The sequence below is a fragment of the Phocoena phocoena genome, chromosome 5 (genome assembly GCF_963924675.1).
Source record: "Phocoena phocoena chromosome 5, mPhoPho1.1, whole genome shotgun sequence".
NCBI lineage: Eukaryota > Metazoa > Chordata > Mammalia > Artiodactyla > Phocoenidae > Phocoena > Phocoena phocoena.
In genome coordinates this window covers 53122303-53183791 of record NC_089223.1, presented here as the reverse complement: position 1 = coordinate 53183791, position 61489 = coordinate 53122303, and the positions used below count along the sequence as shown (strand labels likewise).

Genomic DNA, 61489 nt, shown 5'->3' with positions numbered 1-61489 from the left:
TACTTAGGCAGAGAAATGATTTTAAAATAGTTTATTTGAAGTAAGGTATACCAATGATTTATTTGTACATTTCACAGAGTTGGTTAAATTTTCAACTTCTGTAAAGTAAGTGATTTCAGTGTAGGTCTCTTCACAATTTTACATGAGGAAAACAAGACGTTTTCATCACAATGCATGTAGTTGTTCTGATACCCAGGTGTCATAAGTTAGCTTTTAGAATGAGGAAGTTCTGACACATAGATGATCATGCATAAGCAAACTTTAACTCTGCTAGAATCCCGTAAAAATTCAGTAACAATCATAATTCAGACTGTATAATTTGCTGTGCCATTAAATGTTAACAAATTTTATTTGTGTTCTTTTGGTGTGTGTGTGCGTGTGTGTGTGTGTGTGTGTGTGTGTGTTTAAGGGAGGGAGGGCAGGAGAGAGGGAGAAAGAGAAAGAAGGAGAGAGAGAAAAGTTTCTTCATTAAGATAATTTTATTGAAATTAAGCTATTTAACTTTTTGGGGTTTTTTTGCAAACCAACTCTTCCCATTCCCCCCCGTCCCCATGGAGGCGATAAATTCTCTCATTCACATAGATAAAGAATATTTTAAATAAAAGTTATCATGAAAATTATAATTCTTTGGGTCTCTGGTGAGGAGTGAATATTCTAGCTTTGATCGTAAATGCCTGAAATTCATTGGTTAGTTCCTATGGGAGCATGTTCTTACAGGGTAATTAAGATTGCTGTAGGACTGTACAATGACTTCGTACTTGTACTTTTAGGGCGTAACGCCTCCTATAAAATATTAAGTAACCAGAAATTTAAAAAAATAGTATTTTTCTTTTCTTTTTTTTTTTTACATCTTTATTGGAGTATAATTGCTTTTTACATTGTTGTGTTAGTTGCTGCTGTATAACAAAGTGAATCAGCTATACGTATACATATATCCCCATATCCCCTCCCTCTTGAGTCTCCCTCCTACCCTCTCTATCCCACCCTTCTAGGTAGACACAAGGTAACGAGCTGATCTCCCTGTGCTTTGCGGCTTCTTCCCACTAGCTATCTGTTTTACATTTGGTAGTGTATATATGTCCATGCCACTCTCTCACTTCGTCGCAGCTTACCCTTCACCCTCCCCGTGTCCTCAAGTCCATTCTCTACATCTGCATTTTTATTCCTGTCCTGCCCCTAGGTTTTTCAGAACCATTTTTTTTTAGATTCCATATATATGTGTTAGCATATGGCATTTGTTTTCTCTCTTTCTGACTTACTTCACTCTGTATGACAGACTCTAGGTCCATCCACCTCACTACAAATAACTCAATTTCCTTTCTCAAAATATAGTATTTTTTTTTTTGTCTCATACTGTTCTGTCTTAAATGTTATCTGCAACTTCTTTCTTTGTAAGTTTGTATACTTTGCACATTTATCAGCTTTGATGAGACTTCCCCAGAGGAAACTCCTCTGACCTTGCAGACTTGTGCAGTTTCCTTTAGTTTCCACTCTCAGGGTATCTGTTTCTCTCACTACTAGCATTTATGTTATCACAAGTATAGTATAATTGTTACCTCTATAACTAGTTTACAGTGTTCCCCCTGGCACATTACTATGCAACATTCATATAATTTTCTTGAGAAATATAAAACCCATAGTAACAGCTAAAAGTTAAATAGTATTTAATCTTTAGTATTTATGTAACAGAATGTTAAAATAGAACACTTTGTTTCTTTTTGCAGCTGAAAAGTTTTAGAATTTTAGACAGGCACAACTGCATTCAGACTCTGCAACAGAGATGTTATTTACTGCACTAGATCCCAGCGTGTTGGTTTATCCATTCACGGTAGGCTGTCACTAGAGTATACACCCCTGGCTTATCTGGCAGAGCACACTGATCCCCCCAGCTTACTATCCCCACGAGGAACCAGAGCCGCCGTGCGTCTTCTTGTACTAGTGGGCCACCAGAGTCCCCCTGAAGGAAACAGAAAGATTGATTATTTAAGTGTGAAAACAATGCCAAAGTATTGCGTTTACTTCTATGGCAGTAGAAGTCACATCCAGTATGACAGTAAAGTTAGTCTGACATTTCCTGTTGAAATACTAAATACCAAGTCATGCAAAAATTAACAAAATATTCCAAGTACACGTGTTGCTCCTTCAGCAACTGTGAGAAGATGAGAAGCATATTTTCCAGACTCCACCATCTGCTACTCATTCCAGGCTCACCTCCTTCAGGGGGCCATCCCTCACCTGCACCTTTCCTCCCCACTGTCACCGCTTCCAGCTTTGGGCTAGATTAGTTTTTCACTGCCTGCATTCCCACATCCTATGGGTACTTTCACTGCTGCTTCATTATTTTGTACGTGCACATTTGTGTGCCTGTTTGAACTTACTCCCACTGGATTAGCTCCCCTAGTTGTAGCTGCTGCACATCTCTGCAACTCTCATTGCATTTATGATACTTGTTCAGTGTCTGTTTTTCAAGTTTTACTGTAAGGTCCATAAGGGAAGGGGGCATACATATTCTGGACACTGCTATATGCTAAGCCTCTAGCCCAAAGGAAATGCTAAGAAAATGTCTGTTGAATGAATAAGTGTTTAGAAATTTCACTTATCTTCCTATTCATAGCACAATGCATGGCGTTTGATATACAGTGTATCAAAAAGTATTCTTTTGGTGAATAATAGAAATTTATATGGCAATGAGTAAAACACTCCGTATGAAATATTTACCAGCAAATTATAATAATAAGCCAACCAACTAAATATTTGTGCATGTAATAATCTATTTGGGGGGAAAAGTTAGGATATCTTACATGCTGTATAATGGGTTAAGTCTGTGGGTTCTGGAGTTAGCATAGGTTTGAATCCTCTACTTACTAGCTATATGATTTTCAGTAAGCTACTTAATAGCCCTTTGTACCTCAGCTTCCTCATCTGTAAATAATATTTTAATGTGTTTGAATGAGTTTAACATGCATAGCAATCTGAGTATAGCCTGGTAAATAGTACTAATAAAACTCAGCTGTTATTACCAAGTATGCTTCTAGAATAGTTTGCTGTTCATTTGACTGCTCTTAATAGTAGCTAGTTCTTCCATGCCTACTTAATTACTGGTTTAGATGGGGAGAAGGGTTAGTGTCTGAATTACCAGCTTGATAGCAAGCACTGCATGGAGGTGATTGGCATCTGCCTCCTTTAGATGTTGCACATGTGCTCCAGTTTACCAGTTCTCAGCACTCTCCCATCATTGTGTTTTTCTTCTACTTCTTCTATAGTAAGAGATTTCTTTGCATAATGTCTTACCAAGAGTGGGCAAGCAAATATTAAACTAAGTGGGACATGTAATTTTTCCTATATCTGGGCAGCTTCACTGCCTGATTAGGCAGATATCTGAGCCTGTGGTCTCTCTTCTAGACCATAGACTTGCTGAGTTCAGGTGATACTGTGTAAGCACAGAGTCTGGCACATAAAAAGTAAATAATGCAATTTAAAAAAATAAATGAACAAAAACAAACAGGATCTCATAAGCTTTTATGTAAAGTGCTATTTTTTTGAGGCATAAACTCTATGTATTATATATAGTATTTCAGCTAAAAATCAGTGAGACCCAGAGTGGAACACACAGGAAAGTTTCATGGTGAGTTATGGCCTGAACTGAGCTTGGAGGAAGAGCAGGATCTGTATATGCAGAAGGTAAAGTGTATCATGAGTAAAGCATGAATAAACACCCTTTTATATCTCATGTATATCTTTAAGTCAGTTCTAATTAATGCTCTTTGTAGATCTGAAATTATCGTGTAAAGGTTTGTTGCTTACTTGATTGGTGAATTCTTTGTAAAACTACTATGAAAGTTGAGAATTTGTTGTTACAGGGCTAGCAATAGAAAAGAAGAAAGTGGGAAGGGGAACAAGAAGCATTCCCTACCATCAAGACATCTCCACTTAAAGTGAATAAAACCAGTGGGTAATTAACAGTGTCTTGAAAATTGATAAACAATTCCCCTCCACCTCCACACAGCTTGTAGTCAAGAAAAATGTTTCATTTTGGGGAAATGGATTGGGCTCTTTGCCAAAACTATGTAAGAACTACTACTTATCCTCTTTTTCAAGAATGTAAGCACTAAATATAAAAGTCAGCCACGTTTAAGGAAAGAATAAACCTCATTTTTCTGCTTATGATTCAGTCAGGAAAGCAGTAGCAGATTCCTCAAGAAAACAGATTGGGGCTTCCCTGGTGGTGCAGTGGTTGAGAGTCCGCCTGCCAATGCAGGGGACACGGGTTCGTGCCCTGGTCTGGGAAGATCCCACATGCCGCGGAGCGGCTGGGCCCGTGAGCCATGGCCGCTGAGCCTGCGCGCCCGGAGCCTGTGCTCCGCAACAGGAGAGGCCACAACAGTGAGAGGCCCGCATACCAAAAAAAAAAAGAAAACAGATTGATTTTTCTTCATTCCAAAAATGTAATTTTGGATACTAAGTTGTTGCTGTTACTGTATGGGGTTGGGTTTCAGACATAGAATAAAATCTATTAAAAAATATAACTACATCAGTTGTTTAGATAGTTTAATTAAAAATTTAGTATTAAAATCTTATTCTAAGAGAAAAACAAATACTGTATGCTAATGCATATATATGGAATCTAAAAAAAAAAAAGTACCGTTGAACCTAGTTGCAGGGCAGGAATAAAGAGGCATAGAGAATGGACTTGATGACATGGGGTGGGAGGGCGAAGCTGGGCCGAAGTGAGAGTAACATCGACATATGTACACTACCAGATGTAAAATAGTTGGCTGGTAGGAAGCAGCAGAATAGCACAGGGAGACCGGCTCTGTGCTTTGCGATGACCTAGAAGGATGGGATAGGGAAGATGGGAGGGAGGCTCAAGAGGGAAGGGATATGGGGACACGTGTATGCATATGGCTGATTCTCTCTCTTTGTTGTGCAACAGAAACTAACACAGTATTGTGAAGCAATTATGCTACAGTAAAAATCTATTAAAAATAAATAAATAGCAACATACCTTCCAAAAACAATCTTATTCTAATTACATTAGAGTAAGAATTCATATTTATTGTTAGTGTTTTTATATTTGGTTGAAAATTACAAAGTAGATCTAAATAGTTTTTTCTTTTCCTTCATTAGTGCTATTTAACAATTATGGGAGCTATGGTGACTCAGGTAACTAAGCTCTTTGTATAAATTTTTTATCTTCAAGGTGCTGATATTCAGGTGTTATTTATATTTTTAAAATCAATTATCTACAACTCTTAGATGAGTGATTTATTTAAGTCTTCATAGTAGAAGGTTGAGGTGAAAGTTATTGATGTCAGTGATCATGGTCTAGGTTGACAACAACAGTAGAAATAGTTGAGATAGCTGAGCTTTCTTGCTTAGTGCGTGCCTGACATATTTAATCTCCATCTAATCTTTAGTGGTACCTAAAAAGTTAGATACTATTCTTATCCCGATTTTATAGATGAAAGGATTGGTAATAGAGGTTAAGGAATTCAAACCGGGTCTGTCTCATTCTTGAGCTTGATAGTTAACCACTTTGCAACTTGGCTTCTCAGAATCAGTGTTTCATGATAGATCAACTTCATATAAGAATCTGTAAAATCTAGACCATACATTTTTAGAGGATCAGGGCTCTGTATTATAATGATACCTCTCTGTCTATCACAATATGACATGCTAGTAAGTGCTTATAAACTTGGCTGATGACGTGGATAACATTGTCTTGAACTTACCTGGCATGCATCCACTCCACCTTGAGATAGTCCAGCACATAGCATTCCAGGCAGGATGGCTCCATTATAACTAGATGGTGCATTACATACATTATTACTTATTATATTGACCTGTGCTTGTTGTAGGTCTGGAACTGGGCTGCCTGTTAAGTATAAAAGCAGAATGAAAATGGACTTCAGGGTAGATAAATTAATGATTCTATGGTGAATATAGGAAGGAATAATTGTACTTCAAACATTATCTCTTATTCAGCAAAGAAGGCTATTGAAAATGTACTAGTAGTTTTTTCTCAGCAAAGATTTCCATAGTAGAGATGGATTACCCCTTTACATAGATTGGTTTTTTTCTTTTTTTGCTTTAGGTGTGTGATACAGTGCCCCTTAGACCTTAAGAGGGAGAAAAAATCTGCTTACTTAAAATTGACTAGTAGATTTTGAAATATCCACTGACTAACTTTGAATTAGAAAATTAAATATTAATTAACCTTTAATATAGTAACAAAAGAGAAACAAATCTTGTTTCATGACTAAAGAATGAATTTATTTTATATTGATATTCCTTCAATATGGCACTGCCGTTTTTGTGATTGGCACAGATTTTATTTACTACGCCAGATTACTTTGGGCCATGAAAACACAATGAAATATTTTCTAGGACAATTCAGCCTTAGTTTTGTTTCTTGGAGACATGATCTACAAAATAGTTAGAAACCCATGGATATTGTTAATGCTATCCTTCCACTCCCTAGCTGATACTCATTTTCCCCTTGGCTATATTTGCTCTTTCATGTCACCCTTATTTCTTTTTCTCATTTTATTTGCTTCATAAATAAGTGTGAACAATACTTATGTACACACAGAGTTTCTTGTTCTGAAGGCAGGATTTCTTTCACTTCAGAATACCTTAAAACCCTTAGAGAATACCTATCTAAATCCTCTTATAAATTTTTAAAATTTTCTTTATAGGGGAGCCATTCAAGTCTGTAGAGTCTCTGGATCATAGAAGAACTCATGTTTCTGTATCACTTGCTTTTACATTTTCGTATTACTGTGTGTGAGAATTCTGTATAGTTTCTAGGGACATTGCTTGGATTTGCTGAAGGAACTCTAGTTAGATCTTAGGATGACCAGACTGTAGCATGGTTCTGTCCATAGAACCTACCCTTCAGGTGTTCCTTAATTAAAAAAAAATGCGTACTAGCAAGTACCAGGAGATATTGCTGTTGTTTTTGTTTTATTTTTTCCTGAGATACTCACCGCTGTATCTTTGAGAGCCCCATCCTGTTACATAAGTACGGGAACCAGGTAGAATATTCTGGCTAGCATCTGGGAGGCACACTGTACGGATATTTCTGGTAAAGGTGACTTCTCTATCAAGTTGTAGAAGTGCAATATCATTTTCATGAGTTTCAGGTTTATAATTGTTATGGATTAAAATAGTCCTTACTCCTCTTTTCTCTTTAGGAAATTTTGTGGAAATACCAAAGGTGACAGTCCATTGAAGAGTATCAGAGCGGCTAAAAATATGAAAACATGTTATTTGAATAGAGAACTTGTGAGAATTTCAAATATTTGGTTTTTGTGTTTGTCCCCTCCACCCCCAATCTAGAAAGTATTCGACCAACATTTCTTTGTGATCTATTTCTGTAATTCTTTACTGGCACAATGAGTGATCATTTGTCTAAAGAAACATAAATATTTTAGAAAACATATCTTGGGGTGATGAACGTCCTGGTGTTCCATTATTCCAATAAGGATATACTGACACTTTGATGAACACTAGTATAACACAAAACTTTTCTTTGATTTCTCCCTTTTCTACATCCTTCCATTCAAGCAACTAAGAAGTCTGAAATAATGTTCACTTTAGTTTTAACTCTTTCCTTCCAACTGTTATTTTTTTCCTTTCCTTTAACCAGAAGTTCCATTTAAATAGTAGTGATGATAAGGGGCTCCTTGTCTTACTAATTGATGAATGATTTTTCTGTACTAAGTGTGATGCTTCTTGAAGATTTGGGGGTGTGTGTGTGTGTGTATGTATTCATACACACACACACAGAGAGAGAGAGAGAGAGAGAGAGAGAGAGAGAGCGAGCACTAATATAAAAAAAATATAAGGCATTATCTTGCTGACCTAGGAATAGGGACTTTTTAGCCAAACTCCCAAAATACAAACCATACAGTTAAGAATGGATGAATTTCATGAGATCAAAATTAAGTGTATCATATATAGAGAACAAACTAATGGTTACTAGAGGGAGAGAGAGGGGGTAGGGGCAAGATAGGTCTAAGGGATTAAGAGGTACAAACTATTATATATAAAATAAATAAGCTACAAGGATATGGTACAATGCAGGGAATATAGCCAACATTTTATAATAAATGGAGTATAACCTTTAAAAATTGTGAATTACTATACTGTACACCTATAGTATATAATATTGTGTATCAACTATACTTCAATAAAAAGTATGTAGAATAAAAAATAAAATTAAAAGACATAAAAAACTGAAAAAATTAACTGTACCATAGACATATTTATCAGATGAATGAGAAAAGACTTGCAATGTTTAATATCTAAAATTTTTGTAGAATATACAGAAGTCTGTAAACCAGCAATAAATGGAGGGAGAAACCATTATACAATGAGCAAAAAATATTAATAGGCATTTCATGGGAGAAGCTCAAACAGCCAGTAGACATATGAAAAGATACTCAAACTCACTAATAAGCAGAGAAATGGAAATTATAGCAACAATGAGCATCTAATGTATATTCATAAGAATGACAAAAAATTGAAAAAGAATAGTATTGTGTTGGTGAGAAAGAAGTTTGAACTCTTTTGCATTACATGTGAAGATGTAAAATTCTGGAAAGCATTGTAGTGTATTTAGCACACTGTATATATACTTCTGGGTATGTATGTCAGAGAAATTCTTGAAGGTTTATAGAGAGGCACATATGAAGGCATGAGAGAAAGTGTATATGTGCTGCTCTTTGTGGCAGTGGGAAGTTGGAGCAACCTAGCTGGATGAAGGGATATGGTGGATGCAGTGGTGGACCGGATTAAAATTCCCAGGATTGAGCAAAAACAGTAAGGAAATATGAGACTTATACACAATGCCACTCATATAAATTAAAGACACACACACACCCCAAAGGTTTTGCAGGTAACTGCATATTTAAAGACATGTCAAATATTTGTGTGAGGCCTATGGGGGCAGGGAAGGTAGTAGTAGTGGAATACAGGTACGACAGGAGAAAAATAAAAGGAGAGAAAGGTCTTGTATGAACTGATGAAAATAAGGATCTATGAACTGGAAGGTTGATTAATGCAACATGCTTTTAAGTTTGAATAAAAGCCAAATGTAACCAAATAATTTGAGGGTTTTGTGGAGTTTAGATAGTGGAGTTATACGGAAAATAGAAATTATATATCCAGGAGATACTTTCATGAGGTACAGTAGCTTGCAAAGGAGTAAATGCTAGCTAAAAATTCTAAAGAAAAAATATTTGACAACAAGAAAATACATGAATTTTTATGTTAAACTTCTTTTGCCTCAATGTCTTTATTGTGAAGATTTTAAAAGATACTCTTCTTTCTTTCTTCCCTGTCAGCCTCCCTCCCTCCCTCCCTTCCTTTCCTTTCTTTCAGCAAATGAATAAGAGCATGGTTTTGGAATCAATTGAATTTAGATTTGAATCTTGGCTGTGTCGCATATTGGCAGTGTTATTCAGGGCAAGTTATTTAATATCGCTAATGATCAATTTTTTTATGCATAAAATGTGATTGATTGATACCCTCTAACACAGATGTAACTATTAATTGAGACAACTAAGGTATGCCAAGATGGGTAGTTAACTGTGGTCTTACCTTCTGAAGCAGTGAGCTGCTGTCAGGATCCACTCTTTACTGATGAAGACACCTCCGCAGTGGTGAAGATTATTCCACTGTAAACTGACTTGCCATGGCCAGTCTCCTTCCTTAGCTTTAGTGCCTCCTATGATTCTCTCATCAGACAATGATATTAGGTCTGGACGGACCCCACATTCTAATGGGAAAAGGGAATTAATGTGCTGAGAAGATCATGATTCTTACACTTGGCAGATGCTTTAAGAATTTCACCATCATTTATGACTTTCATGTCTCATGTATTCTTTCCCACGACATGCTAGGCTTTCCAAAAGCATGATCAATATGTTATATTTTTAGAGTACTTATGTGACTGTTGCCTATAGACTGCATTTTAGAGAACATTGCTGAACTTAATTGGCATGGAAGTTTCAAATTCTGGAGCAGCTTCAGAGTTCTCTGGAATTCCTCATGAGTGGGGGTTAAGATAGGTCAGTGCTGGAGGCACCAGTTCAGGCCACAGGTTCCCTGGGAAATTTCCATCTTCTCAGTAGCCTTGCTACTCAAAGTGTGGTCTGTGGATCTGCAGCACAGGCCTCCCCTAGGAACTTGTTAGAAATGTTGGCTCTGTGTAGAAACAACCTAAGTGTCTGTCAGTAGATAAGTGGATCAAGAAATAGTGGTATATATGTGCACATAAGCATGCACACACACACAGGAATGTTATTCAGCCTTAAAAAAGAAGGAAATCCTGTCACTTGCAGCAACATGGATGAAACAGTAGGGTATTGTGCTAAGGGAATTTTCCAGACAAAGACAAATACTGCATGGTATCACCTATATGTGGAAATTAAAGTTGAACTCCTAGAAACAGTAGAAAGTGGTGGCCAGCGGGTTGGAGAAATAGGGAGAGTTTGGTAAAAGGGTATAAACTTTCAGCTGTAAGATGAATAAGGTCTGAGAATCTAATGTATAACAGTGACTATAGTTGACAACAGTGTATTGTATAATTGAAATTTGCTGAGAGTAGCAAATTTGCTGAGTTCTCGCTAAAAAAATAAAAAAGGAGGGAGGTGATAAATACATGAGGTGATGAATGTGTTAATTAGCTGGATGAGGGGAATCTTTTCATAATGTGTACATGTATCAAATCATGACATTGTACACTTTAAATATCTTGTAATTTTATTTGTCAGTTGTCCCACAGTAAAGATGAACAGTGATGACAAAAAAAAAATGTTGACTCTCAGACCCACATCAGGGAACAAATCAAAAGCTGCATTTTTTTTTCCCTCCAACTTTATTAAGGAATAATTGACAAATATTGATACAATGTATATATATTTAAAGTATACAGTGCGATGATTTGATATACATATACATTGTAGAATGATTACCAAGTTCAAGGTATTTAACACATCTAACACCTCACATAGTTCTCTTTTTTGTGTGTGTGTGTAAGTGTGACGGGAATACTTATAAAATGCTCTCAGCAACTTTCAAGTGTACAATACCATATTACTAACTGTAGTCACCAAGCTGGGCATTAGGTTCTCAGAACTTACTAGAAGCTGTATTTTAACAAGTGATTCATGTGCACAATGAAGTTGGAGGGAAACTGCTCTCATCATGAAGACTCTATAGTGGTAATTCAGTTCATTGTGGACAATTCAGTCCACATCTGTAACTGACTCTATCTCACCAAATGTGCCCTGGAAGAGGAGTTACTTTAGGTCCACAGAATATTCTCGAGGGTAACTGAAGGTTTCTAAGTATCTAGATGAGGTTTATTTAAATATTTTAAGAGAGCCCATGACTCTCTAATGGTCAAAGCTGAAACAGGCTGGAGTGGGCTGGATCACTCAACTCCCCTTAACTCCCACTCCCATGGTTTATTTTCTCTTGTCTATTACTGTTGTTGGTAATAGTGTTGGTAAATTACCACCAACAGTTTCTATTGCTGGACCAGCTCTGAAGTAGTGACATTGCTTCAATAGGACACCATCCAAAGGCATTTTTTCTACCAGATCTCCCAGATAGAGGAGGACTAGACTTCTAGTAAGAATATACATGGAATATAGGTTCCTTTGCTACATTCTCCAACCAAATTCTCTAGTAAATTATTTAAGCACATGTTAATGAAAAAGAAGCATGAATTAAATATATAGTGAAGTTGAAAAACACCCACAGAGGAAGAAGCATTAACTTATAACATCACTTAAGTATGTGAGATAGGCCAGCTATCAAGATATATTGAACTAATTTCTAACTACCTTTTATTAGCCAGAGAAGTAAACTGCTGTTTTCTAACGGCTATATTTCTGCTATCCTAGCCTGAGAGTATAGCTAAGGACATTGGAAAGCAGTGACTTTTCTAATATGTTATAGACATAAAACTCATATTGCTTTTTGTAATTTTTTTTATTATAGTTTATGATTAACTTAAATCCACAACAAAGCAAGCTATTCTGGTGGTTAGGAGAAAGCATATAAATGATGCAACTAAACATAATTTGCAAGTCTACTGAAATGCTGCCATGGAACCAGGGCAGGAGAAACTTCCCAAAGCTGCCAAGAAAACCTTAATGAGACCAAACTTGACACAGAGTGGTGGAATGGCATTGCTACTTCTTCCTTCTAAAAGGAGGGGAAACTTAAACATCACTTCATAGGCCAACAGAATCAGCAATATCTTATCTCAACAACAACCCACATGAGTGAACTAAGAATAAAGATACCATCTCAGTGGACACTGCCTTGGCAAAGACTACAAATCACTTGAACATTTACTCTTTTTATTTTGGTAAACCACATTTACAAAGTAATTTAAAAGCTTACCTTGAGTTAAAATATCTTCTGTATCCTGGTGAGTTATTTCTGGTGTTAAAAAAGAGAGAGTAAGATCAATACAAAAAGGACTGTATACCATTTGACCTTAATTTCTTAACATGTAGTCCTCAGACAACCATAATCAGAATCATTTAGAGGACTGCTAAAATAGACTCCTTGACTCCATCCAGACCTGCTGAAAGAATCTGAGTCATGGGCTTCAGAAAACTGTTTATAATATTCCCTCAATTTATTGTTTGCACACTAAAGTTTGTGCTTTAATTTCTCATCAAACGCTTAAAAGATAGTTAAAAGTTATTTAAAAGATATTTCTGCTCTCAAGTCACTCAGTTTACTTGGGAAGACAGCAACATAGTCATGGAGATACAATGTAGTAAATGCTATAAGAGAAGTTAATTTTTCATTTTTTTCTAATATATATTTATGTACATATAACTATATCTGTATTACTTTACTGATACTATTTGTAGTACTGCAGGTATAACAAAATAAATTGATCAAGAAATCATTCAAATAAATTTAAGTGTGAAGTAGAGAGGATAAAGGAGAGAGTTACTAGTGATTCTGGTTCACAGATGTTATCATGATGAAAATAACATTTGAGTTGTATTTTGAATACCTAAAAGGAGTTTTTCAGGCAGGCAAGAGGTGAAAAGGCATTCCAGATGAGAGATATAGTGGGCACAAATGCATGGAGGTGTAAGATGTTTGTGGAGCAATAAAGTCAGTAGAGCTAATACAAGCGTTGCATGTAGGGAAGTGGTGGGAGAGCACAGAAAGGAAAATATGTTGGTGCCAGATGGTGACAGTTTGTATATTCCAGTTTAATGTCTACTTATAGAACAGTTTTCTCTGCATGTCCTACAGCCATCTCAAACTCAATGTCACCAAATTTTACTCCAAATTTGCTACGTATATTTCCTCCTTTAGTAAATGACACCACTTCCACCAATAGCTAGAAATCTGAAATGGTCTCTAACTCCTCCTTTCTCATCATTTCCCACATCTTATTGCTTTCCAGATTTTGTACCTTCTACCCTCTAACGATCCTTTGCATTAGCACCATCTTCCCCCTCCCTTTGGCTACTACTTTAGTTCATGCTTTCATCATTTGACACCTATTCCCTGCCTCCACTTTTTCCCTTTTTAATGCATCCACCTCTACTTTACCAGACTGACATTTCTAAAATTGTAGATCATATCAGAGTATATTCTTCTCTGCTTGAAATCTTTTAATGAAAAATCAGCTTCTTATTTCCTATAAGATAAATCTAAACCTCTCAGACATGTGTTCATGTTCTCTAAAGTCAACTTAAACAAACTTTTTTGCTGCCAGAAGTTTCACAGGGCTTGGGTATCACACCTGCTTTGTAAGTGTTAGAGGAGGCAAAACATCCTTTTGGAGAAAGGAAATAAAAAGAGCTGACCATTCCTTTTCATTCTTTGAGCAAGAAAGACTTTATTTTAATACTGGCTCCCCTACATGCTGCCTGTATGCCCTGGGCAATTATCTATCTTTTCTGAGTGGAGACAATAGAAGGATCTATAACATGTGGTTGTTGTGAGGATTAACAAACTGTAATGCATGAGCATCAGCTAGTCAGGAAGGACACAGCCACCCATGGAGCTGGATCAGTGTCTTGGAAGTCCTTGCTGTGCTAAGCATTAATGCTGTAGTTGCAAGGGGAGGAGAGGGTTGGGAGAATTTGGAGGGGTTGGGGAGGCACCTTTGTAGGCCTGGTGCAGTGGTTATTTACCAACAGATAGGAAAGAATTTCAATATTTTAACAACTAGTAAAACTATAACAGGTATTTGCTGATTAACTACCAGTCCAATGTGGGAGCCACCAAAATCCCTTAATTGTGAGCTTATTATGAGGGGAATCATGGTTTCTTAAGCTAGCAGTACATGACAGAGTTGAAGGAGTGTCCTTAAATTCTATGCATATATTAAGTAATTCCTTTTTTTTAAAGTCATGCAAAAATATTAATGGAGTACTTATTATGTGCTAGACACTGGGTAGTAGAAGGACAGTAGGATGAACAAGGCAGACTGGTCCTTGCCTTTAGAAAACTTACAGAGTAGGATGAAGACACAGAAATAATATTGTAGTTTCAATTGTGATAAACGCTGTGAAGGAAAATGAAGGTGTGTATGACAGAGGTAAATAATTTAGTACTGGAAGTTAGAAAAGACTTACATTAGAAAGAAATGATTCGGATGATACTTGACAGATGCAAGGGGGTGATCTAACCTGTGTTATAGGAAACTGGAATAATGTATGCAAAGGCCCTGAGGCAAGAAGGAGAGAATTTTTGCAAACAGAGAAAGTGAAGGTGTGGCCAGATTGTGGTGAATGAGGAAGAGAATGGTATAATAAATGGCTAGAGGGGTAAGTATGAACTAGATCATACAGTGCTTTAGATGAGATCACCATATCATTTATTGTCCAAACCAGAAAACGTAAAGGCTAATATTAATAATGGTTCTTGGTCAATTGGCATGAACCCAGGACTGTCCTGGGTAAACCAGGAAATATGGTATTCTTCTTACATGTGGTGTTTATGTTTTGTTTTTATTTTTGTTTTGTTTTGTGGGGAGCCATGGGAGCTTTTAAGTAAGATTGTATTTAAAATATTTCCTTGATCAGTATGTGTACAATACATTGGAAAGGGCCAAGAAAGTATAGAAGCAGAGTAGCTTGGAGGCTAGTGCTGTAGTTCAAGTAAGAAATGATGTTGGCTTAGACCAGAGTGTTAGCAATAGGGATGAAAAACAATGGAAATAGATTCCATTCTAGGCAGAAGTAGAGAGGATTTTCAGAGATTAGGTAGGGATATTGTTAAATCTTCTAATTTCCTTCTTTATTCTACAAGTATTTACCAGACACCTTCCAATTGCATGCTCTGTTCTCAGGGAGATAGATCCTTAATTAAATTGTTCTCTGACCTCAAACAGCTATTTACCATTCTTATAACATACCTACAAATTGAACATCTGACAGCAACATCCCTTACAAGGAGGGTGGAGAGGGAAAAATAATAAAGAATTTTTAGCAAATAAAACTTACTAAATGAATGCTAAATGATTCTTTAAAACTTTAGAATATTTTATATTGGAGAGCTATATATTATAGGTAGCTTCATAATACATTGTTTTCATAAAGTTTAATTCCAAGGGAAAAAAGTCAGTCTCTCATTAAATCAAAACATGAATTAGAACTGGTAGAGAGATATATTGAAATGAAATGGCTAAAAAAATGATACTTGCGTGTTAAGTCAATTGTGTTCATTGCCAAGTTTCCAGGTTTATTCAGCATTTGGCGTAAAACAGACTCAATTTTCCTTTTCACTGATGGTTCATTGCTATTCCTGGCGAATTTAAATTTCATGACAATATCTCCTATCACATCACTACCATTTTGCCTGAAAAACCATAAAGATATTTTTAAAAATGTATAATTATAATTTTCTGTCGTTCTTTTTATATACTCTTCTTGATTAAGCATTAAAAACATTACTTAAGAAATTTAACATTAGAACAGATTCACATAACAGTGTTTCTGTATGTAATGATATATCACAATGCTACCCCACAAACACTAGATTTCAGTGCATAGTACACTGTACCCACTATTCAGGATAGCTTGTTTTAAAGTCAGAATGGCAGAGTTTGAACACCAGCTCTGCCATTTACTGTTGGACTTTAGGTAAGTTTTTTGTTTCTTAATCTTTCTGTACTTGTATCCTCACATTAAAATGGGTTATTATGAAGATTATATGAATTAACATATGTAAGACTTTTGGGAAGAGTATATAGCATACAGTAAGTATGCTGTAAGTATTAGCTATGGTTAGACTTCACAAATCTTCAAAAAACCCCACTCATCTCATTAAACAAACTTATAAAGAGATGAACTTCCAAGTTTATGTGACTTATAGGCTCAAGTTAATTTTCTGGTACCTACACCCCCTTATCTGGCTACAAAAGCACATTTTAACTTCTGTAGTCATACGTTAAGATTTTTATCTCTATTTCGATTAACTGTTGATATTTCTCACAAGAACCTTGATAATTTGGCTAAAGGTTATAATTCTCTAAAATCGATATAATATCCATTTCCTTCCATGTAAATTACCATGTAAATCACTTCCTCCACCTGATATTGGCACTCTCCTTTTCTGAAAATGAATGTGCATTAGGCACATTTGGTTTTGATGCTCTCATACTCTAGGCTGCCTCCTCTCATCTCAATTGCTAATTTTGCCATAATATTTACCCCAGATATTAATTTAATATTTACTAGATAAATACTAAATAAGCACCTTTTTGTGCTGGGTGTTATTCTTAGTTTCAGAAATTAGCTATGACCAAGATTCACAGTTGCCATTCTCATGAATAGGGCAGTTTAGATGAAGAAGCAGACACTGAATAAATAATTACATCTTACATTTCTAGCAACATGAAAACCTAAATAATTTAAAGAAGCTTTTCATATAAAACAACCAGAAATGCTAGCGAAAATATAATAAATTCTATTTGAAATGCAAAGTTGGGCTCCTGTGAAAATAAGGGAAATCTTAGAAGACTAAAAATAAAAGAATATGAATATTACATGGTAAGCATTAGAATTGCAATTGTTTTGTGTTTCAGCATTAATAGACACTGGAGATGAGGTCTTGGGCTAGTAAAAAATAGGGAGACGGACATGAGGTTCCAGAATAAGGCTAGGTTTCTCAAAGAACTAGGCATTCAGTGAAAGCATAGTTTAGAAAGAAGAAGAACTCACATCATAAAAGAAAAAAAGTTTAGTTGTCTCAGAGGTCCAGGTCTGGATGGAAAAAAGGTTCTCCTGAGAATTCATAATCATGAACCTGACTTCATGAAAGTTTTGGATTTACATTAATACCACCTGCATGGTCCCAGACACTTTAATCTAAGAAATTAACCAAAAAATGGTCCATGTGATGCCAATCCTCCTAGAGTATCTGATAGAAGCAAATGCTTTGGAGTATGTATGTTAAATCCAGACTGCATAGGATCCCAACTACAAAGTGGGATTAAAGATAAGCATACAACCTCAATGGTAAACAATACATCATGAGCTAAAATCAGAATAAGAAGAGCATCCTCAAAACGTCCACATAATAAAATTAACAGATATTCAGGTAAGTAAATTTGAAATGACAAATGACATTAAAGGGGAATTATAAATATGAGAAAAGTATAGTACTTTTTCAAAACAGACAGGTAAACATAGTCAAACATACTTTTTAATTGAAATGAAAACTTGATGGATGAGTTACACAGAATAGTAGACAAAGTTGAAGAGAAACTGGTTAACTGAAAGAGATGAAATCACACAGAATGTAACATAGATAAAGGTATGAAAAAGATCAAATAGAGGCTAAGAGACAGGAGACATCTCAAAGTTTACTTAGTGAAATGTTAAAGAAGAGCACAGAAAAATAAAGGAGCAGCAGTATTACAAGAGATAATGAGAATTATCCGGAATTAATAAAGACATTAAGCCTCAGATCGAGATGAGTCTGAAGCATACTCAATAAAACAAAACACACACACAGATACATCATAATAAAACTCTGAACTCCAAAGGCAAATGGAAGATTTTCAAACAATAGAGAAAAAACTAGCTACCAAAGAAAGTTTTGAATGAAGGATAATTTCTTAATAGCAGTGATAAAAGGCAGTATATAATTGTATTTTCAAAATGCTGAGAGAAAATTGCTATCAACTTGGAATTTTATATCCACACTAAAGTATTATTCAAGAATGAGGCTAAAATAAGGACCTTTCACGCATAACAACAAAAACAAAACTAAACAAAAGTGTAGTTTATTGTTCATGTACTCTTGTTAAAGAATTTATGAAGGAAGTACTTCAGTAAGAAGGAAATTGAACCCAGAAGAAGGTTGTTTGTTAGGTACAAGAAGACATAGGAAACAAAGAAAATGGTAAACTTGTAATCTAAAAAGACATTGACGGGGGCGGTGTCAAGATGGTGTACTAGGAGGACGTGGAATTTGCGTCTCGTACAACTGGGGCACCTACCAGGCACTGGTGGGGTACTGTGGACACCTAAGGGGACGGTAGGAATCCCCAGGCACTGGGTAGGACGTGGGGCCTGGGGGGAGTGAAGGGGGAGGAGAAGTGGAGGCAGGATGGGACTGGCGCCCCTGAGGGGCATCTGGGGGAGGGGAAAAGGGGGAAATTGGGGAACCATTGAGAGGGCAGAGGATCAAAAGGGAGCATGGCCAGGTTTCCCGTGCCCACTTGGGCCCCCAGGAACCTGCTGAGATCCCAAGCCTGATCCTCTGCCCACGGAGGCCCCCTTTAGCCATGTGGTCCTGAGGGAGTGGGAGGGAGGGAAGGGGGAGCAAAAGTAAAGCCCAGACCTATGGGACTCGAACCCCTGAGGGGTGGCTGGGGGAGGGGAGGAGTTCCTACATCCAGCAGGACCCACCCATGGTTAGGGGTCCAGCGGCAATGGGGGAGACCCTGGGGGAGATGATTGGGGAGTGGTGTGAAGGAACAGAAGGGAACACAGCCAGTGCTTCCCCTGTCAGCTGAGCAGCTGGGGAGCCTGTTGGGCTCCCCGGCCTAATCCTCTGCTCTCGGAGCCTCCCTCCTGCTGCGCAGCGCCCAAGCCCTGCTCCTACACCCCCACCCAGGGCCTCACCTCTACACTGGGAGACCCCCTCTGAGACCCCCTCCAACGCACTGGGCCTAAACCCCACCCACACATCCTCATCCAGGGACCTACCTCTAAACTCTGGAACCCCACACTCTGGAGGCCTTCCTTTCCACGTGCTGCTTCTCCCATTCCACAGAGGTCCTAAGCAGAGACCCCCTGTGCCCCCATGCTTGAATTCTGCCCTGCCTAGGCCCCACCCCCAGGACTTTTTCCAGCTACGTGGGTCCTGAGCCTAGGCCCCGCCCCACGCCAAAACGTCCCCCCCCCCACCCGCCTAGGTCCTGCCCCACACTGAACGCTGCCCCTGCCTAAGTTCCACCCCACCTAAACTCCACCCCCATAGCCAAGGCTTTTTTCTTTTTTGTTTTCTTTTTTCCTCTTTTAGACTGGGGTTCTGATTTACCTTGTTGATTCATTGTTGTTGATTCTTTTATATTTTTATTGTTCCTAATAAATATTTTATTTTTCGAACTTTATCTTATTCTTTAAACTTTGTTATTGTTCTCTCCGTCTGGCTTGCTTCCCCCGCCCAGTTTTTGTTTCCTTTTTTCTGTTGTGGTCTTATTTTACCTTGTTGCAGTTGTTTCCATTATAGTTTTATTTTTCCTAATATATTTTTTATCTTTCTAATTTTATTTTGTTTTTTATTCTTTGATATTGTACTGCTCCTTTTTTTTCTTTTTTCTCACTTTTTTTTTTTTTTTCTACTGTGCCACAAAGCTTGTGGGAACTTGGTTCCCAGGCCAGAGGTCAGGCTAAGGCTCCTGTGGTGGTAGCTCCGAGTCCAAACCGCTGGACTAACAGAGAACCTCAGACCACAGGGAATATTAATCGGAGTGAGATCTCCCAGAGTTCCTCATCTTAGCACCAACCCCGGCTATATCCAACTGTCTGCAAACTCCAGTGCTGGAGGTCTGAGGCCAAACAACTAGAAAAAGAGGAAAACAGCACCACCCATCAAAACAACAACAACAACAACAAAAAGAAATGACAAAAAATATGTTACAGATGAAGGAACAAGGTAAAAACCTATAGAACAAATAAATGATTATGAAATAGGCAGCCTACCTGAAAAAGAATTCAGAGTAATGATAATAAGGATGATTCAAAATCTTGGAAACAGAATGGAGAAAATACAAGAAACATTTTATAAGGATCTAGAAGAAATAAGGGGCAAACAAGCAGTGATTAACAACACAATTACTGAAATTAAAAATACTCTAGAAGGAATCAATAGCACAATAACTGAAGCAGAAGAATGGATAAGTGACCTGGAAGATAAAAGAGTGGAAGTAACTGCTACAGAGCAAAATAAAAAAAAAAAAAGAAAAGAATTAAGGCCAGTCTCAGAGACCTCTGGGACAATATTAAACACACTAGCATTCAAATTATAGGGGTCTCAGAAGAAGAAGAGAAAAAGAAAGTGTCTGAGAAAATATTTGAAGAGATTATAGACAAAAACATCCCTAACATGGGAAAGGAAATAGTCAATCAAGTCCAGGAAGTGCAGAGAGTCCCATACAGGATAAATCCAAGGAGAAACACTCTGAAACACATACTAATCAAACTTTCAAAAATTAAATACAAAGAAAATATATTAAGGGCAGCAAGGGAAAAGCAACAAATAACATACAAGGGAATCCCCCTAAGGTAAACAGCTGATCTTTCAGCAGAAACTCTGCAAGCCCAAAGGGAGTAGCAGGACGTATTTAAAGTGATGAAGGGGAAAAACCTACAACCAAGATTACCCAGCAAGGATCTCATTCAGATTTGATGGAGAAATTAAAACATTTACAGACAAGCAGAAGGTAAGAGAATTCAGCACCACCAAACCAGCTTTACAACAAATGCTGAAGGAACTTCTCTAGGCAGGAAACACAAGAGAAGGAAAAGACCTACAAAAACACACCCAAAACAATTAAGAAAATGGTAATAGGAACATACATATCAATAATTACCTTAAAGGCAAATGGATTAAATGCTCCAACCAAAAGAAATAGACTGGCTGAATGGATACAAAAACAAGACCTGTATATATGCTGTCTACAAGAGACCCACTTAACCTACAGACACATGCAGACTGAGTGTGAGGGTATGGAAAAAGATATTACATGCAAATGGAAATGAAAAGAAAGCTGGAGTAGCATTTCTTATATCAGACAAAATAGACTTTAAAATAAAGACTATTATAAGAAACAAAAAAGAACACTACATAATGATCAAGGGATCGATCCAAGAAGAAGATATAACAATTGTAAATATTTATGCACCCAACATAGGAGCACCTCAATACATAAGGTAAATGCTAACAGCCATAAAAGGGGAAATCAATAGTAACACAATCATAATGGGGACTTTAACACCCCACTTTCACCAATGTAAAGATCATCCAAAATGAAAATAAATACAACACAAGCTTTAAATGATCCATTAAACAAGATGGACTTAATTGACATTTAGAGGACATTCCATCCAAAAACAACAGAATACACATTTTTCTCAAGTGCTCATGGAACATTCTCCAGGATAGATCATATCTTGGGTCACAAATCAAGCCTTGGTAAATTTAAGAAAAGTGAAATCATGTCAAGTATCTTTTCTGACCACAACACTATGAGACTAGATATCAATTACAGGAAAAAAAACTATAAAAAAATGCAAACACATGGAGGCTAAACAATACACTGCTAAATAACCTAGAGATCACTAAGAAATCAAAGAGGAAATCAAAAAATACCTAGAAACAAATGACAATGAAAACACGACTGCTCAAAACCTATGGGATGCAGCAAAGTAGTTCAAAGGTAGAAGTTTATAGCAATACAATTGTACCTCAAGAAACAGACATCTCAAATAAACAACCTAAACTTACACCTAAAGCAATTAGAGAAAGGAGAACAAAAAACCCCCAAAGTTAGCAGAAGGAAAGAAATCATAAAGATCAAATCAGAAAAAAATGAAATAGAATTGAAGGAAACAGTAGCAAAGATCAGTAAAACAAAAAGCTGGTTCTTTGAGAAGATAAAGAATATTGTTAAGCCATTAGCTAGACTCATCAAGAAAAACAGGGAGAAGACTCAAATCAACAGAATTAGAAATGAAAAAGGAGAAGTAACAACTGACACTGCAGAAATACAAAGGATCATGAGAGATTACTACAAGCAACTCTATGCCAATAAAATGGACAACCAGGAAGAAATGGGCAAATTCTTATAAAAGCACAACCTTCCAAGACTGAACCAGGTAGAAATAGAAAATATAAACAGACCAATCACAAGCACTGAAATTGAAACTGTGATTAACAGTCTTCCAAGAAACAAAAGCCCAGTACCAGATGGCTTCACAGGCAAATTCTATCAAACATTTAGAGAAGAGCTAACACCTATCCTTCTCAAACTCTTCAAACTATAGCAGAGGGAGAACACTCCCAAACTCATTCTACGAGGCCACCATCACCCTGATACCAAAACCAGACAAAGATGTCACAAAAAAAGAAAATTCCAGGTCAGTATCTCTGATGAACATTATATGCAAAAATCCTCAACAAAATACTAGCAAACAGAATCCAACAACACATTAAATGGATCATACACCATGATGAAGTGGGGTTTATCCCCGGGATGCAAGGATTCTTCAATATATGCAAATCAATGTGATACACCATATTAACAAATTGAAGTATATAAACCATATGATAATATATGCAGATAAAGCTTTTGGCAAAATTCAACACTTATTTATGATAAAAACTCTCCAGAAAGTGGGCATAGAGGGAACTTACCTCAACATAATAAAGGCCATATAGGACAAACCCATATCAACATCATTCTCAATGGTGAAAAGCTGAAACCATTTCCTCTAAGATCAGGAGCAAGACAAGGTTGCCCACTCTCACCACTATTGTTCAACATAGTTTTGGAAGTTTTAGCCACAGCAATCATAGAAGAAAAAGAAAAGGAATCCAAACCGGAAAAGAAGAAGTAAAATTGTCACTGTTTGCAGATGACATGATACTATACATAGAGAATCCTAAAGATGCTACCAGAAAACTACTAGAGCTAATCAATGAATTTGGTAAAGTAGCAGGATACAAAAGTAATGCACAGAAATCTCTTGCATTCCTATACTCTAATGGTGAAATATCTGAAAGAGAAATTAAGGAAACACTCCCATTTACCATTGCAACAAAAAGAATAAAATACCTAGGAATAAACCTACCCAAGGAGACAAAAGATCTGTATGCAGAAAACTGTAAGACACTGATGAAAGAAGGATGATACAGACAGATGGAGAGATATACCATGTTCTTGGATTGGAAGAATCAACATTGTGAAAATGACTATACTACCGAAAACAATCTACAGATTCAATACAATCCCTATCAAACTACCAATGGCATTCTTCACAGAACTACAACAAAAAATTTCACAATTTGTATGGAAACACAAAAGACCCCGAATAGCCAAAGCAATCTTGAGAGAGAAAAACAGAGCTGGAAGAATGAGGCTCCTGGACTTCATACTATACTACAAAGCTACAGTAATCAATCATACAATACTACAGTATGGTACTGGAACAAAAACAGAAATATAATTCAGTGGAGCAGGATAGAAAGTCCAGAGATAAACCCACGCACATATGGTCACCTTATTTTTGATAAAGGAGGCAAAAATATGCAATGGAGAAAAGACAGCCTCTTCAATAAGTGGTGCTGGGAAAACTGGACAGCTACACATAAAGAAATGAAATTAGAACACTTCCTAACACCGTACACAAAAATAAACTCAAAATGGATTAAAGATCTAAATGAAGGCCAGACTCTATTAAACTCTTAGAGGAAAACATAGGCAGAACACTCTTTGTCATAAATCATAGCAAGATCCTTTTTGACCCCGCTGCTAGAGAAATGGAAATAAAAACAAAAATAAACAAATGGGACCTAATGAAACTTAAAAGCTTTTGCACAGCAAAGGAAACCGTAAAGGAGATGAAAAGACAACCTTCAGAATGGGAGAAGATATTTGCAAATGAAGCAACTGACAAAGGATTAATCTCCAAAATATGCAAGCAGCTCATGCAGCTCAATGTCAAAAAATGACAACCCAATCCAAAAATGGGCAGAAGACTTAAACAGAAATTTCTCCAAAGAAGATATATAGATTACCAACAAAGACATGAAAAGATGTTCAACATCACTAATCATTAGAGAAATGCAAATCAAAACTACAATGAGGTATTACCTCACACTGGTCAGAATGGCATCATAAAAAAGTTTATAAACAATAAATGGTGGAGAGGGTGTGGAGAAAAGGGAACACTCTTTCTCTGTTGGTGGTAATGTAAATTGATACAGCTTCTGTGGAGAACAGTATGGAAGTTCCTTAAAAAAGTAAAAATAGAACTACCATGTGACCCAGTAACCCCACTACTGAGCATATACCCTGAGAAAACCATAATTCAAAAAGTGTCATGTACCACAGTGTTCATTGCAACACTACTTATAATAGCCAGGACATGGAAGCAACCTAAGTGTATATTGACAGATGAATGGATAAAGAAGATGTGGCACATATGAACAATGGAATATTACTCAGCCATAAAAAGAAACAAAATTGGGTTATTTATAGTGAGGTGGATGGACCCAGTCTGTCATGCAGAGTGAAGTAAGTCAGAAAGAGGAAAAAAAATACCGTATGCTAACACATATATATGGAATCTAAAAAAAAAAACAACAACAAAGGTTCTGAAGAACCTAGGGGCAGGACAGGAATAAAGACAGAGACATAGAGAATGGACTTGAGGACACAGGGAGAGGGAAGAGTAAGCTGGGACGAAGTGAGAGAGTAACATTGACCTATATACACTACCAAATGTAAAATAGATAGCGAGTGGGAAGCAGCTGCATGACTCAGGGAGATCAACTTTGTGCTTTGTGACCAGCTACAGGGGTGGGATAGGGAGGGTGGGAGGGAGACTCAAGAGGGAGGAGATATGGGGATATATATATGCCTATAGCTGATTCGCTTTGTTATGCAGCAGAAACTAACACACCATTGTAAAGCAATTATACTGCAATAAAGATGTTAAAAAAAAAAAAACCACCCTAAATGTAATGTGGTATATTGGGTTGGATCCTGAAATGGAGAAAAAGGACATTAGTGGAAGAACTGGTGAAAACGAAGTAAATCAGTCTAATAATGTAGCAATGTTAATCTCTTAGTTTTGACAGATGTACCATAGTTATGTAAGATGTTAACATTAGGGGAAGCTAGGTGAAGTGTATGTAGAAACGTTCTGTACTGTCTTTCTGTAAACTTAAAATTATTCCAAAATAAAATGTTTACTTAAAAAAATTAATAAAATGATATTGACAGTATAATTACAGTGATTTATTTGCAGGTGTTACAAATAAGGTTGAACTAAAACATCAGTAATATATGAATAACATTTCCAAGTTTCCTGTATTATTTGGAAGAAGGGTAGTGGATTAAACCAACTCTCCTTGTTTGTAAGAATTTTTTAAGAATAATCACTAAAATAAGATAAATGGAATGTAGAACTTGTAAATTAGTAAACGAAAAAAAGAAAATGAAGAAAATACAGTCATACAAGAGAAGGCAAGATAGTAGAAAAAAGCATTAGAAAAACCAGGATGAAGAACATAAGATAATATGGAGGAAATAAATCCAAATGTAACTGTCATCACAATAAATTGAAACTGACTAAACTCTCTAGTTAAAGGCAAAGATGGTCAGAACGCATTTGAAAATGTAATCTAGCTGTCTTCTTGTTTTAGGAGAAGAATCTAACCTGTAAGAACATATGAATGTTGAAAATGAAGATAAGGTATGTTGTAAAAAGAACCATAAGAAAGTCAGTGTAGCATAATAGTATCAGATATAAGAGATTTTAAGATTGAAAGACATTAATTAGTGATAAAAAGGATTAATACCTTGCTAAAAGAAATAGTTCATGAGGCAGATATAATAATTCTAAACATATAGGTGCTTGATAATATGTGCTCAAAATATATTGAACAAGGAGAAATAGGCAAATCCATAGTGCTAGGTTTTATTTGAATGACATAATTACTAAGCTTAATTGGAAGGAACAGAATTCGTATAATTAAGTCTAATAGGAATCCAGAAACAGACTCATAGACATATGTAAACAATATACTATAGAAGTGGTATCACAAATCTGAAGGAAAATAACTCATGTAAAAAATTAAAAATCTTCCTCATGTCACACACAAACAAAGCACTTGAATAGGAACAGCAAAAATTTTAAATTTTTAGTCAATATGGGAGATTTTCTTTATATACAAGATGATAAAGGATTTCTTAAGACCTTTTGCAACTGATTTTCTACAACAAAAGATGCATATACAAAGTGTTAAGATAATGCTATAGATAGGGAGAATATATTTGCAACTCAAAGTAACAATTGTTTGGTACCTCCTATAGACACAGAACTCTTACAAATCAATAAGAAAAAGACAAATCATAGAAAAAAACCAGAAAAGATGAATATGCAATTCAAAGAAGAGGTATCTTTAATGAATGATAAACATGTAAATAGATACTCAAACAGGACTGTGTTTTATACTTCATTTATTTGATCTTCATAACAACTCTATAAGAGTCATGTACCTTCCTTGTGGGAACTGTGAGTAACAAACTCTCTTTTCAGAAATCATCATCTCCTGATCTGTTGGCCTTACTGTACCTCAAATTTTCTATTGATGCAGTATATTTTAGAACAGAAGGGGAAGGGGAAAAAGTGGTGTGTGTGTGTGGATATGTATTTCAGACAAAGGGAATAGCTTATATAAGAAGATCTTGAGGTTAGAGAGAGTGAAGAAAACAGTCTAGTGGGACTTGTGAGTAAAAAACAAAGTAGAGAGTAGTAAAAGACTACCCCAGAAATAGAGATTTTAGGAGAAAACCCTATATAGGAAGGTTTAGTAAACTTTGTTTTATATATATATATAAAAGGAGACATATATATCAAGAATACATATATCTGATGCACATATATTATACATGTTTATATATGATATTTGACATATCATAAGGGTAAGGAATAGCAGTTAGAAGAACTTTAAGCAAATACTATGTTTAGCGTTTCATTTCAAGAAATCTTTCTGGTTGCTATGTAGAATGTGGAGTGGAGCAAGACTGCAGGAAAGGAGACTCATTAGAAGGCTGTTCATAGACAAGGAGAGAGATGGTTGAGGGCAGTGTGTTTGAAGTTATGGATCTTAAACATAATTAAGAAATAGAATTGTGAAGGTTAGATGGATGGATGTGTGGGTTGAGGGAGAGATAGGAATTTAGAGATAACTCATATTTCTTTTTTGAGCATCTGGGTTGAAGGTGACACCATTGATAGAGGTAGGCAATACTAGAAGAGTAACATATTTGGTGGGGGAGAAATGATAGGTTCTGGTCTGGACTTATTAAAGTTGAGTTGTCCAAGATAGCCATATGATGATGTCAAGTAGACGGCTGTGTATATTCACATCTCGAGATGAGAAGAGAGGACTAGCCCAGAGATACAACTTTAATAATAATTAGCATATGGGGCAATGAAGCCCCTAAAAGGAGCTTCAGTGTGAACTGAGAAGATGAGAGGCTTACAGCACAGTCTGACAACACTTGAGGAAGAGAAGGAATAAGAACTAACAAAGAAAATTGAGAAGGAATAACTTAAGAGATAAAAGGAAAATCAGGGGTGTATAGGGTCATAGAAACCAAGGGATGGTACTATTTCAAAAAGGATTGAAAACTCAACAGTGTTAAATACTGTTGAGAGGTCCAAGAAGAGGACTGATATAATTTCTTTGGAGTTTGTGATTCAGACGTCATTGCTGAACTTGGCAAGAGCAATTACTATTTTGTGGTGAGGTCAGAAGCCAGACTGCAGTGAAATGAGAAGTAAGTGGGAAGTGAACAAAAGGAGAAAAAAATGCAGATTCAGTCCTACAAGTATTGCAAGCTAGTGGCTGGTACAGAGAATTTCTCAAGAAAGTACTAAGGTAAATGTGCACTGAACTGACTGAAATGCATTTTGGAAAATGCTCTTCCTATGGATTCTTCTTACTTCTTGAACTCCTCAGCAAAACTTAACTGACCAGAGCTCTATGCTCCTGGGTACTTAACTAGGTGACTCTTCCGAGAATAAGAAAAATTAATTTTCTCGTGGTATTAGTATTTGAGAAAGAAATAGTATAATTTCTCTCCCTCTGAAGAGCTTTTGTATATTATTTGAAGGATTGAGCAATATGGACATTTGAGATATTTATGGTAGGGTCAGTAAGGGTGGCTCTTTTAGTTGGTAGGAATATCACATCACATCACAAGGATAAGTCCATATTCAACTAAGGTAAGAATGGCAAATAACTAGCTTGTGTGCTGCTACTTCGCCTGTTATTTATTTACTTATTTATTTTTTTGCGGTATGCGGGCCTCTCACTGTCGTGGTCTCTCCCATTGCGGAGCACAGGCTGCGGACGCGCGGGCTCAGCGGCCATGGCTCACGGGCCCAGCCGCTCCGCGGCATGTGGGATCTTCTCAGACCGGGGCATGAACCCGCGTCCCCTGCATCGGCAGGCGGACTGTCAACCACTGCGCCACCAGGGAAGCCCTACTTCGCCTATTATTAATTCATAGCAGACACATCTGTATTTGGCCACAGCATCCTTTATATTATAGCATTCCAGGCAGACAAAACCCAAAAAGCCATTTTTGGTGTTGGTTTATTGTTCCAATCGTGCCCAGGACCACAACATTGCACATCTCCACAAGGCATTGTTTGCTACATAGACTGCATTGTGAATAGTATCCCCTGGAGTTATATAATAGAATAACCCTGTGGCTGTACCTTCACCCAACTCTCTCTGTACCCTTTCCTCCTTTTTCCACCAAGAACTGAAGTAATATGGTTATTTAGATTAGTAAGTAGATCGTATGTGACATGTTTTGTTTTTTGGCATTGGTTTTTAAACTTTCCATGATACTATTTTCATAATATTGCAACACATTTTGTGAATGTCTCATTCATTATCTATGCTGTGAACAAAATCAAATGCACCAAGTTGTATCTATGCTTATAGATATTTTTTGTTGTAGTTCCACTCACCTCAGTCTGACAACATGAGCTCTGATGAACTGTCTTCTTAAATTTGACTCTTTGAATGTTTGAGTAATCTGTAGAAAGAAAGGAAAAAACAACTTGTCTGTAATTACTGTTCTTTCTCTGTTTCCTCTTTCTGCCCAACCTCGCAACATGGTTGTTAATGGGGAGTTGACTATGTTAATGAGGAATAGAGTTCAGTTTAGTTCAGTTCCATCTCAGAACACATGGGAGTGATTTAGGCAGGTTAATAACCTTCTGATGCAGTGCCTGTTTCTTCATCTATTACACAAAGATGGTAATGGACAGGATGCATCTTCGCTAGAAGCCATTCTAAACTTAGCAGATGTTTTGCTCAATGAGAGCCCACGTTACGTGATTTGGTGGCTGTTCCCAAAGAGGTGGGCGCATGAGCCAACCCAATGCTAGGTGAGTCCACTGATAAAATTTACAGTGTGTGATCCTGCAACAACTGTTCTGAAATGGGTAAAACCAGATTAAAATGAGCAGCAATGGAGAGCTTGATGAGAAAGAGGAAAAGAAGTAAAGGGCAATCTTTTCCTTATTGTTTCTGATTAATGCCTAAGCAACATAAGTTATTTTTAGCATCAGTTGGTATTTCCTGACCTAACTTTAACTTTCCCCCTGAATCATTGCTCAATGCCAGCAAGGATGGTCCTCTTGAGGTATAAGGTTTAGCTTCACAGTAAACTAGTAGTGAGTGATTCTGTGACTGGAACAGTTCTGCCAAGATGCAGGGTGAGATGTACTGAGCTTTCATAATGGCGAGTGGATTCTGTTGGCTTCTACTGTGAGGTTGGACCAAGGTGGGGGTGAACATGAAAAGGTGAAGATGGGGAAATTAAGTAGCATGTTGAATATTACATTAAGCCAGGATTTGAAGCCAATTCTTCTTGAGACTGTTAAGTTTATGCAATCTCTGTTACACTGCACTTATTTTTTCAGTATCCATTCTTTAGGCTGATATCATACCAACCAGTTGTGAGACAAAGTAACTTTTTTTCTTTCTAGAGGTCTTAAACATTTTTAAGAGTTTTGAGGCTATTAGTTTTTCAAAATAATTTCCTTTTGAAAAAATTCAAGAAGTACTAGTAAGTGTTAAGAAGAAAGCAAAAAGTCACTCAAAATTCTATGATCTAGAATTATAGAATGCAATCATTTGGTGAGTATTTTAGTTAACTATGTAGAAGGATAGGTTTTAATGTGTTTATTAATGTGGTATATTTTAGGAGAGAGTTTAATAAACTGATTTATCTTTAATATTACTTGACTTTAGCAGAAGTAAAAGGAATTGACCTAAAACTGAAGGAATTGCTAAAATTTAGATGTTTCTTGTAATTATATTTTAATTCATGATTTGGTATTGCATGGGCTACACTGCATGGGCTACACTGGACCAAAATGTTAAAAATATAATTTAATTATGACATTTTTGTTATGTGGAAAATATTGGTGTAATTTAGTGAGGACTAAGGTAATAAGCAACATAAAGCAAGTTGATTAATTGGTTGATATCCATATACAAGGATAAAAGGAGAGACCTATGGATAAGAATCCGTATTTCATAGAGTGGGTGAAAATTTTGTAGTCTCGTTAATTAGAACTTATCAAATATTTGGTAGAAAATCAGTGAGCAGATGCCTGAAGAGGAAGCCAATGGGAGAGTGGAAAGTATAGTAGATAGGGGACAGGGAAAAGTTAGCTTGCTATGAGAACTTGAACGAATCTTTTAAACTTTCTTCCTCTCAGTTTCTTCATCTGTAAAAGGAAAACAGTCCAAAGTGTGTTTAAAAAATTGTTCTGTACATAGTTGGCTACTGCAACTCCCAGAGGCTATGCATCTACTTTCAGTGAGCTTTACATGTAACCTTTGGGCTTTTTCACTCCCTTCAAACTTATTATTAATTCTTTAATGGGTTGGATGAGTTTGCTTTCCTACTTCTTTGATTTTGTAACCTGTATGATTGACACTTTTATTACAATGGACAAAAAATCAAGTAAACAAAGAAAAAAGAACTATTTTATATTTCCCTCCTGAATGAGGGTGACAATACTGTCTTTGTGGGGTTTTTTTAATGTCTTTATTGGAGTATAATTGCTTTACAGTGCTGTGTTAGTTTCTTCTGTGAATCAGCTATACATATACATATATCCCCATATCTCCTCCCTCTTGCGTCTCCATCCCACCCTCCTTATCTCACCCCTCTAGGTGGTCACAAACACGGAGCTGATCTCCCTGTGTTATGCAGCTGCTTCCCACTAGCTACCTGTTTTACATTTGGTAGTGTATATATGTCCATGCCACTCTCTCACTTCGTCCAAGCTTACCCTTCCCCTCCCCATGTCCTCAAGTCCATTCTCTACATCTGCGTCTTTATTCCTGTCCTGCCCTTAGGTTCTTCTGAACCATTTTTTTTTTTTTTTTTTTAGATTCCATGTACATGTGTTAGCATATGGTAATTGTTTTTCTCTTTCTGACTTACTTCACTCTGTGTAACAGACTCTGGGTCCATCCACCTCACTACAGATAACTCAATTTCATTTCTTTTTACAGCTGAGTAATATTCTACTATACATATGTGCCACATCTTCTTTATCCATTCATCTGTTGATGGACACTTAGGTTGCTTCCGTGTCCTGGCTATTGTAAGTAGTGCTGCAATGAACATTGTGGTCCATGACTCTTTTTGAATTATGGCTCTCTCAGAGTATATGCCCAGTAGTGGGATTGCTGGGTCATAAGGTAGCTCTATTTTTAGCTTTTTAAGGAACCTCCATACTGTTCTCCATAGTGACTGTATCAATTTACATTCCCACCAACAGTGCAAGAGGGTTCCCTTTTCTCCACATCTTCTCCAGCATTTATTGTGTGTAGAGTTTTCGATGATGGCCATTCTGACTGGTGTGAGGTGATACCTCAATGTAGTTTTTTTTTTTTTTTTTAAGAAGATGTTGGGGGTAGGAGTTTACTAATTTAGTTATTTATTTTTGCTGTGTTGGGTCTTTGTTTCTGTGCAAGGGCTTTCTCTAGTTGTGGCAAGTGGGGGCCACTCATCAACACGGTGTGCGGGCCTCTCACTATCGCGGCCTCTCTTGTTGTGGAGCACAGGCTCCAGACGCGCAGGCTCAGTAGTCGTGGCTCACCGGCCTAGTTGCTCCACGGCATGTGGGATCTTCCCGGACCGGGGCACAAACCCGTGTCCCCTGCATCGGCAGGCGGACTCTCAACCACTGCGCCACCATGGAAACCCCCCCATTGTAGTTTTGATTTGCATTTCTCTAATGATTAATGATGTTGAGCATCTTTTCATGTGTTTGTTGGCAATCTATATATCTTCTTTGGAGAAATATCTGTTTAGGTCTTCTGCCCAGTTTTGGATTGGCTTGTTTTTTTCATATTGAGATGCATGAGCTGCTTGTATATTTTGGATATTACTCCTTTCTCATCTGCTTCATTTGCAAATATTTTCTCCCATTCTGAGGGTTGTCTTTTCATCTTCTTTATGGGTTCCTTTGCTGTGCAAAAGCTTTTAAGTTTCACTAGGTCTTATTTGTTTATTTTTGTTTTTATTTCCATTTCTCTAGGAGGTGGGTCAAAAAGGACCTTGCTGTGATTTATGTCAAAGAGTGTTCTGGCTATGTTTTCCTCAAAGAGTTTAGTAGAGTCTGGCTTTGCATTTAGGTCTTTAATCCGTTTTGAGTTTATTTTTGTGTATGCTGTTAGGAAGTGTTCTAATTTTATTATTTTACATGTAGCTGTCCAGTTTTCCAAGCACAACTCATTTAAGAGACTGTCTTTTCTCCATTGTATATTCTTGCCTCTTTTCTCAAAGATAAGGTGACCATATGTGCATGTGCATAGAGTTTCCCTCTATGCCTATTTTCTGGGGAGCTTTTATCATAAATAGGTGTTGAATTTTGTCGAAAGGTTTTTCTGTATCCATTGAGATTATATGGTTTATATCCTTTAATTTGTTCATGTGGCATATCACATTGATTGATTTGTGTATATTGAAGAATCTTTGCATTCCTGGGATTCTTGATCCCAGGTGTATGATCATGGTGTATGACCTTGATACACTTGATCATGGTGTATGACCCTTTTAATGTGCTGTTGGATTCTGTATGCTAGTATTTTGTGGAGGATTTTTGCATCTATGTTCATCAGAGATACTAGCCTGGAGTTTTATTTTTCTGTGAAATCCTTGTCTGGTTTTGGTATCAGGGTGATGGTGGCCTCGTAGAATGAGTTTGGTAGTGTTCCTCCTTCTGCTGTATTTTGGAAGAGTTTGAGAAGGTTAGGTGTTAGCTCTTCTTTACATGTTTGATAGAATTCACCTGTGAAGCCATCCATTCCTGGGCTTTTGTTTGCTGGAAGATTTTTAATACAGTTTCAAATTCAGTGCTTGTGATTGGTTTGTTTATATTTTCTATTTCTTCCTAGTTCAGTCTTGGATGGTTGTCCTTTTCTAAGAATTTGTCCATTTCTTCCAGGTTGTCCATTTTATTGGCATATAGTTGCTTGTATTAATCTCTCATGATCCTTTGTAGTTCTGCAGTGTCAGTTGTTACTTCTCCTTTTTCATTTCTAATTCTATTGATTTGAGTCTTCTCTCTTTTTTTCTTGATGAGTCTGGCTAATGGTTTACCAATTTCCTTTATCTTCTCAAAGAACCAGCTTTTTGTTTTATTGATCTTTGCTATCGTTTCCTTCATTTCTTTTTCATTTATTTCTGATCTGATGTTTATGATTTCTTCCCTTCTGCTAACTTTGGGGTTATTTTATTCTTCTTTCTCTACTTGCTTTAGGTGTAAGTTTAGGTTGGTTTTTTTTGAGATTTTTCTTGTTTCTCGAGGTAGGATTGTATTGCTATAAACTTCCCTCTTAGAACTGCTTTTGCTGCATCCCATAGGTTTTGGGCCATTGTGTTTTCATTGTCATTTGTTTCTAGGTATTTTCTGATTTCCTGTTTGATTTCTTTAGTGATCTATTGGTTATTTAGTAGTGTATTGTTTAGCCTCCATGTGTTTGTATTTTTTACAGTTTTTTTCCTGTAATTGATATCTAGTCTCATAGCATTGTGGTTGGAAAAGATACTTGATACGATTTCAATTTTCTTAAATTTACCAAGGCTTGATTTGTGACCCAAGATATGATCTATCCTGGAGAATGTTCCATGAGCACTTGAGAAGACTGTGTATTCTGTTGTTTTTGGATGGAATGTCCTCTAAATATCAATTAAGTCCATCTTGCTTAATGTATCATTTAAAGCTTGTGTTTCCTTATTTATTTTCATTTTGGATGATATGTCTGTTGGTGAATGTGGGGTGTTAAAGTCCCCTACTATGATTGTGTTACTGTCATTTTCCCCTTTTATGGCTGTTAGCATTTGCCTTATGTATTGAGGTGCTCCTATGTTGGGTGCATAAATATTTACAATTGTTATATCTTCTTCTTGGATTGATCCCTTGATCATGCTGTAGTGTCCTTCTTTGTCTCTTGTAATAGTCTTTATTTTAAAGTCTATTTTGTCTAATGTGAGAATTGCTGCTCCAGCTTTTTTTTAGATTTCCATTTGCATGGAATATCTTTTTCCATCCCCTCACTTTCAGTTTGTATGTATCCCTAGGTCTGAAGTGCCTGTCTTGTAGACAGCATATATATGGGTCTTGTTTTTGTATCCATTCAGCCAGTCTATGTCTTTTGGTTGGAGCATTTAATCCATTTACATTTAAGGTAATTATCGATATGTATGTTCCTATTACCATTTTCTTAATTGTTTTGGGTTTGTTACTGTAGGTCTTTTCCTTCTCTTATGTTTCCTGCCCAGAGAAGTTCCTTCAGCATTTGTTGTAAAGCTGGCTTGGTTGTGCTGAATTCTCTTAGCTTTTGCTTCTCTGTAAAGGTTTTAATTTGTCCGTCAAAACTGAATGAGATCCTTGCTGGGGAGAGTAATCTTGGTTGTAGGTTCTTCCCTTTCATTGCTTTAAATATGTCCTGCCACTCCTTTCTGTCTTGCAGAGTTTCTGCTGAAAGATCAGCTGTTAACCTTATGGGGATTCCCTTGTATGGTATTTGTTGCTTTTCCCTTGCTGCTTTTAATATTTTTTTTTGTATTTAATGTTTGATAGTTTGATTAATATGTGTCTCGGTGTGTTTCTCCTTGGATTTATCCTGTATGGGACTCTCTGCACTCTGGACTTGACTATTTCCTTTCCTGTATTAGGGAAGTTTTCAACTCTAATTTCTTAAGATATTTTCTCAGTCCCTTTCTTTTTCTCTTCTTCTTTTTGGGACCCTTATAATTCGAATGTTGGTGCATTTGATGTTGTCCCAGAGGTCTCTGAGACTATCCTCGATTCTTTTCACTCTTTTTACTTTATTCTTCTCTGCCGTAATTATTTCCACTATTTTATCTTAAGGGTCACTTATCCATTATTCTGCCTCAGTTATTCTACTATTGATTCCTTCCAGAGAACTTTTTTTTTTTTTTTTTTTTTTTTTTTTTTTTTTTTTATGCGTTACGCGGGCCTCTCACTGTTGTGGCCTCTCCCGCTGCGGAGGACAGGCTCCGGACGCGCAGGCTCAGCGGCCATGGCTCACGGGCCCAGCCACTCCGCGACATGTGGGACCCTCCCAGACCGGGGCACGAACCCGCGTCCCCTGCATCGGCAGGCGGACCCTCAACCACTGCGCCACCAGGGAAGCCCCCAGAGAATTTTTAATTTCATTTTTTGTGTTGTTCATCATTGTTTGTTTGCTCTTTAGTTCTTCTAGGTCCTTGTTAAACATTTCTTTTATTTTCTCCATTCTATTTCCAAGATTTTGGATCATCTTTACTATCATTATTCTGAATTCTTTTTCATTTCCTCTTCATTCATTTGTTTAGGTCGGTTTTTACTTTGCTCCTTCATCTGCTGCATATTTCTCTGTCTTCCCATCTTACTTAACTTACTGTGTTTGTGGTCTCCTTTGCACACCCTGCATGTTCGTAGTCCCTGTTATTTTTGGTGTCTGCCCGCAGTGGGTAATGTTGGTTTAGTTGGTTTTGTAGGCTTCCTGGTGGAGGGGACTGGTGCCTGTGTTCTGGTGGATGAGGCTGGATCTTGTTTTCTGGTGGTCAGGTCCTCGTCCGGTGGTGTGTTTTTGGTTATCTGTGAACTTATTATGATTTTAGGTAGCCTGTCTGCTAATGGGTGGAGTTGTGTTCCTGTCTTGCTAGTTGTTTGGCATGGGGTGTCCAGCACTGGATCTTGGTGGTCGTTGAGTGAAGCTTGGTCTTAGCTTTGAGGCAGAGATATCTGGGAGAACTCTCACCGGTTGATATTATATGGGGCCGGGAGGTCTCTGGTGGTCCAGTGTACTGAGCTCGGCTCTCCCACCTCAGAGGCTCATGCCTGACACCCAGCTGAAGCACCAAGACTGTGTCAGCCATGGCGCTCAGAAGATAAGGGAGAAAAAAAAAGAAAGAAAGAAAAAATAAATAAAATAAAATAATAAAGTTATTAAAATAAAAATTATTAAAATAATTTAAAAATAAAGAAGAGAGCAACCAAACCAATAAAAAAAATCCACCAATGATAACAAGTGCTAGAAACTATACTAAGATAAAGATAAAAATCAAAATAGTCAGTCTCATGCAGCAAACTCCAAGTCCACAGGTGCTCCCAAAATCCACTGCCTCAATTTTGGGATGATTTGTTTTCTATTCCAGTGTTCCACAGATGCAGGGTATGTTGAGTTGATTGTGGAGATTTAATCCACTGCTTCTGAGGCTGCACAGAGAAATTTCCCTTTCTCTTTGTTCGCACAGCTCCTGGGGTTCAGGTTTGGATTTGGCCCTGCCTCTGCATGTAGGTTACCCTCTGGCATCTCTTCTTCGCCCAGATAGGAGTGGGTTAAAGAGCGGCTGATTAGAGGGCTCTGCCTCACTCAGGCTGGGGGGAGGGAGGGGTACGGAATGCAGGGGGGGCCTGCGGCTGCAGAGGCCCACATGACGTTGTAACAGCCTGAGGCCTGCTGTGTGTTCTCCCAGGGAAGTTGTCCCTGGATTATGGGACCCTGGCAGTGGCTGGCTGCACAGGCTCCTCAGAAGCGGGGTGTGGATAGTGACCTGTGCTTGCACACAGGCTTCTTGGTAGCTGCAGCAGCAGCCTTAGCATCTCATGCCCGTCTCTGGGGTCCGCGCTGATAGCCGTAGCTCGTGCCTGTCTCTGAAGCTCGTTTAGGCAGTGTTGTGAATCTCCTCTCCTCGTGCGCCCCAAAGCAATGGTCTGTTGAGTCTTAGGCAGTTCCAGACTTTTTCCTGGGCTCCCTCCCAGTTAGTTGTGTCACACTTGCCTCCTTCAGGCTATGTTCACGCATCCAACTCCTGTCCTCTCCCTGGGATCTGAACTCCGAAGCTTGAGCCTCAGCTCTCAGCTCTCACCCACCCCGGTGGGTGAGCAGACAAGCCTCTCAGACTGGTGAGTGCTGGTTGACACCAATCCTCTGTGCGGGAATCTGTCCGCTTTTCCCTCTGCATCCCTGTTGCTGTACTCTTCTCTGTAGCTCCGAAGCTTCCCCCCTTTTCCACCAGTGAAGGGGCTTCCTAGTGTGTGGAAACATTTCCTCCTTCACAGTTCCCTACCAGAGGTGCAGGTTCCATCCCTATTCTTTTCTCTCTGTTTTTTCTTTCTTCTTTTGCCCTACCCAGGTACATGGGGAGTTTCTTGCCTTTTGGGAGGTCTGAGGTCTTCTGCCAGCGTTCAGTAGGTGTGCTGTAGGAGTTGTTCCACATGAACACGTATTTTTGATGCATTTGTGAGGAGGAAGGTGATCTTCATGTCTTACTCCTCTGCCATCTTGAAGGTCTCTTGACAATACTATCTTTGAATTCTAGAATAGCCTAGAATCCTCAAACCTCAATAATATTCATAATTGATAAGAATTGAAGTGAGATATAGATTATTTAGGTAAATTCTAACAAAGTAACCATCATTAAACCGGTTAATAGGTGAGGTCATACGAAGGGTAAGACATTACACATAGAATGTCTATAATTGTCACATATTTTTCATCTTGAGGGAGAAAAGATCTTATTAGCTACCCCATGAAAGTAAATCACCTTCTTATTTTCAGTACCTTCTTACTTGGTAGGTATATTTTTTGTTTTGTCTTGTATTTAATGATGAAATTACATGAACAACTGATGAGGTGGAAGCATCTCTCACATACCTACCTCATAACATTTCTCAATAGGTACAGTTTTGTGCATAATATTCATGAGCTGAATAATAGTAATAATGTTGTTTTTGTGATTTCAGTCACCCTTCAGTTACAAACTTTCTTTTCTGTTTAATCAGAAGATCTGGAAACTCAGTTTTCAAGAAAAAGATAAAATATATGGCAATATAATCTATCTATTACTACAGTACTCTTCAAATATGTATATATATATTTTTTGCGGTACGTGGGCCTCTCACTGTTGTGGCCTCTCCCATTGTGGAGCACAGGCTCCGGACATGCAGGCTCAGTGGCCATGGCTCACGGGCCCAGCCGCTGCGCAGCATGTGGGATCCTCCCGGACTGGGGCACGAACCCATGTCCCCTGCATCGGCAGGTGGACTCTCAACCACCGCACCACAGGGAAGCCCAGAATTTATAAATTTTGAAACACTGTGATCAAATGACCCAAAGGTATGATTCTAACTTTAATCTAAATACTTGGTCTGAAGCACTGAAGAAGTTTCCACACAATTATGTGGCTCCAGATGCATGAAGTTCATTGGCAGAACTTAACAAATCATGACACTAAGTTGTCATTCCCACCAATCATGCAAGGGTTTTGTTGAAGTTCAGCAAGTGACTTTCCATCTTTCCTGATTTCAATTGGCTACCCTTTCAAATCAAATCAAAGGAGTTTAATTACATTTATATACATATTTTAAGAAATGTGTTCAAAATCAACCAAACATGGTAGGTAATTTTTGTCTCCCAAATTTTTATGTGTGCATGTCTAAGCCCTTAATTTTCAGTAAAACAAAGCAACTGAACTCAATCACCTAATGCTGGACACATTGTTAAACATGTATTTCCCAAGTTTTCTCTTATTTATTTAAAAAGCAGTTAAGGGCTTCCTGGGTGGCACAGTGGTTGAGAGTCTGCCTGCCGATGCAGGGGATATGGGTTCGTGCCCCGGTCTGGGAAGATCTCACATGCCGCGGAGCGGCTGGGCCCATAAGCCGTGGCCACTGAGCCTGCGTGTCCGGAGCCTGCGCTCCGAAACGGGAGAGGCCACAACAGTGAGAGGCCCACGTACCGCAAAAAAAATAAAATAAAATAAAAAAATAAATGAAAAGCAGTTAATTTCTCACACTTATACCGTGAAGGGACAGGGTATGTGTGTGTGTGTGTTTAAACATCTTCTAAGAAGCATTGCTTAACCTGGCAGTATGGCTGTAGCCAGTTCTTATGTTACCTAACTGTTCATTTACTTATTCATTATTGTATATCGCATATTCATTACTTCATATGAGGGTTATCTTCAAATTGCAGGTTTTTAAATTTATTTATGTTTTGCAGGATTCTTCTCAGTCCTCATATTAATTTTTGGGGAGGTTTAGTTTACTTTTAGAGCTAGATAATATAATTTTAAAATCTAGTGGAAACTGTGTATCATTTAAATCTACTGAGAGCCGGTAAAAGTGTGCTGATGCCCAGTCAGTTCTGTTGTGTTACTGTCCACCCTATCCCTCAAGATATTTTCACACACATTGTGTGGAACTACTTGACATAAAACCAAACAAAGGTGCCAGTGTCGATCCATTTGTTAAATAGTAACAAAGCTAAGTTTGTTCATTTGTTCCTTCACTCCTTCTCTCCCTATTTTCTTTTTCTTCTTGTTTAAAAATTTTTTCGTAAAAGAGAAAAACACATGTAGAGTGACATTTGAGTATTTTCTTCCATGACTCCAATAAAATTATTGTGAATCCCTCCCTGGTATGACAACTCCATCTTGGAGACCATTGTGGGCTTCATCCTGACTGCAATGACATCTTTATTTTGTGTCCCTAGCACTTAGCACAGGAACCAACAGATAGAACGTATCATTTATTCATTCATTCAACAAATATTTGAATGCCAACTATGTACCAAATTCTCTTTTAGGTGTTAGGCAGCAATCAGTGCTTATTAAATGGCTGTACTAAAAGCCCTGATGGTATAAGGGATGTGATAAGATTAATTGTAAATTGATACTGCTGTCTTTCTCTTCCTGTGCCCTAGTTTTTTTTCATGGTACAGTCATTAGGTATATTTTGGAAAATATGTGGCAATTGTTGTTTGCAGAATCTGTTGCAATATCTGTTGCAATACCACCCCTGATTCCAAAGGGGAGTTTCAATGGTTCAGTTGATCCCAGGTATGAATCCTGATTGAAGTCCCTTGTTTCATTTGGAGAGGCCCATTCAATCAGAATGCACTCATAGTTTTGATACACATATTTTGCAAACAGATGCTCTCATTATTTCGAAATCACCTTATTCATTTTTTCATTCATTCAACAGTTTTTGAGCACCTCTTATGCTTCACGCTCCCTCTTTCAAGCAGTGGGTTACACTGGTGGAGAAAATAGACAGTCCTTGCCATCATGGAGCTTACATCTAATGGGGGAGATACGCACTAATCATATTATCATCCACATTTAAGCAGAATTATAACTGTGATAAGTGCAGCAATATAGTAGAGGGATTTGATCCAGTCAGTGAGATTAGAGAGGCTTCTCAGAGGAATGCTTATGAAACTGAGATCTTCAGGAAGAATCAGAGTTAGCTGGTTGAAGAGAAAGGAAAAGCCTCACAGGTGGAGTGAATGGCACATACAAAGTCCTGAGGTAGGAACAAACAGATTGTGTTTAAGGAATCAAAGGCCAGGACAGTTGTAGCCTAGAAAGCAAGGAGGCTAGAGTTATATAGAAAGGCCAGACCATGAAAGTCTTGTTAGTGTGTGAAGCATTTGGTCTTTATCATCATAATGGGAAGTCACTGAAGTGTTTTAAATCAGAGGATAATAAAATCAGATTTGCAATTTGAGAACAATCTCTCTGGTTGCATATGGATAAGCAATTTTAGGTACAAAATAACGTAAATTAGTTATGGTGCTATTTTGGCACTTCAGTGTAGAGGTCATGGCTTGGATGGTTATGGTGGTAGCAGATATGGAGAGAAATGAATGAATCTGAGGGAAATACAGGGGATAAAACCTACAGGGGTTGGTAATAGATTGGATATTTGGAATGACATAGAGCAGTATGTCAAGGATGAATTCTAGGTTTCTGGTTTGGAAAACTGAATAAATGGTATTATCATCAATGGGGTTAGGATTATGGGAAGAAGGCTAGTATGGCGTGGAGGGATCATGAGTTTGATTTAGGGACATAATATATTTGAGATGTTTCTACAACAGCCAAGTAGAGATATTAAGCTGGCAGTTGGGGGAAAAGGTCTGAAGTACAGAAGAAAAGTCTGGGCTGACGACAGCATGAGTCATTAGTATATAAGTGTTGGTAGAAGTAATGGTCATGGATGAGATCATTTAGAGATAGAAAATAATGTGAGAGGAGAGGAGCGCATAGGTCAAAGAGTTGGGGAATTTCAACATTTAATGTTAGTGTAGAGGAAGGTGAATCTATAAAAGATAGGAGAAGGAGTGGCCAGAGAGGCACGATGAGAAAAACAGGTGATTCGGTGGCATGGATATCTTGTGTGAAAATCACATAATCATAGACTTTTTGAGGTAGAATGTACTATAAAAATCATCTAGTTCAATGATTTTATTTTACTAATGAATAAACTGTGAACCAGAAAAGTGAATTGCTTAATATAATAGAAATTCTGGGATTATTCCACTGCTCATTAAGTATTAATTAACACTGCTGACTATGGAACAAGGATAATGATGGTACTCATGTTACCACTGGTAAGTGGTATGATTCTTGAACTTGAAATCAGGAGACCTTGGTTTGAATTTTTGTTCTATCACTTTCCAGTTGAATGGCCTTTGTCATGTTTCTTAATCTCTCACAGTATTCACTTACCCATCTATAAAAATTACATGCCCATTGTGAGTTGAAGGTTAGATGATATATGTAAAAGTGCTTTATGAACTATAAAGTACTACATTAGAGTATTATCCAAAGTGTTTCTACAGAAGTATGAATAAATGAGATTAACTGTAGAAATGATACATCAGACAAATTTCAAGGGGAATCTTTCTCTGCCAGATGTTTAATTATAAAGCCACAGTAAATAGCTGGATACTGGTACAGGCGAAGACTAGTCAGTGAAAGAGAGGGGAGTACAGAAAAAAGAAAAGGAGGAATTTAGTGTATGATAAAGATGGCACAACAAATAAATCCATTGCACTATTTAATATACTGTTTTGGTACCACCACCTAGCTCTTTTAGGGGAAAAAGCTGGATCTCTATCTTATTACAAAATAAATTACAGGTGAATCAAAGATAAAATTGATAATTTTGGCTACCTAAAAAATTAAATCTATATGGCAGTAAAAAAAAACCCCTAGATTATAAACAAGGTTGAAAGTCAAATCTCGTTAGAGAAATATATGCAAATGAATGACGGGCAAATTTTAATATTTTAACAAGGAAAGAATTTTTTTCCCTAGATTTATATAAAAACACAAAGGCTCCAGTAAGAAAACGGGCAAGGTCATGACCAGGCAATTCACAAATGAAATTATAAAAATGACCTATTACTATAGGGAGACAGATTAAATCTTACTAGTAATCAAAGAAATGCAAACCAAAATAATAGTGAGATATCACTTCTTACCTATTGAATTAGCAACAGTTAATAAGGTTTACAATGCATAGTGTTAATGCTGTAGGGGAAATAAGCTACCTATGCATACTTATAAAAATGGATATATGAGTAAGAATGTAAACTGGGGCACTTCTGGAGTGCAATCTAGAAATTAAAATAAATGTTAAAAATGCATAGATCACTATATTGATATAAACAAATGGTTGAATTAGTACATGGAGAAACTAGACAAACAGAAGAATTTCAAATATTCTTTAAATATTCAAAGCATAACTCGTTACTCCTCCACTTCTTATGTGTGGCCTGTACATAGTGTTTTTCTTCCAAAGAGTATAATATGGAAAAGGGAGGGAGTAACTTTACAGTGTAGAAATCTGGCCAACACTACTTCAGCCAGGTGACCAAGGTCAACAGTGGTAAGTCATGTTGATATTATGTACCCCACTTCATATGATGTAATGAAAATGACCCTTTTCCTCTATAGTCTTCCTCCTTAAAACCCCAAACCCCAGTCTAACTGTAAGAAAAAACATCAGAAGACCTCCAATTGTGGGACATTTCTACAAAATACCTGACTAGTATTCCTCAAAACTGTCAAGGTTATCAAAAACAAGGAAAGTCTGGGGAACTGTCATAGTCTACAAGAGCTTAAGGAGACATGACAACTCTGTAATTTCCTATCCTGGATGGGATCAGGAAATGGAAAAGAACATTAAGTAAAAACGAAGGAAATCTGAATAAAATACAGAATTTGGTTAATAACAATGTATTAATATTGGATCATTAATTGCAATAAATACACTATTGTAATATAAAACGTTAATCATAGAGGAAACTGGGTGTGATGTATATGAGAACTCTATATTATCTTTGCAACTTTTCTATAAATCTAAAATCCTTCTAAAATAAAATCTTTTTTAAAATTGAAGAAGAAATTTAAAAATCTCTAGAGAGAAATAAAAGCATAAACCCTATATTCTGATAATTCTACTTCTGGGAATATGTCCCAAGAATATAATCACTCAGGTGTGCAAGGATGTATCAACAAGACTGGTCATCAGAATATTGGATATAATAGTGAAAAACTGGAAACAATTTGAACATCTGTCAACAGAGGACTGGTTAAATAAAATATTGTACCTTTATGCACTATAATACTATTTAGTTATTTAAAATTGAGTATTTCTTCATTGATATTTAAATACCTCTATGACATTTTTTGAGAAAAAAGTGGTAGTAAACAAGCATGTATAGTCTTATTCCATTGACAGAAAATTATATGTGTTTGTGCATGGATGATTATGCAGTTTTCATGAAAAGTACTTGGAACATCAAAATATTAAAAATGGATATATGAGTATTGAGATTTTGTGCATATTTCTTTCTCTTTATATTCTTGAATGCCTTGACTTTTCTACTTTTTTATTATCTTTACAACAAAAGACAATATTAAAATTATTTTCATTTTGATAACATTTTATACATTACAATTTACTTTATAGACCACTTTTGAGAGTAATTCAAGAATAACAAATTAGATTGTATAATTTTTTTGTCATTGGGATTGGGTTTTAAAGACTTACTGAATATCTTCCAAATGTGCTGGTAGTACTTTTGAAAAGAAACTTAGTTTATGTTTTTCACATTGCTGAATATGTACGTTGTGCTTTATGCCTTATGCCGTTTCTCTCCATATCAGTCTTTTGCAATTTTACATATGCTCTATGAAGGATGTGCTGACCTGACATATCTGATCTGTCTGGCAGGAACTGAGTGACCTCTTTAGGGCTGAGGATGTCTCTGGCATCTTGCTTTAATGACAAATAGTTGGGTTCTAATTCCCTATAATGAAGCTGGGATTCTCAATATACATAATTACAGTTTGCTCCCTTTTATTAGACTGGGTAAATAGCTGAAACATTACATGATGTCTTTGTGTGGATGTGAGGACTTCATTATGAATAACTGTCCTCAGACTGGCCTCCTGAGATGTTTGTCTCTAGTGTCTTCGTCAAGAAATTTAAGAATGTCTCTTGCAGTGTTAATCACAAGAAAATCTGTTCAGATTTGCATGTTGCCCTCTGCCTGAGACAGAGGTACTCACAGGCTCTTTGTATTTGTCTGTGTAGTTTGTATTTGTGTGTGTATTTGTAGGGTCCAGCCTCAGAGTAGTATTACTAACCCAAGCACTGATTATTGCATAAATCAGCACCTTTCAACGTCTAAACTGTGTGGGCAGTCAGTCGTGAAGTAATTCATTACTAATGGCAAAGTACCAAAGTTTTTAAAAACTGGCATTTTTAAATAAATGTGAATAAATTTAAGGATATTCTTTAAATACTAAAAAAAAAAAAAAGGAATGTCTCTTGGTTTGAAGTCTAAACAATGGGCTCTCATGATGCAAATGATATAACAGCAGGTTGGGAAGAGAAAGTAGGAAGTTGGGGAGGTGGATTGCTTTGGTAAGCCTAAAATGGAAGTTTTATGTGCATTTCCACATCTTCTGGAATATGCCCTAATTCAAGTTTCAACCCCTTGGCTTTCTTCTGGACCACGGTAATGAGCTTCTAACTAGCGTTACTGTGTGCAGGCTCTTCTCTTTATAGTATAATTTTTATATTCGGAACATGAATCTGTCAGATCCTGTTTGCATCATTCTGCCTCTAGCTCAAGACTTTCTCTCTACAAGATAAAACCCAAACATTTTAGCTAAGCACATTCTCCTCTCTATGCCTTGGCTCATATTTTAGCTGTGGTGTGCCCTACTCATTCTAAAGCTAACCTGAAAAGAGTCATCTTTTATAAGACGCTGTCTCTGATCTCCATAATTGGATATCATTTATCCTCTTACCACAAACTTACATCTGCGTTGCTCTCATGTCACATACTCACTGCATACCTTATATTATAAATATTTGTAAGCTTGTTTAATCTCCCATGTTAGACTAACCTCCATGAGGGCAGATCCAATATCTACTCCACTTTTTGTATGTCCACAGCATTAGACAGGATTGATGTTTAATAAAAGTTTATTGAAGGAACAGGAGGCTCCCACTTCTGACATAATAAACTGATGTTCCCCAATATTAACCCTACCACTGCCTCCTGGCCTAGATTCTGTTCCCAGATTATTCTGATTCAGCTGCTTATTCTGATTAAACATTTAAATTATATACTAACTTCCCTTGCTCTAATTTAATGCTCACCAAGCACTTTTCTCAATACTTGGCTCCTAGTGTAGTTTGCCCCTAGGGGAAAAGGGTGTTAGACAAGTAGATGATTCAGTCCCCCAGCCATGATAATTCTCATTATAGATTAACTCAGTGGTTCCCAAAGTGTGGTCCCTGGACCATAGCATCAGCATCACCTGGGAACTTGTTAGAAATGCAAATTCTAAATACTGAATCAGAAACTCTGACACTGGGGCCTAGAACTCTATTTTTAATAAGCCTTCCAGGTGATTTTGCTAAAGTTTTAGAACCATTGGATTAATTTATAACCTTAGGAATCTTAGAAAACGTTAAGGGTAAGTGAGCAACCCTGAGATTGTTCAGCTCTGACTGCAGGGCTGAAGGCCAAACCCTGATCTGTGATGATAAACCAGTGCTAAGTAAGGGTCTGCTTGTGAGGTTTCCTGGTAAGCAGCCTGGGGGCCTTTTCAAGTGAGAGCCCAGGCTTTCTTTGTATATTTTCTATGTCGATCATTGAACCAAAGTATGACATTCTCCAAACTATGTTAATATGTATTTTAACACCTACTACCTGTATGTTTAGTTGGATAAGAAAAAAGGAAAGAAGGCAAAATGAAAAGGATTTAAAAAGACAATCTCGAGGGTAGGAAAAATGCTCAAATTGCATAAACAATAGACTTCCAATCTTTGAAGTCATAATCATAAAAAATATGTTTACTCATGACCTAAAACTTTTCACTCATGATGTAAGAAAATATGAATAAGAAGTGTACAAGCAAATTGACTTGGAAAAAGCACAATGAAACACATCTTTCACCATTCGGGGAGGAGAATATGCAGAGCATCTAGGAGTTGCAAATATATCACAAAATATTAGGTTTATTATCATAATTGTTTTATGTTATAATAAAGAGGAAATGCAAATATTAACTTACCTCAGACTCAATTTTTTCACTCAAAGACCTATATTTCTGTGTATTTGGTGAACTTAGCTCATCAGTATATTGAACATTTAGGATTTGAAAGCTGCTACGGTAAAAGTAATCTTTTGGCCCTGTAAAACAAAGAAAAGGCAGGATCAATCTCACATTACTAAGTACTTTAATCTGTATTTTATACAGGATTATGGGAGGCTATGTTATACAATTAAAAAATATTTGATTCCCTTGAAAGAAAACTCTAAACTTAATATAATGTAACTATAATAAAATTATTTTTCTTTGTTTTTAAAAAGATTGGCAATGCTGGAAGTGTTAAAAATACATGAAAATCAGAGCAGCATTATTTGAGAAATTAAATTGTTCAGTAGTATCATAATTTTCATTCTTACTATAGGGAGATTTGTGATTACAGATTTATTCATTCAGGAAATATTAATGTCTATAATACACTATTATTCATTTATAATTAAGGAATAAAGTAATTCTGAATAGTTTTAAAAATTATTTCAAATACTATTCTTTTTAGAGGGATTAGTGACTTATTGTTTCTCTGGATTAAGCTAGAAAATAACTTCTGACAAGAAAGCTAATCTGGTTGTTCAATGTGAACTATTTCCATCACAAAGGGTCTTCCAATGGATATATTAAGCTATGTGAAGGAAATAAAAATTCCTAAAACATACTTGTCCGTACCTTAGAAACATTATGAACATGGACATAACCTAACCTGTCTCAGGAAAAAATTCCATGCTTCCATTTGATCATTCACATACATAATTTATGCAGAGAAATACCTCAATCAGGGAAAGCATTTGAGATCATGGGGATAGGGTTGTGTGGTCCTTTGTGGCAGAAGGACAAGTCTTTCTAGGGCCATAAGTGGTCACTGGTATACACTTTGAAGAGGACTTATTTAAGGCTTCACCCTTTGTGTTTAAGTGTGACAATACAGTGCTGTTAAGAGCGAAAATTGATTAGTTTAATCTGAAACTTGATGTTTGTTTTTCACTCTTCCGTAATTCACCTTGGACATATTTGTCTCTAGGTGATTTGATAGCAAAATGTACTCAAAAGCAAAATTTAGCCACAACTTTATAATTAGATTGACTGAAAAGATTATTCCTAGTTACTGGAATAAATAAATTTGTTTTTGCTCAGTCTCCACACTCATACATACCCATATGCCTTCACACTCTGCCCCACCCTGCCCCAATGATTTAAATAATTTAACAGGACTATAGCAAAATTAAAAAAAAAAACAAACTCAAAGTGTTTTTTCAGATAAAGGAAACAGATTATAACATATATTATCTAGTGAAATTTGATACATTTAATCTACATTAAAACATCTGAAAGAATATTCACTGAGATATTAAGTTGTTTGTGAATGAGCAGGGTATATGCATTCTTTATATTATTTCTTTGTTTCCTACTTTTATGATGTAATGAAAAATTAAAGAAACTAAGAGGAAAAAAAGGAACAGAATCCTTTTTAAAGTTTGTTTTTAACCTCTTTCCACTTCTTAACTTCAAATTCATCTCCTATCATAATTGTTCTGCTCCTAAGATTATTTTCGGGAGACAGGTCGTGAATTAACAAATATTTAGATACATCCAACTTTTAGATGTTGAAACTTAAGGTCCTTTGCAAATTTTAAATGAAGAAGGAAATCATGGTATTAATGAAAGAACAAAACAAGTGAACTCTAGCATCAGAAAAATATTGAGTTTTTTCCTTTGGCTAGAATAATTCTTGTCTGGGTTTAATGTTGTTTAGTATACTAAAAAAGCCCAAAAGAAAAAGAAGAGAAAAACTACTGAATTAGAGAAAATATAGACATGAACATATATTCAGGGGTATATGAATAAATATATAATTATGTTGTATTAAGAAATAGAAGTGGCAATAAAAGTGAGAATGCCAAACTTTTAATCTGAAAGTATATTTAGTTAATTCATTTGAAGAGTGGTATATCCAATCTTCTTGTACTTACCCAAAGCTAAAAAGTAGACAAGTAAACCTGTGGTCACTGCCAGGATCGCCACAACTGCGATGACAACAAAACATACTATGTATGGATTCATAGATCTTGAGGCCGATCGCACCCATGATGGCCTTAGAACAAGAGAAAAGATCAAAGGCCACTCATTTCACTCAGAGAAGCAATCATTTCAGCTCGCATGATCATTTTCTGCCTTCTGAAGTCTCTTAGCTTGCACATGGCTCTATTATAGAAAACCAATTGTTTCTTGATAGGAATATAGTTCTGGAAATGAAATCTAACTGAACAACACTCTCCTTAATGGTTTTTCTTTCAATTTTCTTTTCAGCATTAAAATGTTGACATTTAGATAGTTTGATAGAAGAATAAGGAAATCTGACCTCAGGTTTGCAATTACTTTTCCTTCTTCTGCCAGTTGATGAAGTTCTCAAGAATAACAACTATTTCTGTTTTACTACAACTCCTTCTAAGACCCTATGTTGGACACTACTGTAGTAAGCTCCCTTACCTGGGCACCATCCTCAGGGGTGTGCTGAAGAGAGATCATTTTGGGTGGGGAGAGGGGTGGAGGGAGTCAGACAGTAGCATTTCTCACTGTAATATTCTCCGGGTTATTAAAATGGGGATATGTCTAGAGGCTGAGAGCTGAGATCCAGAAGAGTAATAAGCACCTGTAATTAATTAGAACTGTACCAGCAGCAGAGGATTTGTGTAATTTTTTTCACCCATGAAATCATCAACAGCAGTGTAAGCCAGTAGATTTGTACTAACAGTATCTGGTATTATATTAGGCATATAATCCAAGTACTTCTCACGGCCTCTCTCCCTATCACACACACACTCACACTGGAGAGGTCACCAGAAGAGCTTAATGTGAATTCCTGTTTTATCCCTTGTTTGCTTGGAGATCATATTGTCATTTATCTGAGATTTTCTTCATCTGAAAAAATGGGAATAATACTTGCCTCACAAGGCTAATTTGAAAATCAGTGAGGTTATATTAAGTGTATAAAGTATATATTTCTATTAAGTAGGTTATCCACTAGACTGTGAGAACCTTGAGGATAAAGATGGTATTCATGCGTATGTTTCTGACAGTTTGTAGGATACCTGGCATATATAGGTGGTCCATAGATTTATGATATTTATAAATATTTGTTGTATATATTAACTCCTGGGTGTGTTTTAGATTTAAAAGCCTTAACAGAACTGAAAAGCACTTACATTTATCTAGAATATAGTCAGATTTCCATTTTTTCTATTTGTTTTGCTAACATTCTGGTATAAGTGGGAAGGGAATGCTCTGAGAGTCAGTGATTCCCAGACTTTAGTTTTCACAGCAGGGTTGCCTGATATTGTTTGGGCTCTACCCAACTCACATACTGATGAAAAGGCATCTCCTGGTATTTTACATTGTACCACCTGCACATTGTACGCTATGGCTATGGGACCAGTATCATTTCAGAAGATTATTGGAGGTGGACATAGACTTGCCAACTTCCAATTTTGTTGAATAAACACATTAAACATTACAAAAATTGACCACGCTCAAATATTATTTTTTAATAAAAGGACATTTAAATTGATAAAAGTAGGAAGGACATAATCTCATAGTAACAAATTAGATGAATAATTTAGCTCTAGCTTAATGATGTCTTTTTACTACATTGCTCTTATTTGTTCATTTTGCTATGCTAATCAAAACTGACTTTCAGCGACACTGGTCCAGAGTCCAACTTTTGGGAATGACTAACTGTAGTAATTTTCTAGTAGGATAAAATTGGCCCATTGACATTTGCTGACTTTTTGAGCCTCAGTTTACCCTTCTGTTTCCTACTGGGTTTGTTGTGCCAATGACATGTGGTCACAGTTGCACAGTGTTTGGCATTTGTAAGTTCACTAAATATCAGTGGGTACTCAGCAGGGGAGAGTCAAAAGAAGAGCTGGAAGCAAGCCAACCCAAATAAGTTTCATACTGATTGACCCCCTACGGCAACAACAAGGGACTGTATCAATTTACATTCCCACCAACAGTGCAAGAGGGTTCCCTTTTCTCCACACTCTCTCCAGCATTTACTGTTTGTAGATTTGTTGCCATTCTGACCGGTGTGAGGTGATACCTCATTGTAGTTTTGATTTTCATTGCTCTAATGATTAGTGATACTGAGCATTCTTTCATGTGTTTGTTGACTATCTGTATATCTTCTTTGGAGAAATGTCTATTTAGATTTTCTGCCCATTTCTAGATTGGGTTGTTTGTTTTTTTGATATTGAGCTGCATGAGCTGCTTGTAAATTTTGGACATTAATCCTTTGTCAGTTGCTTCATTTGCAAATATTTTCTCCCATTCTGAGGGTTGTCTTTTCGTCTTGTTTATGTTTTCCTTTGCTGTGCAAAAGTTTTTAAGTTTCATTAGGTCCCATTTGTTTATTTTTGTTTTTATTTCCATTTCTCTAGGAGGTGGTTCAAAAAGGATCTTGCTGTGATTTATGTCATAGAGTGTTCTGTCTGTGTTTTCCTCTAAGAGTTTTATAATGTCTGGTCTTAATTTAGGTCTTTAATCCATTTTGAGTTTACTTTTGTGTATGGTGTTAGGGAGTGTTCTAATTTCATTCTTTTATATGTAGCTGTCCAGTTTTCCCAGCACCACTTATTGAAGAGGCTTTCTTTTCTTCATTGTATATTCTTGCCTCCTTTATCAAAAATAAGGTGACAGAGTGAAGTAAGTCAGAAAGAGAAAAACAAATACCGTATGCTAACATATATATATGGAATCTAAAAAAAAAATAAAAATAAAGTGGTTCTGAAGAACCTAGGGGCAGTACAGGAATAAAGATGCAGATGTAGAGAATGGACTTGAGGACATGGGGTGGGGGGAAGGGTAGGCTGGGACGAAGTGAAAGAGTGGCATGGACTAATATATACTACCAAATGTAAAACAGATAGCTAGTGGCAAGCAGCTGCATAGCACAGGGAGATCAGCTCGGTGCTTTGTGACCACCTAGAGGGATGGGAGAGGGAGGGTGAGAGGGAGACCCAAGAGGAAGGAGATATGGGGATATATGTATATGTATAGCTGATTCACTTTGTTATAAAGCAGAAACTAACACACCATTGTAAAGCAATTTTACTCCAATAAAGATGTTTAAAAAAAAACCCCAAAACAAGGGACTGATTGTATTTCCAGAGGTGAATAGAAGTATCAAGATCTATGAGTGTAGAATGAGAAGTTACTAAAAAACAAGGCTTAAGTTGGAAGCCAAAATACCAAAAAGCAAAAACCATAGGCTGGAGTCAGCATATGCTTTAGCTTGGATGAGCCTCCCATGGGAATGGCTTTAGAACCAACCTTGCTTCAGTTCATGGAAAACATATTAAACCCAATGGCTAAAAAGCACCATGAGACGTGTGACTCAATAAACAAAGGGTGTGGAGCTCAAATTACCTTAATCTCACAAGCCATAATTAATTACATAAGAATAGGTTGTTCCACCTTGTAGAAACTGCTGAAGAAATATCTGCTCTCTTGTTAGCAGTGCAGCTTGTCATTGAACCTCTGTATGTGGCTGATTATAAAGCTTATGCCAACACACAATGAATTGTATACAATATTTGCTCTGCAAACTATTAGAGAAAATATATTTGCTAACACTGTCTGAATTTTGACTCATATTCAGTGGAAATCTTCAAGCAAATACTTTGCTTTTAAAGCATGATCCTGATTAGTAAAATTTTTAGTGGTTGTGTTTAAACAGCAAAACAAATATGCAGTTGTGAAATATTTAACCAGCTTCCACCTCCTTCTTTCTCTCTCTTATTGACTTGGAAAATTACATGAATTTAGAAAACTTATTCTGTGCTCTTATTATGAGAACCTAAGTGTCAGACTTTATACATGCTTATTGCCTATCTTCATATTAGTCTTGTAAGATGGGTATTATCCCTATTTGGAATATAGGAGAACTGAGGTTCAGAAAGTAAATAACTCAGGAATGACAGAGCTGGAAATGGAAACCAGGGTGGTTAGAATAAAAGAACATGGACTTCCTCTGATGTAGACTTCCTCCCTCACACCATAGAGATGGAAAAAATTTTGGGACTCCTATCTCTTGTGACATCACTTGGAGGAAGCAAAGGGAATCAACATCTATTGAGTGCTTATTAAATTGAGTGCTAGGATTTTGTTCTTACACATAGTAAATGTGCAATAAAATAATTGTTGATTTAATTTTAATTTGAAATTACACCTTACATTAATATATCAGATTTATGTAGGAATACTAGTTAACTTCTGCCATTGACACATAGTTAGAAACAATATATGGTTGTGGATTAATAGAGTCACTTGGCAATAACTTTTCATTATTTGTAAGAATAGAGGAAAACAGCGACAGGGTAATTGCAAATTCAGATATACATAGTATGTCCGTAGAGGACTTTTAGACAATTTTGTGTCCATTTAAATAAGATTTCAGGTATGATAGTAACAAAGATTTGGTCCACAGTTGTTTTCTCCTGATGTGTATTCTTCCTCAATGATCCCATCCTATGCCCTGGTTTCAGCAGACATATAATAAGGTAATATTTTCTAAGATAGATCTTCAACCCAGACTTCTGTCTTTGAGCTCTACATCATTATTTTCAATTATGCATTGGACATCTTATGGATGTTTTAGAACATCCTTAAATATAACAGTTCAGTTCAAAACTGAACTTGCTTTTTCTCCAGCCTGCACTCATGTCCCACTATTTCTAATATTGGTGAATGTCACTACCATCTATCTGGTACCGTTAAAGATCCAGGAGTTAGCTGTACCTGCTCCCTCTTGGTAAGTTCCCACATTCGAGAGGTCATTGGTGCTTATACCTATTGCCTAAATCTTTCTGTCCATCACCTCTATCTCTTTCTTAATTCTGGCTGCTATTATTTTGTATTATGTGAAATACCTCTTAAATGTTCTCCCTTCTTTCATTATCAAGAGACATTTGGTGAGTGCCTGCAATGTTCTAGGAAAAATTTAATTTCTGTGAATACAATGAAAAGAATCATAGCACTCCTAATAATGGGGGGAGAGAAATGGGTAGGATAAATAAAGAAAGGAAAAGAAAAAGAAGCAAAGGAGTAGGAAGAAGTATAAGTACAGGATGCTGAAAATTTAGATAGAGTGGCCAGGAAAGGCTTTGCTGAGGAGTTGACATTTGAGTAAAGATCAGAAGGAGGTGAGTGAGCAAGCCATGAATATACCAGGGGGAGAATTATCTAGGCGGATAAACAGCAGTTTGAAGGCCCTGAGCAAGGAGCTCACGTGGTAAATTTGAGGACCAGCAAGAGAGACAGCTGAACAGGAGTGGAGTGAGAAAGTTAGGGGTGGTGGATACTGGAGGAAAATAAGGTCAGAAAGATAATGATCAGGGAGTCAATGGTTTGGGGAAGATCACTTAAGGCTTTGAAAGTAAGGACTTTGGTCTTTATTCTCAGTGAGACAAAGTCTTTGAGGGTTTTGAGCAAAGACTGACCTCAGATCTATTTCTTCAGTAGGATCACTCTGGGTACTTTGTGGGGAATAGTGGGCCTGGATGGTGTGGGAGACCACTTAGGAGGTCATTAAATAATTGAAGTGAGAGACGATGGTAGTTTAGACAAGGATGGTAGCAGTGGAGGTGGTAAGAAGTAGTCAGAGTGTGGATATATTTCGAATTTAGACCCTAGAGGATTTGCTGATGATTCACTTATGAGATGTGGGAAAAAGAGAAATCCAGATCGAATTCAAGATTTTTGCCTCTTTCCAATGAATTCAAGATTTTTGCCTCTTTCCAATCAACACTTTAAAATCCTTCAAAGGATTTAAAAAATGTAGATCTTAGGGTCCGACATCCTCCCCTTCCAATAATACCTCATTTGAAATTTTTCTATAGCTCATGAAAATCCTCAGATGGCATTCAAATCTTCCATGGCATTTAAGGCCAATCATATCCCCCCTGCAGCTTCATCGTCTGCCACATCCTCACCTGCCCACTTGACCCCAGCCAGATCAAATGTCGCAGCCCCTTCTGTATGTGATGTCTTTTGTGTGGAAAATGTCATACCTGGTTAATTCTCATTTTATCCTTAAAATAATTTAAACGTCTTTCATTTCCCTCCAGGTAGATATCTTTTTCTCCTCATCTGATCTCATAATGCTCAATAAATTTCTCTGTTGCAGTCCCTTATCCCCTCATGTGCATCCATAATCTGGGCTGTAACTCATGAAAGGTAGCGATGCATCTTGTCTGCCAGGATATGCCCCATTCCTACATAATACCCATTACAGAGTCCACATCAGGCATTGCTATGGAAAAATTTATGAATGACTCTGCAAAGGGGGTTTTAAAAAATAATTTTACTATAGTTTGGAGGGACTTTATGTAAGATTGTATGCTGTGCATTCTTATTTTAAATACTGACAAAAATACAGATCAGAGAATAATCTCTGCCATCTATTGAGTGCTTACCATGTACTGGCTGAACTTTTCTACCTCATTTAATTTAATCCCTATTAAAAACCCTTATTTACAGGTAAGAAACAGAAGCTTACTCAGCTAGTAAGAGAGCTGGAATGCAAATACAGGTCTGTCAAGCTCAAACTACAAATGGCCACTTCAGATGGGAGGAAGTTTTCTGTTAATCATCACGTTGTTGTTATTAATTTCTGTCACACTTACTACCTTATTGTTGATACTAAGAAATGGAAAGTTCAAAAATATTTCTATAGCCCTTGTATTACAGGATATACAAACACATATATTTGAGTGTGTGTTTTTACATTTTATGTTGGAGTTATGAAGAATATGAGAAATGGTTCCAAAGTAGAGGAATTTACTCTATTTTAGTCCCTTTCATTAACTTTGGATGGTGTCACGAGGCAGGCAATAGAGACTATCTAATTCAATGATTTAATGTTTTAAGTTGAGAAATACTTTGTTCAGACAAGGTCTTGAAAGGCTTGGAAGCTTAATGATTAAAACAGATGAAAATGGAGTAGCTTCTCTGTTTGATTTTGAGTTGTGGGAAAAGGACACCTTCCTATTTCCAGCAAATCACTGATCTAGTCCAACACTTTTATTTATTTATTTATTAACTTTTTTTTTGGTTGTTCTTGATAACCTTAGGTGTGCTCCGAAAGAAAAGAGAGACAGGATTATTCAGGATTGCACAACTGGATGATGGTATTATTCAGGATTGCACAACTGGATGATGGTATTATTCAGGATTGCACAACTGGATGATGGTAGAGTAAGTGCCATAGTTTTAAGACTTCTTGAATATGTTTGTTTTATTAAAACATGATGCATTCTGAAAACTCTCGGTTCATATGGAAGGTAAGATTCCTATCCTTGAATCACAAATCCACAACATTTTATGTGCATGTACCTTTGGAATGCACTACATTACTTTCTTTTAATTCAATGGTTTACCTTCCAACTTAACTTTATCTTGGGTAACATTTAAATAAGTTTATATTCCTTGAGGATATACAGCACTTTATACCAGTTGAGGCTACAGAGACTGGGCAAGTGGTAAGGGACCTGAGCAAGCCTATACAATGCTTTTTTGAGAGTTAAGAAAAGACAACTTCTCTGGGAAACAGAGACAGTGGTGTTTCTTGGTCTGCATGCAGCTCTACTCTGGGGTAGACAGCTTGTCAGGGAGCATAGGCACCATCTAGGCTTCCAGTCTCTCTCTGAACCAGCATTTCTGTGCATTGCACAAACTGCACAGGTGTGTACAACAGACCTGAAATGATGTGTCAAAGCTTTGAAATCTGCTGCTAGTGGGAAAAGCCAATCTAGGATTCATTTTTTTCTCATAAAGTTTGCAAATTGATATGGACAAATGACTAATAGGTATTATGTAAGCATGTGCCTATGTTTGCATGTATGCAGTAGTTGAGTTGGAGAGTTGATGATGGTTCAGGAGAACCTGCTGCCAATGAAGCCAAGAGTGTGGGCTCAGTAGCTTCACAGGCTAGTTAAGTTCTTTCTTTCTTACGACTCAGGCTGTATCCTGGAACTCAGGCTCTTTTTAACAGATCCAGGCCACAGATTCAACCCCATGAGAGAGTGTGGCCATAATAAGACAAATCCATCCTTATTGCTGGGGGAAAAATTAATTCCTTCCCTATGATGCTCTATTCATACTTTGTCTAATTGGTTCTAAACTTGAAGGAGTCAATTTTTCATATACTGGAAGTTCATGGACATTCTTTTTTTTTGGAGCAGAAAAAGGTTTATTTCAGGGCCAAGCAAGGAAAATGGGCAGCTCATATTCAAAAGCCCAGAACTCCCATGGACATTCTTTCTCCAGTTTATTATTATTATATCATTGAAATGTATTTTAAGATGTTTTACAGCAATTGTTACTTCATTAAAAAGATTCACTGAGTTCTACTGTTTGAGGATAGATCTTGGGCTGCATTAAACAATTATTGGAGAAGGGAAAAATTATAGATTATACTTCAGCATAGTATATCAAGTTTTAATTTACTTGGACCCAGCTACATTGAAAAATAGTTCCAGTTTTGTAATACATTCTTTGTTAATAATGTTCACTTTACATTTCTGCAATAAGTAAGGAAATTAAAAATTATTTCTTTTTGAGATTTCCTTCATTCTAATATCAGTCATGTTTTTGAAATGAAAGACCTGAGATATAAAAGATTCCTTTCATTGACTTTAAACTTCTGAGCATAGTGTTTAATTCCTGCATTGTAAAAGACTTATAAGGAGATGTAGAAAGAGAACTGGAGTTAGGAGGTGTGGATTCAGGTTCTCTCTCTGTCAAATCTAAGCTATAAGGTCTCATGTAAATCATAATTTTTTCAAACTCCAGCTGTCTTATTTTAAAAATTGATAAAACAATACCTTCCCGCAGCCGCAAGGCACAGGGATATTAGCTCGGGGCTTTGGGACAGCCTGGAGGGGTGGGAGGGGGAGAGTGGGAGGGAGGGAGACGCAAGAGGGAAGACACATGGGAGCATATGTATATGTATAGCTGATTCACTTTGTTATAAAGCAGAAACTAACACACCATTGTAAAGCAATTATACCCCAATAAAGATGTTAAAAAAAAAAAAAAACAATACCTTCCCTAACCAAAGAGAAAAAAATAAAATGTATGTGACAATTATTTGTAAAATTCTGAAAAAGTTTTTCAGAATATAAGGCATTATTATAGGGACAACTGAAGTATACTAGAAAGATCTCAAGAACAGAAGATTGTTATTCCAGTAACTGTTGAGTGATCTTGAATGAGTCCTTCTAACATGGTGGAGTCTCAGTTGCCCCAGATGTACCACAGTGATAACAATATCCACCGCACAGTATTTTGTGAGAATTAAAGCAGATAATATGCATGCTATATAAACTATAAAGTGCTAAAGAAGCACAAGGCACCTTTGGAATAAGAAGAAATTGTTTTCATTAATCAATTTAATCTGATTTATTACCCTCTGTTCATATTTAATTTATACTATCAAGAGAAGAAAATATATTTCATTTAAAATATTCAGTTTTACCTATTTACCTATTCTACTCTATCTCCACTTTTTTCAAGCTTACTTTATACACATTCTTTTTTAGAGATGACTTCTAATTTATATCTTTAGTTGTAATGTTTTTCATGAGCTCCAATTTCCTCCAACTGACACCTGGGTGTTATTATATATATACCTTAGACCAAAGGAAAGGAACATGTCCACAGCTGCCTCTACTGAAGTCCTTTTTGTAGTAGAAGAAATTTAATATTAGTTTTCTACTCTTCTTATATATTTCTACTCTTCTTATTCGTTTATTCAGAAAGATTTATTGGTTTTACATGCCTGTAATTTTGCCAGGCATGTAAAAATAAATAAAATTCCTTAAATAACTTTAGAGTGATAGGTAAAAAGTGGCACATAAGCCCTCCAAATGCTATAGAAATTGAGAGGTCAGAGAAGTAACTTTTGGTTAAAGGAAATATAAATTGATTCCAGTCTTCATGGAAGATGTGGCATGTGAGCTATACTTTGCAAGATGGGCAGGACTTCTGAGTAGATGAAGAAACAAGAACAAAAGAGAAAGTGCAAAGTGTGCTTGGGGAATAGTAATTGGCCCTGTATTGTACTTATAGATTAGTAAATGGAAAAATAATCTGGAAAACTAAGTCAGTCAAGATTATAGAAGACACTAAGTGTGATGGATTTGGAGTCTTTGCTTGCTTTAGGACGTCACTGAGGTTTTTGAAATGAGTAGTTACAGAAAAACAGTAGTGTTGTAGAAAGGCTAATCTGGTGGCCTGATTGGGCCACAATGGGAGGGAGTTGGGAGGCAGGAGGTCTTACTGGGGAGACTAACTTATTAGTCTGTGAACGGGATAGGATGGGCCTAGGGCCTTGCAGAGACTGTGGGAGGGATGGAGGGAAATATGGAAGATGGAAAACCAGGATCAGTCCCTGATAGAGAATTCAGTGCCAGAGGCAAGAGGAGCAAGATGAGGCTGAAGGCTCAGCCTCAGTAACTTAGGAATTAGTTATACTAGTTATATGAATAGACAATTTGAGCTTTTTCAGGTATTTTAATAATATTTAATTTTAGTAACTAGCAGTACTTGTATGATATTTCCCAGCAGTTAGCTGGAAAGGTACGTCTAACCTAAGAAAAGATCTTGGGACTGGAGGTATCCTTTCTGAAGCCATTATCTGAGAGAGAGTAATTTAAAGCTCTGAAAAAGAAAGTGTGAAACCAACTCATTTCACTAAATTTGGATTAAAAAAATACAATGTAAATGTCTAGGCAGATATGCAGACACACATGAATTTGATTTCATAAAGAACTTCCCATTACTACAGCCTTAGGTATCCATTAATAAGTGAAAGCACTTGGCATTATGAAAATCAGTATGTGTGTATAATTTAGGTGGCCATCAATTAATATCTACTAAACACATATAATTACACCATTGTCCAAAGTGAAATAATTTTTACATATGAGACTAAAAATGCAATGAACCATGACCCAGTGAAAATGAACTTTTATTGTGGCTTACAAATAGAAAAGAAAGAAATACAAAATTTTGTCTGTACTTCTTTAACTAGCCTACACTTTATATATTTAGATTTTTTTTTTTTGGCTGTGCTGCATGGCATATGGGATCTTAGTTCCCCAACCAGGTATCGAACCCACACCCCCTGCAATGGAATCATGGAGTCTTAACCACTGGACTGCCAGGGAAGTCCTAGCTAGTCTACACTTTAAAGAGGCATGAATAGTCAAATGAATGAAACAACATAAATGACTACTCATGCTGGGTGCTTGGGTGTATGGTTATTTAAACAGTTGATTGATGGTTTAATGGAGTTGGAATTGTCCTTCAGTAGCGGATTATTTTGTGTACTTATGGCATGATATAATGAGACCAAGGTCAAAGGTTTCATCGCAGATAGATTTTCCCAACCAGTTCAGAGCTATAGGTTGAGCTTTTGTTCTTATTTGCTATTTTGCTGGTGTGTTCCTTTTGTAGTACAGAGCTGGCCCCCTCACCCCATAAAGAGTAAGGAATTGGAGCATCTAATTAAACAAAATGGTCTTGGCACAAGCTATACCACCAAGGTGGCACATTGATCACCCCAGTAAGGGCTTCATGCTGAATGCTATGTGCTTTTCTTGTGTGGGCAATATTGTTTTTGTATATTTTAATACTTTCTTATATCTTCAAGATTAAGAATGCTGATGCTAAAATGTTTATCAGATATCCAATATAACCTTGGATATTTATCTTGTAATATTTTGTCTCAATTTCTTGGTGCTGCATGGTGATGCTACTTCCATGTATTTCTAATGTGATTCCATGTTTCTTTATATTTTTGACCTTATCTCTTACTTCTTTCTACCTCCGTGTTGTGCTCCAAACGTCCTGGCACTCTCCGTCTCAAGGATTTTGTGCTTGCTGTTCCCTCTCCTTGGAACACTTTTCTTAGGTTTCCCCAGGGCTCCCTCCCTCCCTTCCCTCCTTCAAGTCTTTGCTAAATTGACACCTTCTCAGTGAGGCTTCCCTACTTAAAATTGCTCCTCCTCCCCTAGTACTCTCTACCCTCTTTTCCTGCCTTATTATTTTGAAGAGCACTTAGAGCCTTCTGATATACCATATTACTTATTTAGTTTGTTATCTGTCTCCCCTCATTGATTTAGAAGCTCCAGGAGGGTG

The 61489-nt window shown here is 36.8% G+C and overlaps 1 protein-coding gene across 1 annotated transcript; it reads right to left on the bottom strand.

Annotated features, from left to right (window-relative positions):
• Positions 1–1795: 1795 nt before the first annotated feature.
• TMPRSS11D (transmembrane serine protease 11D) lies at positions 1796–49816 on the bottom strand. Its single transcript, XM_065877234.1, has 10 exons — positions 49778–49816; positions 49261–49411; positions 47261–47379; positions 29295–29362; positions 15707–15861; positions 12424–12462; positions 9607–9784; positions 6990–7249; positions 5733–5875; positions 1796–1957 (listed from the first exon to the last, which is right to left on the bottom strand). The coding sequence occupies exons 1-10, from the start codon at positions 49814–49816 to the stop codon at positions 1796–1798; spliced, it is 1314 nt and encodes a 437-aa protein (XP_065733306.1).
• Positions 49817–61489: the final 11673 nt, after the last annotated feature.

What these genes read in the sequence shown, in the direction of transcription:
- TMPRSS11D (XM_065877234.1), bottom strand. Translation starts at nt 49,816, where the DNA reads ATGATCTCTCTTCAGCACACCCCTGAGGATGGTGCCCAG. An exon ending in CCCCTGAGGATGGTGCCCAG is followed by an intron (nt 49,412 to 49,777) that starts GTAAGGGAGCTT and finishes GAGTGAAATGAG; the next exon opens with TGGCCTTTGATCTTTTCTCT. An exon ending in TGTCTACTTTTTAGCTTTGG is followed by an intron (nt 47,380 to 49,260) that starts GTAAGTACAAGA and finishes TTTGTTTTACAG; the next exon opens with GGCCAAAAGATTACTTTTAC.